This window comes from Symphalangus syndactylus, chromosome 15, assembly GCF_028878055.3.
Source record: "Symphalangus syndactylus isolate Jambi chromosome 15, NHGRI_mSymSyn1-v2.1_pri, whole genome shotgun sequence".
Classification (NCBI taxonomy): domain Eukaryota; kingdom Metazoa; phylum Chordata; class Mammalia; order Primates; family Hylobatidae; genus Symphalangus; species Symphalangus syndactylus.
In genome coordinates this window covers 107,384,494-107,456,582 of record NC_072437.2, presented here as the reverse complement: position 1 = coordinate 107,456,582, position 72,089 = coordinate 107,384,494, and positions in this window count along the sequence as shown.

Sequence of the window (72,089 nt, the reverse complement as noted above, 5' to 3'; positions counted from 1 at the left end):
AGTGTTTCAGAACGGCTCAATCAAAAGTAAGGTTCAACTCTGTTAGTTGAATGCACAGAACAGAAAGAAGTTTCATACAATGCTTCTGTGTAGTTTATATTTGAACATATTCTTTTTTCCACTATTACCCACTTAGCGCTACGAAAGTCCAGTTGCATTTTCTACAGACAGAGTGTTTCAAAACTGCTCAATCAAAAGTATGGTTTAACTCTGTTAGCTGAATGCTCAGATCAGAAAGAAGTTTCACAGAATGCTTCTGTGTAGTTTATATTTGAATATATTCCTTTTTCCACTGCTACGCTCTTAGCGCTCCAAATGTCCAGTTGCATTTTCTACAGAAAGAGTGTTCAGATCTGCTCAATCAAAAGTATGGTTTAACTCTGTTAGCTGAATGCACAGATCAGAAAGGAGTTTCACCGAATGATTCTGTGTAGTTTATATTTGAAGACATTACTTTTTCCACTATTACCCTCTTAGCGCTCCGAATCTCCACTTGTATTTTCTACAAAAAGAGTGTTTCATAACTGCTCAATCAAAAATATGATTTATCTCTGTTATCTGAATTTACAGATCAGAAATAAGTTTCACAGAATGCATCTGTGTAGTTTTTATTTGAAGATATTCTTTTTCCCAATGTAGGCCTCTTAGCGCTTAGCATGTCCTATTACAGTTTCTACAGAAAGAGTGTTTCAGAACGGCTCAATCAAAAGTAAGGTTCAACTCTGTTAGTTGAATGCACAGAACAGAAAGAATTTTCACAGAATGCTACTGTGTAGTTTATATTTGAATATATTCCTTTTTCTACTATTACCCTCTTAGCGCTCCGAATGTCCACTTGCATTTTCTACAGAAAGAGTGTTCAGAACTGCGCATTCAAAAGTATGGTTTAACTCTGTTAGCTTAATGAACATATCAGAAATATGTTTCACGCAATGCTTCTGTGTAGTTTTTATTTGAAGATATTATTTTTCCCAATATAGGCCTCTTAGCGCTCAGAATGTCCAATTGCAGTTTCTACAGAAAGAGTGTTTCAGAAAGGCTCAATCAAAAGTAAGGTTCAACTCTGTTAGTTGAATGCACAGAACAGAAAGAAGTTTCATACAATGCTTCTGTGTAGTTTATATTTGAACATATTCTTTTTTCCACTATTACCCACTTAGCGCTACGAATGTCCAGTTGCATTTTCTACAGACAGAGTGTTTCAAAACTGCTCAATCAAAAGTATGGTTTAACTCTGTTAGCTGAATGCTCAGATAAGAAAGAAGTTTCACAAACTGCTTCTGGGTAGTTTATATTTGAATATATTCCTTTTTCCACTACTACTCTCTTAGCGCTCCAAATGTCCAGTTGCATTTTCTACAGAAAGAGTGTTCAGATCTGCTCAATCAAAAGTATGGTTTAACTCTGTTAGCTGAATGCACAGATCAGAAAGAAGTTTCACCGAATGATTCTGTGTAGTTTATATTTGAAGACATTCCTTTTTCCACTATTACCCTCTTAACGCTCCGAATCTCCACTTGCATTTTCTACAAAAACAGTGTTTCATAACTGCTCAATCAAAAATATGTTTTATCTCTGTTAACTGAATTTACAGATCAGAAATAAGTTTCACAGAATGCATCTGTGTAGTTTTTATTTGAAGATATTCTTTTTCCCAATGTAGTCCTCTTAGCGCTTAGCATGTCCAATTGCAGTTTCTACAGAAAGAGTGTTTCAGAACGGCTCAATCAAAAGTAAGGTTCAACTCTGTTAGTTGAATGCACAGAACAGGAAGAATTTTCACAGAATGCTACTGTGTAGTTTATATTTGAATATATTCCTTTTTCCACTATTACCCTCTTAGCGCTCCGAATCTCCACTTGCATTTTCTACATAAAGAGTGTTCAGAACTGCGCAATCAAAAGTATGGTTTAACTCTGTTAGCTTAATGAACATATCAGAAATAAGTTTCACACAATGCTTCTGTGTAGTTTTTATTTGAAGATATTATTTTTCCCAATATAGGCCTCTTAGCGCTCAGAATGTCCAATTGCAGTTTCTACAGAAAGAGTGTTTCAGAAAGGCTGAATCAAAAGTAAGGTTCAACTCTGTTAGTTGAATGCACAAAACAGAAAGAAGTTTCATACAATGCTTCTGTGTAGTTTATATTTGAACATATTCTTTTTTCCACTATTACCCACTTAGCGCTACGAAAGTCCAGTTGCATTTTCTACAGACAGAGTGTTTCAAAACTGCTCAATCAAAAGTATGGTTTAACTCTGTTAGCTGAATGCTCAGATCAGAAAGAAGTTTCACAGAATGCTTCTGTGTAGTTTATATTTGAATATATTCCTTTTTCCACTACTACGCTCTTAGCGCTCCAAATGTCCAGTTGCATTTTCTACAGAAAGAGTGTTCAGATCTGCTCAATCAAAAGTATGGTTTAACTCTGTTAGCTGAATGCACAGATCAGAAAGGAGTTTCACCGAATGATTCTGTGTAGTTTATATTTGAAGACATTACTTTTTCCACTATTACCCTCTTAGCGCTCCGAATCTCCACTTGTATTTTCTACAAAAAGAGTGTTTCATAACTGCTCAATCAAAAATATGATTTATCTCTGTTATCTGAATTTACAGATCAGAAATAAGTTTCACAGAATGCATCTGTGTAGTTTTTATTTGAAGATATTCTTTTTCCCAATGTAGGCCTCTTAGCGCTTAGCATGTCCAATTACAGTTTCTACAGAAAGAGTGTTTCAGAACGGCTCAATCAAAAGTAAGGTTCAACTCTGTTAGTTGAATGCACAGAACAGAAAGTATTTTCACAGAATGCTACTGTGTAGTTTATATTTGAATATATTCCTTTTTCTACTATTACCCTCTTAGCGCTCCGAATGTCCACTTGCATTTTCTACAGAAAGAGTGTTCAGAACTGCGCATTCAAAAGTATGGTTTAACTCTGTTAGCTTAATGAACATATCAGAAATATGTTTCACGCAATGCTTCTGTGTAGTTTTTATTTGAAGATATTATTTTTCCCAATATAGGCCTCTTAGCGCTCAGAATGTCCAATTGCAGTTTCTACAGAAAGAGTGTTTCAGAAAGGCTCAATCAAAAGTAAGGTTCAACTCTGTTAGTTGAATGCACAGAACAGAAAGAAGTTTCATACAATGCTTCTGTGTAGTTTATATTTGAACATATTCTTTTTTCCACTATTACCCACTTAGCGCTACGAATGTCCAGTTGCATTTTCTACAGACAGAGTGTTTCAAAACTGCTCAATCAAAAGTATGGTTTAACTCTGTTAGCTGAATGCTCAGATCAGAAAGAAGTTTCACAAAATGCTTCTGTGTAGTTTATATTTGAATATATTCCTTTTTCCACTACTACGCTCTTAGCGCTCCAAATGTCCAGTTGCATTTTCTACAGAAAGAGTGTTCAGATCTGCTCAATCAAAAGTATGGTTTAACTCTGTTAGCTGAATGCACAGATCAGAAAGAAGTTTCACCGAATGATTCTGTGTAGTTTATATTTGAAGACATTCCTTTTTCCACTATTACCCTCTTAACGCTCCGAATCTCCACTTGCATTTTCTACAAAAAGAGTGTTTCATAACTGCTCAATCAAAAATATGTTTTATCTCTGTTAACTGAATTTACAGATCAGAAATAAGTTTCACAGAATGCATCTGTGTAGTTTTTATTTGAAGATATTCTTTTTCCCAATGTAGGCCTCTTAGCGCTTAGCATGTCCAATTGCAGTTACTACAGAAAGAGTGTTTCAGAACGGCTCAATCAAAAGTAAGGTTCAACTCTGTTAGTTGAATGCACAGAACAGGAAGAATTTTCACAGAATGCTACTGTGTAGTTTATATTTGAATATATTCCTTTTTCCACTATTACCCTCTTAGCGCTCCGAATGTCCACTTGCATTTTCTACATAAAGAGTGTTCAGAACTGCGCAATCAAAAGTATGGTTTAACTCTGTTAGCTTAATGAACATATCAGAAATAAGTTTCACACAATGCTTCTGTGTAGTTTTTATTTGAAGATATTATTTTTCCCAATATAGGCCTCTTAGCGCTCAGAATGTCCAATTGCAGTTTCTACAGAAAGAGTGTTTCAGAAAGGCTGAATCAAAAGTAAGGTTCAACTCTGTTAGTTGAATGCACAGAACAGAAAGAAGTTTCATACAATGCTTCTGTGTAGTTTATATTTGAACATATTCTTTTTTCCACTATTACCCACTTAGCGCTACGAATGTCCAGTTGCATTTTCTACAGACAGAGTGTTTCAAAACTGCTCAATCAAAAGTATGGTTTAACTCTGTTAGCTGAATGCTCAGATCAGAAAGAAGTTTCACAAACTGCTTCTGTGTAGTTTATATTTGAATATATTCCTTTTTCCACTACTACTCTCTTAGCGCTCCAAATGTCCAGTTGCATTTTCTACAGAAAGAGTGTTCAGATCTGCTCAATCAAAAATATGGTTTAACTCTGTTAGCTGAATGCACAGATCAGAAAGAAGTTTCACCGAATGATTCTGTGTAGTTTATATTTGAAGACATTCCTTTTTCCACTATTACAATCTTAACGCTCCGAATCTCCACTTGCATTTTCTACAAAAACAGTGTTTCATAACTGCTCAATCAAAAATATGTTTTATCTCTGTTAACTGAATTTACAGATCAGAAATAAGTTTCACAGAATGCATCTGTGTAGTTTTTATTTGAAGATATTCTTTTTCCCAATGTAGGCCTCTTAGCGCTTAGCATGTCCAATTGCAGTTTCTACAGAAAGAGTGTTTCAGAACGGCTCAATCAAAAGTAAGGTTCAACTCTGTTAGTTGAATGCACAGAACAGGAAGAATTTTCACAGAATGCTACTGTGTAGTTTATATTTGAATATATTCCTTTTTCCACTATTACCCTCTTAGCGCTCCGAATGTCCACTTGCATTTTCTACATAAAGAGTGTTCAGAACTGCGCAATCAAAAGTATGGTTTAACTCTGTTAGCTTAATGAACATATCAGAAATAAGTTTCACACAATGCTTCTGTGTAGTTTTTATTTGAAGATATTATTTTTCCCAATATAGGCCTCTTAGCGCTCAGAATGTCCAATTGCAGTTTCTACAGAAAGAGTGTTTCAGAAAGGCTGAATCAAAAGTAAGGTTCAACTCTGTTAGTTGAATGCACAGAACAGAAAGAAGTTTCATACAATGCTTCTGTGTAGTTTATATTTGAACATATTCTTTTTTCCACTATTACCCACTTAGCGCTACGAAAGTCCAGTTGCATTTTCTACAGACAGAGTGTTTCAAAACTGCTCAATCAAAAGTATGGTTTAACTCTGTTAGCTGAATGCTCAGATCAGAAAGAAGTTTCACAGAATGCTTCTGTGTAGTTTATATTTGAATATATTCCTTTTTCCACTACTACGCTCTTAGCGCTCCAAATGTCCAGTTGCATTTTCTACAGAAAGAGTGTTCAGATCTGCTCAATCAAAAGTATGGTTTAACTCTGTTAGCTGAATGCACAGATCAGAAAGGACTTTCACCGAATGATTCTGTGTAGTTTATATTTGAAGACATTACTTTTTCCACTATTACCCTCTTAGCGCTCCGAATCTCCACTTGTATTTTCTACAAAAAGAGTGTTTCATAACTGCTCAATCAAAAATATGATTTATCTCTGTTATCTGAATTTACAGATCAGAAATAAGTTTCACAGAATGCATCTGTGTAGTTTTTATTTGAAGATATTCTTTTTCCCAATGTAGGCCTCTTAGCGCTTAGCATGTCCAATTACAGTTTCTACAGAAAGAGTGTTTCAGAACGGCTCAATCAAAAGTAAGGTTCAACTCTGTTAGTTGAATGCACAGAACAGAAAGTATTTTCACAGAATGCTACTGTGTAGTTTATATTTGAATATATTCCTTTTTCTACTATTACCCTCTTAGAGCTCCGAATGTCCACTTGCATTTTCTACAGAAAGAGTGTTCAGAACTGCGCATTCAAAAGTATGGTTTAACTCTGTTAGCTTAATGAACATATCAGAAATATGTTTCACGCAATGCTTCTGTGTAGTTTTTATTTGAAGATATTATTTTTCCCAATATAGGCCTCTTAGCGCTCAGAATGTCCAATTGCAGTTTGTATAGAAAGAGTGTTTCAGAAAGGCTCAATAAAAAGTAAGGTTCAACTCTGTTAGTTGAATGCACAGAACAGAAAGAAGTTTCATACAATGCTTCTGTGTAGTTTATATTTGAACATATTCTTTTTTCCACTATTACCCACTTAGCGCTACGAATGTCCAGTTGCATTTTCTACAGACAGAGTGTTTCAAAACTGCTCAATCAAAAGTATGGTTTAACTCTGTTAGCTGAATGCTCAGATCAGAAAGAAGTTTCACAAAATGCTTCTGTGTAGTTTATATTTGAATATATTCCTTTTTCCACTACTACTCTCTTAGCGCTCCAAATGTCCAGTTGCATTTTCTACAGAAAGAGTGTTCAGATCTGCTCAATCAAAAGTATGGTTTAACTCTGTTAGCTGAATGCACAGATCAGAAAGAAGTTTCACCGAATGATTCTGTGTAGTTTATATTTGAAGACATTCCTTTTTCCACTATTACCCTCTTAACGCTCCGAATCTCCACTTGCATTTTCTACAAAAAGAGTGTTTCATAACTGCTCAATCAAAAATATGTTTTATCTCTGTTAACTGAATTTACAGATCAGAAATAAGTTTCACAGAATGCATCTGTGTAGTTTTTATTTGAAGATATTCTTTTTCCCAATGTAGGCCTCTTAGCGCTTAGCATGTCCAATTGCAGTTTCTACAGAAAGAGTGTTTCAGAACGGCTCAATCAAAAGTAAGGTTCAACTCTGTTAGTTGAATGCACAGAACAGGAAGAATTTTCACAGAATGCTACTGTGTAGTTTATATTTGAATATATTCCTTTTTCCACTATTACCCTCTTAGCGCTCCGAATGTCCACTTGCATTTTCTACATAAAGAGTGTTCAGAACTGCGCAATCAAAAGTATGGTTTAACTCTGTTAGCTTAATGAACATATCAGAAATAAGTTTCACACAATGCTTCTGTGTAGTTTTTATTTGAAGATATTATTTTTCCCAATATAGGCCTCTTAGCGCTCAGAATGTCCAATTGCAGTTTCTACAGAAAGAGTGTTTCAGAAAGGCTGAATCAAAAGTAAGGTTCAACTCTGTTAGTTGAATGCACAGAACAGAAAGAAGTTTCATACAATGCTTCTGTGTAGTTTATATTTGAACATATTCTTTTTTCCACTATTACCCACTTAGCGCTACGAAAGTCCAGTTGCATTTTCTACAGACAGAGTGTTTCAAAACTGCTCAATCAAAAGTATGGTTTAACTCTGTTAGCTGAATGCTCAGATCAGAAAGAAGTTTCACAGAATGCTTCTGTGTAGTTTATATTTGAATATATTCCTTTTTCCACTACTACGCTCTTAGCGCTCCAAATGTCCAGTTGCATTTTCTACAGAAAGAGTGTTCAGATCTGCTCAATCAAAAGTATGGTTTAACTCTGTTAGCTGAATGCACAGATCAGAAAGGAGTTTCACCGAATGATTCTGTGTAGTTTATATTTGAAGACATTACTTTTTCCACTATTACCCTCTTAGCGCTCCGAATCTCCACTTGTATTTTCTACAAAAAGAGTGTTTCATAACTGCTCAATCAAAAATATGATTTATCTCTGTTATCTGAATTTACAGATCAGAAATAAGTTTCACAGAATGCATCTGTGTAGTTTTTATTTGAAGATATTCTTTTTCCCAATGTAGGCCTCTTAGCGCTTAGCATGTCCAATTACAGTTTCTACAGAAAGAGTGTTTCAGAACGGCTCAATAAAAAGTAAGGTTCAACTCTGTTAGTTGAATGCACAGAACAGAAAGAATTTTCACAGAATGCTACTGTGTAGTTTATATTTGAATATATTCCTTTTTCCACTATTACCCTCTTAGCGCTCCGAATTTCCACTTGCATTTTCTACAGAAAGAGTGTTTCAGAACGGCTCAATCAAAACTAAGGTTCAACTCTTTTAGTTGAACAAACAGAACAGAAAGAAGTTTCACACAATTCTTCTGTGTAGTTTTTATTTGTAGACATTCTTTTTCCCAATATAGGCCTCCTAGCGCTCAGAATGTCCAATTGCAGTTTCTACAGAAAGAGTGTTTCAGAACGGCTCAATCAAAAGTAAGGTTCAACTCTGTTAGTTGAATGCACAGAACAGAAAGAAGTTTCATACAATGCTTCTGTGTAGTTTATATTTGAACATATTCTTTTTTCCACTATTACCCACTTAGCGCTACGAATGTCCAGTTGCATTTTCTACAGAGTGTTTCAAAACTGCTCAATCAAAAGTATGGTTTAACTCTGTTAGCTGAATGCTCAGATCAGAAAGAAGTTTCACAGAATGCTTCTGTGTAGTTTTTTTTGAATATATTCCTTTTTCCACTACTACGCTCTTAGCGCTCCAAATGTCCAGTTGCATTTTCTACAGAAAGAGTGTTCAGATCTGCTCAATCAAAAGTATGGTTTAACACTGTTAGCTGAATGCACAGATCAGAAAGAAGTTTCACCGAATGATTCTGTGTAGTTTATATTTGAAGACATTCCTTTTCCACTATTACCCTCTTAGCGCTCCGAATCTCCACTTGCATTTTCTACAAAAAGAGTGTTTCATAACTGCTCAATCAAAAATATGTTTTATCTCTGTTAACTGAATTTACAGATCAGAAATAAGTTTCACAGAATGCATCTGTGTAGTTTTTATTTGAAGATATTCTTTTTCCCAATGTAGGCCTCTTAGCGCTTAGCATGTCCAATTGCAGTTTCTACAGAAAGAGTGTTTCAGAACGGCTCAATCAAAAGTAAGGTTCAACTCTGTTAGTTGAATGCACAGAACAGAAAGAAATTTCACAGAATGCTACTGTGTAGTTTATGTTTGAATATATTCCTTTTTCCACTATTACCTTCTTAGTGCTCCGAATGTCCACTTGCATTTTCTACAGAAAGAATGTTCAGAACTGCGCAATCAAAATATGGTTTAACTCTGTTAGCTTAATGAGCATATCAGAAATAAGTTTCCCACAATGCTTCTGTGTAGTTTTTATTTGAAGATATTATTTTTCCCAATAGAGGCCTCTTAGCGCTCAGAATGTCCAATTGCAGTTTCTACAGAAAGAGTGTTTCAGAAAGGCTCAATCAAAAGTAAGGTTCAACTCTGTTAGTTGAATGCACAGAACAGAAAGAATTTTCATACAATGCTTCTGTGTATTTTATATTTGAACATATTTTTTTTCCACTATTACCCACTTAGCGCTACGAATGTCCAGTTGCATTTTCTACAGACAGAGTGTTTCAAAACTGCTCAATCAAAAGTATGGTTTAACTCTGTTAGCTGAATGCTCAGATCAGAAAGAAGTTTCACAGAATGCTTCTGTGTAGTTTATATTTGAATATATTCCTTTTTCCACTACTACGCTCTTAGCGCTCCAAATGTCCAGTTGCATTTTCTACAGAAAGAGTGTTCAGATCTGCTCAATCAAAAGTATGGTTTAACACTGTTAGCTGAATGCACAGATCAGAAAGAAGTTTCACCGAATGATTCTGTGTAGTTTATATTTGAAGACATTCCTTTTCCACTATTACCCTCTTAGCGCTCCGAATCTCCACTTGCATTTTCTACAAAAAGAGTGTTTCATAACTGCTCAATCAAAAATATGTTTTATCTCTGTTAACTGAATTTACAGATCAGAAATAAGTTTCACAGAATGCATCTGTGTAGTTTTTATTTGAAGATATTATTTTTCCCAATGTAGGCCTCTTAGCGCTTAGCATGTCCAATTGCAGTTTCTACAGAAAGAGTGTTTCAGAACGGCTCAATCAAAAGTAAGGTTCAACTCTGTTAGTTGAATGCACAGAACAGAAAGAATTTTCACAGAATGCTACTGTGTAGTTTATATTTGAATATATTCCTTTTTCTACTATTACCCTCTTAGCGCTCCGAATGTCCACTTGCATTTTCTACATAAAGAGTGTTCAGAACTGCGCAATCAAAAGTATGGTTTAACTCTGTTAGCTTAATGAACATATCAGAAATAAGTTTCACACAATGCTTCTGTGTAGTTTTTATTTGAAGATATTATTTTTCCCAATATAGGCCTCTTAGCGCTCAGAATGTCCAATTGCAGTTTCTACAGAAAGAGTGTTTCAGAAAGGCTGAATCAAAAGTAAGGTTCAACTCTGTTAGTTGAATGCACAGAACAGAAAGAAGTTTCATACAATGCTTCTGTGTAGTTTATATTTGAACATATTCTTTTTTCCACTATTACCCACTTAGCGCTACGAAAGTCCAGTTGCATTTTCTACAGACAGAGTGTTTCAAAACTGCTCAATCAAAAGTATGGTTTAACTCTGTTAGCTGAATGCTCAGATCAGAAAGAAGTTTCACAGAATGCTTCTGTGTAGTTTATATTTGAATATATTCCTTTTTCCACTACTACGCTCTTAGCGCTCCAAATGTCCAGTTGCATTTTCTACAGAAAGAGTGTTCAGATCTGCTCAATCAAAAGTATGGTTTAACTCTGTTAGCTGAATGCACAGATCAGAAAGGAGTTTCACCGAATGATTCTGTGTAGTTTATATTTGAAGACATTACTTTTTCCACTATTACCCTCTTAGCGCTCCGAATCTCCACTTGTATTTTCTACAAAAAGAGTGTTTCATAACTGCTCAATCAAAAATATGATTTATCTCTGTTATCTGAATTTACAGATCAGAAATAAGTTTCACAGAATGCATCTGTGTAGTTTTTATTTGAAGATATTCTTTTTCCCAATGTAGGCCTCTTAGCGCTTAGCATGTCCAATTACAGTTTCTACAGAAAGAGTGTTTCAGAACGGCTCAATAAAAAGTAAGGTTCAACTCTGTTAGTTGAATGCACAGAACAGAAAGAATTTTCACAGAATGCTACTGTGTAGTTTATATTTGAATATATTCCTTTTTCCACTATTACCCTCTTAGCGCTCCGAATTTCCACTTGCATTTTCTACAGAAAGAGTGTTTCAGAACGGCTCAATCAAAACTAAGGTTCAACTCTTTTAGTTGAACAAACAGAACAGAAAGAAGTTTCACACAATTCTTCTGTGTAGTTTTTATTTGTAGACATTCTTTTTCCCAATATAGGCCTCCTAGCGCTCAGAATGTCCAATTGCAGTTTCTACAGAAAGAGTGTTTCAGAACGGCTCAATCAAAAGTAAGGTTCAACTCTGTTAGTTGAATGCACAGAACAGAAAGAAGTTTCATACAATGCTTCTGTGTAGTTTATATTTGAACATATTCTTTTTTCCACTATTACCCACTTAGCGCTACGAATGTCCAGTTGCATTTTCTACAGAGTGTTTCAAAACTGCTCAATCAAAAGTATGGTTTAACTCTGTTAGCTGAATGCTCAGATCAGAAAGAAGTTTCACAGAATGCTTCTGTGTAGTTTTTTTTGAATATATTCCTTTTTCCACTACTACGCTCTTAGCGCTCCAAATGTCCAGTTGCATTTTCTACAGAAAGAGTGTTCAGATCTGCTCAATCAAAAGTATGGTTTAACACTGTTAGCTGAATGCACAGATCAGAAAGAAGTTTCACCGAATGATTCTGTGTAGTTTATATTTGAAGACATTCCTTTTCCACTATTACCCTCTTAGCGCTCCGAATCTCCACTTGCATTTTCTACAAAAAGAGTGTTTCATAACTGCTCAATCAAAAATATGTTTTATCTCTGTTAACTGAATTTACAGATCAGAAATAAGTTTCACAGAATGCATCTGTGTAGTTTTTATTTGAAGATATTCTTTTTCCCAATGTAGGCCTCTTAGCGCTTAGCATGTCCAATTGCAGTTTCTACAGAAAGAGTGTTTCAGAACGGCTCAATCAAAAGTAAGGTTCAACTCTGTTAGTTGAATGCACAGAACAGAAAGAAATTTCACAGAATGCTACTGTGTAGTTTATGTTTGAATATATTCCTTTTTCCACTATTACCTTCTTAGTGCTCCGAATGTCCACTTGCATTTTCTACAGAAAGAATGTTCAGAACTGCGCAATCAAAATATGGTTTAACTCTGTTAGCTTAATGAGCATATCAGAAATAAGTTTCCCACAATGCTTCTGTGTAGTTTTTATTTGAAGATATTATTTTTCCCAATAGAGGCCTCTTAGCGCTCAGAATGTCCAATTGCAGTTTCTACAGAAAGAGTGTTTCAGAAAGGCTCAATCAAAAGTAAGGTTCAACTCTGTTAGTTGAATGCACAGAACAGAAAGAATTTTCATACAATGCTTCTGTGTATTTTATATTTGAACATATTTTTTTTCCACTATTACCCACTTAGCGCTACGAATGTCCAGTTGCATTTTCTACAGACAGAGTGTTTCAAAACTGCTCAATCAAAAGTATGGTTTAACTCTGTTAGCTGAATGCTCAGATCAGAAAGAAGTTTCACAGAATGCTTCTGTGTAGTTTATATTTGAATATATTCCTTTTTCCACTACTACGCTCTTAGCGCTCCAAATGTCCAGTTGCATTTTCTACAGAAAGAGTGTTCAGATCTGCTCAATCAAAAGTATGGTTTAACACTGTTAGCTGAATGCACAGATCAGAAAGAAGTTTCACCGAATGATTCTGTGTAGTTTATATTTGAAGACATTCCTTTTCCACTATTACCCTCTTAGCGCTCCGAATCTCCACTTGCATTTTCTACAAAAAGAGTGTTTCATAACTGCTCAATCAAAAATATGTTTTATCTCTGTTAACTGAATTTACAGATCAGAAATAAGTTTCACAGAATGCATCTGTGTAGTTTTTATTTGAAGATATTATTTTTCCCAATGTAGGCCTCTTAGCGCTTAGCATGTCCAATTGCAGTTTCTACAGAAAGAGTGTTTCAGAACGGCTCAATCAAAAGTAAGGTTCAACTCTGTTAGTTGAATGCACAGAACAGAAAGAATTTTCACAGAATGCTACTGTGTAGTTTATATTTGAATATATTCCTTTTTCTACTATTACCCTCTTAGCGCTCCGAATGTCCACTTGCATTTTCTACAGAAAGAGTGTTCAGAACTGCGCAATCAAAAGTATGGTTTAACTCTGTTAGCTTAATGAACATATCAGAAATATGTTTCACGCAATGCTTCTGTGTAGTTTTTATTTGAAGATATTATTTTTCCCAATATAGGCCTCTTAGCGCTCAGAATGTCCAATTGCAGTTTCTACAGAAAGAGTGTTTCAGAAAGGCTCAATCAAAAGTAAGGTTCCACTCTGTTAGTTGAATGCACAGAACCGAAAGATGTTTCATACAATGCTTCTGTGTAGTTTATATTTGAACATATTCTTTTTTCCACTATTACCCACTTAGCGCTACGAATGTCCAGTTGCATTTTCTACAGACAGAGTGTTTCAAAACTGCTCAATCAAAAGTATGGTTTAACTCTGTTAGCTGAATGCTCAGATCAGAAAGAATTTTCACAGAATGCTTCTGTGTAGATTATATTTGAATATATTCCTTTTTCCACTACTACTCTCTTAGCGCTCCAAATGTCCAGTTGCATTTTCTACAGAAAGAGTGTTCAGATCTGCTCAATCAAAAGTATGGTTTAACTCTGTTAGCTGAATGCACAGATCAGAAAGAAGTTTCACCGAATGATTCTGTGTAGTTTATATTTGAAGACATTCCTTTTTCCACTATTACCCACTTAACGCTCCGAATCTCCACTTGCATTTTCTACAAAAAGAGTGTTTCATAACTGCTCAATCAAAAATATGTTTTATCTCTGTTAACTGAATTTACAGATCAGAAATAAGTTTCACAGAATGCATCTGTGTAGTTTTTATTTGAATATATTCTTTTTCCCAATGTAGGCCTCTTAGCGCTTAGCATGTCCAATTGCAGTTTCTACAGAAAGAGTGTTTCAGAACGGCTCAATCAAAAGTAAGGTTCAACTCTGTTAGTTGAATGCACAGAACAGAAAGAATTTTCACAGAATGCTACTGTGTAGTTTATATTTGAATATATTCCTTTTTCCACTATTACCCTCTTAGCGCTCCGAATGTCCACTTGCATTTTCTACATAAAGAGTGTTCAGAACTGCGCAATCAAAAGTATGGTTTAACTCTGTTAGCTTAATGAACATATCAGAAATAAGTTTCACAAAATGCTTCTGTGTAGTTTTTATTTGAAGATATTTTTTTTCCCAATAGAGGCCTCTTAGCGCTCAGAATGTCCAATTGCAGTTTCTACAGAAAGAGTGTTTCAGAAAGGCTGAATCAAAAGTAAGGTTCAACTCTGTTAGTTGAATGCACAGAACAGAAAGAAGTTTCATACAATGCTTCTGTGTAGTTTATATTTGAACATATTCTTTTTTCCACTATTACCTACTTAGCGCTACGAATGTCCAGTTGCATTTTCTACAGACAGAGTGTTTCAAAACTGCTCAATCAAAAGTATGGTTTAACTCTGTTAGCTGAATGCTCAGATCAGAAAGAAGTTTCACAGAATGCTTCTGTGTAGTTTATATTTGAATATATTCCTTTTTCCACTAGTACGCTCTTAGCGCTCCAAATGTCCAGTTGCATTTTCTACAGAAAGAGTGTTCAGATCTGCTCAATCAAAAGTATGGTTTAACTCTGTTAGCTGAATGCACAGATCAGAAAGGAGGTTCACCGAATGATTCTGTGTAGTTTATATTTGAAGACATTCCTTTTCCACTATTACCCTCTTAGCGCTCCGAATCTCCACTTCCATTTTCTACAAAAAGAGTGTTTCATAACTACTCAATCAAAAATATGTTTTATCTCTGTTAACTGAATTTACAGATCAGAAATAAGTTTCACAGAATGCATCTGTGTAGTTTTTATTTGAAGATATTATTTTTCCCAATGTAGGCCTCTTAGCGCTTAGCATGTCCAATTGCAGTTTCTACAGAAAGAGTGTTTCAGAACGGCTCAATCAAAAGTAAGGTTCAACTCTGTTAGTTGAATTCACAGAACAGAAAGAATTTTCACAGAATGCTACTGTGTAGTTTATATTTGAATATATTCCTTTTTCCACTATTACCCTCTTAGCGCTCCGAATGTCCACTTGCATTTTCTACAGAAAGAGTGTTCAGAACTGCGCAATCAAAAGTATGGTTTAACTCTGTTAGCTTAATGAACATATCAGAAATAAGTTTCACACAATGCTTCTGTGTAGTTTTTATTTGAAGATATTATATTTCCCAATATAGGCCTCTTAGCGCTCAGAATGTCCAATTGCAGTTTCTACAGAAAGAGGGTTTCAGAAAGGCTCAATCAAAAGTAAGGTTCAACTCTGTTAGTTGAATGCACGGAACAGAAAGAAGTTTCATACAATGCTTCTGTGTAGTTTATATTTGAACATATTCTTTTTTCCACTATTACCCACTTAGCGCTACGAATGTCCAGTTGCATTTTCTACAGAGTGTTTCAAAACTGCTCAATCAAAAGTATGGTTTAACTCTGTTAGCTGAATGCTCAGATCAGAAAGAAGTTTCACAGAATGCTTCTGTGTAGTTTATATTTGAATATATTCCTTTTTCCACTACTACTCTCTTAGCGCTCCAAATGTCCAGTTGCATTTTCTACAGAAAGAGTGTTCAGATCTGCTCAATCAAAAGTATGGTTTAACTCTGTTAGCTGAATGCACAGATCAGAAAGAATTTTCACAGAATGATTCTGTGTAGTTTATATTTGGAGACATTCCTTTATCCACTATTACCCTCTTAGCTCTCCGAATCTCCACTTGCATTTTCTACAGAAAGAGTGTTTCAGAACGGCTCAATCAAAACTAAGGTTCAACTCTTTTAGCTGAACAAACAGAACAGAAAGAAGTTTCACGCAATTCTTCTGTGTAGTTTTTATTTGTAGACATTCTTTTTCCCAATATAGGCCTCCTAGCGCTCAGAATGTCCAATTGCAGTCTCTACAGAAAGAGTGTTTCAGAACGGCTCAATCAAAAGTAAGGTTCAACTGTGTTAGTTGAATGCACAGAACAGAAAGAAGTTTCATACAATGCTTCTGTGTAGTTTATATTTGAAAATATTCTTTTTTCCACTATTACCCACTTAGCGCTACGAATGTCCAGTTGCATTTTCTACAGACAGAGTGTTTCAAAACTGCTCAATCAAAAGTATGGTTTAACTCTGTTAGCTGAATGCTCAGATCAGAAAGAAGTTTCACAGAATGCTTCTGTGTAGTTTATATTTGAATATATTCCTTTTTCCACTACTACTCTCTTAGCGCTCCAAATGTCCAGTTGCATTTTCTACAGAAAGAGTGTTCAGATCTGCTCAATCAAAAGTATGGTTTAACTCTGTTAGCTGAATGCACAGATCAGAAAGAAGTTTCACAGAATGATTCTGTGTAGTTTATATTTGGAGACATTCCTTTATCCACTATTACCCTCTTAGCGCTCCGAATCTCCAGTTGCATTTTCTACAGAAAGAGTGTTTCAGAACGGCTCAATCAAAACTAAGGTTCAACTCTTTTAGTTGAACAAACAGAACAGAAAGAAGTTTCACACAATTCTTCTGTGTAGTTTTTATTTGTAGACATTCTTTTTCCCAATATAGGCCTCCTAGCGCTCAGAATGTCCAATTGCAGTTTCTACAGAAAGAGTGTTTCAGAACGGCTCAATCAAAAGTAAGGTTCAATTCTGTTAGTTGAATGCAAAGAACAGAAAGAAGTTTCATACAATGCTTCTGTGTAGTTTATATTTGAACATATTCTTTTTTCCACTATTACCCACTTAGCGCTACGAATGTCCAGTTGCATTTTCTACAGACAGAGTGTTTCAAAACTGCTCAATCAAAAGTATGGTTTAACTCTGTTAGCTGAATGCTCAGATCAGAAAGAAGTTTCACAGAATGCTTCTGCGTAGTTTATATTTGAATATATTCCTTTTTCCACTACTACGCTCTTAGCGCTCCAAATGTCCAGTTGCATTTTCTACAGAAAGAGTGTTCAGATCTGCTCAATCAAAAGTATGGTTTAACACTGTTAGCTGAATGCACAGATCAGAAAGAAGTTTCACCGAATGATTCTGTGTAGTTTATATTTGAAGACATTCCTTTTCCACTATTACCCTCTTAGCGCTCCGAATCTCCACTTGCATTTTCTACAAAAAGAGTGTTTCATAACTGCTCAATCAAAAATATGTTTTATCTCTGTTAACTGAATTTACAGATCAGAAATAAGTTTCACAGAATGCATCTGTGTAGTTTTTATTTGAAGATATTCTTTTTCCCAATGTAGGCCTCTTAGCGCTTAGCATGTCCAATTGCAGTTTCTACAGAAAGAGTGTTTCAGAACGGCTCAATCAAAAGTAAGGTTCAACTCTGTTAGTTGAATGCACAGAACAGAAAGAAATTTCACAGAATGCTACTGTGTAGTTTATGTTTGACTATATTCCTTTTTCCACTATTACCTTCTTAGTGCTCCGAATGTCCACTAGCATTTTCTACAGAAAGACTGTTCAGAACTGCGCAATCAAAAGTATGGTTTAACTCTGTTAGCTTAATGAACATATCAGAAATAAGTTTCTCCCAATGCTTCTGTGTAGTTTTTATTTGAAGATATTATTTTTCCCAATAGAGGCCTCTTAGCGCTCAGAATGTCCAATTGCAGTTTCTACAGAAAGAGTGTTTCAGAAAGGCTCAATCAAAAGTAAGGTTCAACTCTGTTAGTTGAATGCACAGAACAGAAAGAAGTTTCATACAATGCTTCTGTGTAGTTTATATTTTAACATATTATTTTTTCCACTATTACCCAATTAGCGCTACGAATCTCCAGTTGCATTTTCTACAGACAGAGTGTTTCAAAACTGCTCAATCAAAAGTATGGTTTAACTCTGTTAGCTGAATGCTCAGATCAGAAAGAAGTTTCACTGAATGCTTCTGTGTAGTTTATATTTGAATATATTCCTTTTTCCACTACTACTCTCTTAGCGCTCCAAATGTCCAGTTGCATTTTCTACAGAAAGAGTGTTCAGATCTGCTCAATCAAAAGTATGGTTTAACTCTGTTAGCTGAATGCACAGATCAAAAAGAAGTTTCACAGAATGATTCTGTGTAGTTTATATTTGGAGACATTCCTTTATCCACTATTACCCTCTTAGCGCTCCGAATCTCCACTTGCATTTTCTACAGAAAGAGTGTTTCAGAACGGCTCAATCAAAACTAAGGTTCAACTCTTTTAGTTGAACAAACAGAACAGAAAGAAGTTTCACACAATTCTTCTGTGTAGTTTTTATTTGTAGACATTCATTTTCCCAATATAGGCCTCCTAGCGCTCAGAATGTCCAATTGCAGTTTCTACAGAAAGAGTGTTTCAGAACGGCTCAATCAAAAGTAAGGTTCAACTCTGTTAGTTGAATGCACAGAACAGAAAGAAGTTTCATACAATGCTTCTGTGTAGTTTATATTTGAACATATTCTTTTTTCCACTATTACCCACTTAGCGCTACGAATGTCCAGTTGCATTTTCTACAGAGTGTTTCAAAACTGCTCAATCAAAAGTATGGTTTAACTCTGTTAGCTGAATGCTCAGATCAGAAAGAAGTTTCACAGAATGCTTCTGTGTAGTTTTTTTTGAATATATTCCTTTTTCCACTACTACGCTCTTAGCGCTCCAAATGTCCAGTTGCATTTTCTACAGAAAGAGTGTTCAGATCTGCTCAATCAAAAGTATGGTTTAACTCTGTTAGCTGAATGCACAGATCAGAAAGAAGTTTCACCGAATGATTCTGTGTAGTTTATATTTGAAGACATTCCTTTTCCACTATTACCCTCTTAGCGCTCCGAATCTCCACTTGCATTTTCTGCAAAAAGAGTGTTTCATAACTGCTCAATCAAAAATATGTTTTATCTCTGTTAACTGAATTTACAGATCAGAAATAAGTTTCACAGAATGCATCTGTGTAGTTTTTATTTGAAGATATTCTTTTTCCCAATGTAGGCCTCTTAGCGCTTAGCATGTCCAATTGCAGTTTCTACAGAAAGAGTGTTTCAGAACGGCTCAATCAAAAGTAAGGTTCAACTCTGTTAGTTGAATGCACAGAACAGAAAGAAATTTCACAGAATGCTACTGTGTAGTTTATGTTTGAATATATTCCTTTTTCCACTATTACCTTCTTAGTGCTCCGAATGTCCACTTGCATTTTCTACAGAAAGAATGCTCAGAACTGCGCAATCAAAATATGGTTTAACTCTGTTAGCTTAATGAACATATCAGAAATAAGTTTCCCACAATGCTTCTGTGTAGTTTTTATTTGAAGATATTATTTTTCCCAATAGAGGCCTCTTAGCGCTCAGAATGTCCAATTGCAGTTTCTACAGAAAGAGTGTTTCAGAAAGGCTCAATCAAAAGTAAGGTTCAACTCTGTTAGTTGAATGCACAGAACAGAAAGAAGTTTCATACAATGCTTCTGTGTAGTTTATATTTGAACATATTACTTTTTCCACTATTACCCAATTAGCGCTACGAATGTCCAGTTGCATTTTCTACAGACAGAGTGTTTCAAAACTGCTCAATCAAAAGTATGGTTTAACTCTGTTAGCTGAATGCTCAGATCAGAAAGAAGTTTCACAGAATGCTTCTGTGTAGTTTATATTTGAATATATTCCTTTTTCCACTACTACTCTCTTAGCGCTCCAAATGTCCAGTTGCATTTTCTACAGAAAAAGTGTTCAGATCTGCTCAATCAAAAGTATGGTTTAACTCTGTTAGCTGAACGCACAGATCAGAAAGAAGTTTCACAGAATGATTCTGTGTAGTTTATATTTGGAGACATTCCTTTATCCACTATTACCCTCTTAGCGCTCCGAATCTCCACTTGCATTTTCTACAGAAAGAGTGTTTCAGAACGGCTCAATCAAAACTAAGGTTCAACTCTTTTAGTTGAACAAACAGAACAGAAAGAAGTTTCACACAATTCTTCTGTGTAGTTTTTATTTGTAGACATTCTTTTTCCCAATATAGGCCTCCTAGCGCTCAGAATGTCCAATTGCAGTTTCTACAGAAAGAGTGTTTCAGAACGGCTCAATCAAAAATAAGGTTCAACTCTGTTAGTTGAATGCACAGAACAGAAAGAAGTTTCATACAATGCTTCTGTGTAGTTTATATTTGAACACATTCTTTTTTCCACTATTACCCACTTAGCGCTACGAATGTCCAGTTGCATTTTCTACAGACAGAGTGTTTCAAAACTGCTCAATCAAAAGTATGGTTTAACTCTGTTAGCTGAATGCTCAGATCAGAAAGAAGTTTCACAGAATGCTTCTGTGCAGTTTATATTTGAATATATTCCTTTTTCCACTACTACGCTCTTAGCGCTCCAAATGTCCAGTTGCATTTTCTACAGAAAGAGTGTTCAGATCTGCTCAATCAAAAGTGTGGTTTAACTCTGTTAGCTGAATGCACAGATCAGAAAGAAGTTTCACCGAATGATTCTGTGTAGTTTATATTTGAAGACATTCTTTTTCCACTATTACCCTCTTAGCGCTCCGAATCTCCACTTGCATTTTCTACAAAAAGAGTGTTTCATAACTGCTCAATCAAAAATATGTTTTATCTCTGTTAACTGAATTTACAGATCAGAAATAAGTTTCACAGAATGCATCTGTGTAGTTTTTATTTGAAGATATTCTTTTTCCCAATGTAGGCCTCTTAAGGCTTAGCATGTCCAATTGCAGTTTCTACAGAAAGAGTGTTTCAGAACGGCTCAATCAACAGTAAGGTTCAACTCTGTTAGTTGAATGCACAGAACAGAAAGAAATTTCACAGAATGCTACTGTGTAGTTTATGTTTGAATATATTCCTTTTTCCACTATTACCTTCTTAGTGCTCCGAATGTCCACTTGCATTTTCTACAGAAAGAATGTTCAGAACTGCGCAATCAAAATATGGTTTAACTCTGTTAGCTTAATGAACATATCAGAAATAAGTTTCCCACAATGCTTCTGTGTAGTTTTTATTTGAAGATATTATTTTTCCCAATAGAGGCCTCTTAGCGCTCAGAATGTCCAATTGCAGTTTCTACAGAAAGAGTGTTTCAGAAAGGCTCAATCAAAAGTAAGGTTCAACTCTGTTAGTTGAATGCACAGAACAGAAAGAAGTTTCATACAATGCTTCTGTGTAGTTTATATTTGAACATATTACTTTTTCCACTATTACCCAATTAGCGCTACGAATGTCCAGTTGCATTTTCTACAGACAGAGTGTTTCAAAACTGCTCAATCAAAAGTATGGTTTAACTCTGTTAGCTGAATGCTCAGATCAGAAAGAAGTTTCACAGAATGCTTCTGTGTAGTTTATATTTGAATATATTCCTTTTTCCACTACTACTCTCTTAGCGCTCCAAATGTCCAGTTGCATTTTCTACAGAAAGAGTGTTCAGATCTGCTCAATCAAAAGTATGGTTTAACTCTGTTAGCTGAATGCACAGATCAGAAAGAAGTTTCACAGAATGATTCTGTGTAGTTTATATTTGGAGACATTCCTTTATCCACTATTACCCTCTTAGCGCTCCGAATCTCCACTTGCATTTTCTACAGAAAGAGTGTTTCAGAACGGCTCAATCAAAACTAAGGTTCAACTCTTTTAGTTGAACAAACAGAACAGAAAGAAGTTTCACACAATTCTTCTGTGTAGTTTTTATTTGTAGACATTCTTTTTCCCAATATAGGCCTCCTAGCGCTCAGAATGTCCAATTGCAGTTTCTACAGAAAGAGTGTTTCAGAACGGCTCAATCAAAAATAAGGTTCAACTCTGTTAGTTGAATGCACAGAACAGAAAGAAGTTTCATACAATGCTTCTGTGTAGTTTATATTTGAACATATTCTTTTTTCCACTATTACCCACTTAGCGCTACGAATGTCCAGTTGCATTTTCTACAGACAGAGTGTTTCAAAACTGCTCAATCAAAAGTATGGTTTAACTCTGTTAGCTGAATGCTCAGATCAGAAAGAAGTTTCACAGAATGCTTCTGTGTAGTTTATATTTGAATATATTCCTTTTTCCACTACTACGCTCTTAGCGCTCCAAATGTCCAGTTGCATTTTCTACAGAAAGAGTGTTCAGATCTGCTCAATCAAAAGTGTGGTTTAACTCTGTTAGCTGAATGCACAGATCAGAAAGAAGTTTCACCGAATGATTCTGTGTAGTTTATATTTGAAGACATTCCTTTTTCCACTATTACCCTCTTAGCGCTCCGAATCTCCACTTGCATTTTCTACAAAAAGAGTGTTTCATAACTGCTCAATCAAAAATATGTTTTATCTCTGTTAACTGAATTTACAGATCAGAAATAAGTTTCACAGAATGCATCTGTGTAGTTTTTATTTGAAGATATTCTTTTTCCCAATGTAGGCCTCTTAAGGATTAGCATGTCCAATTGCAGTTTCTACAGAAAGAGTGTTTCAGAACGGCTCAATCAACAGTAAGGTTCAACTCTGTTAGTTGAATGCACAGAACAGAAAGAAATTTCACAGAATGCTACTGTGTAGTTTATGTTTGAATATATTCCTTTTTCCACTATTACCTTCTTTGTGCTCCGAATGTCCACTTGCATTTTCTACAGAAAGAGTGTTCAGAACTGCGCAATCAAAAGTATGGTTTAACCCTGTTAGCTTAAAGAACATATCAGAAATAAGTTTCACACAATGCTTCTGTGTAGTTTTTATTTGAAGATATTATTTTTCCCAATAGAGGCCTCTTAGCGCTCAGAATGTCCAATTGCAGTTTCTACAGAAAGGGTGTTTCAGAAAGGCTCAATCAATAGTAAGGTTCAACTCTGTTAGTTGAATGCACAGAACAGAAAGCAGTTTCATACAATGTTTCTGTGTAGTTTATATTTGAACATATTCTTTTTTTCACTATTACCCACTTAGCGCTACGAATGTCCAGTTGCATTTTCTACAGACAGAGTTTTTCAAAACTGCTCAATCAAAAGTATGGTTTAACTCTGTTAGCTGAATGCTCAGATCAGAAAGAAATTTAACAGAATGCTTCTGTGTAGTTTATATTTGAATATATTCCTTTTTCCACTACTACTCTCTTAGCGCTCCAAATGTCCAGTTGCATTTTCTACAGAAAGAGTGTTCAGATCTGCTCAATCAAAAGTATGGTTTAACACTGTTAGCTGAATGCACAGATCAGAAAGAAGTTTCACAGAATGATTCTGTGTAGTTTATATTTGGAGACATTCCTTTTTCCACTATTACCCTCTTAGCGCTCCGAAACTCCACTTGCATTTTCTACAGAAAGAGTGTTTCAGAACGGCTCAATCAAAACTAATGTTCAACTCTTTTAGTTGAACAAACAGAACAGAAAGAAGTTTCACACAATTCTTCTGTGTAGTTTTTATTAGTAGACATTCTTTTTCCCAATATAGGCCTCCTAGCGCTCAGAATGTCCAATTGCAGTTTTTACAGAAAGAGTGTTTCAGAACGGCTCAATCAAAAGTAAGGTTCAACTCTGTTAGTTGAATGCACAGAACAGAAAGAAGTTTCATACAATGCTTCTGTGTAGTTTATATTTGAACATATTCTTTTTTCCACTATTACCCACTTAGCGCTACGAATGTCCAGTTGCATTTTCTACAGAGTGTTTCAAAACTGCTCAATCAAAAGTATGGTTTAACTCTGTTAGCTGAATGCACAGATCAGAAAGAAGTTTCACCGAATGATTCTGTGTAGTTTATATTTGAAGACATTCCTTTTCCACTATTACCCTCTTAGCGCTCCGAATCTCCACTTGCATTTTCTACAAAAAGAGTGTTTCATAACTGCTCAATCAAAAATATGTTTTATCTCTGTTAACTGAATTTACAGATCAGAAATAAGTTTCACAGAATGCATCTGTGTAGTTTTTATTTGAAGATATTCTTTTTCCCAATGTAGGCCTCTTAGCGCTTAGCATGTCCTATTACAGTTTCTACAGAAAGAGTGTTTCAGAACGGCTCAATCAAAAGTAAGGTTCAACTCTGTTAGTTGAATGCACAGAACAGAAAGAAGTTTCATACAATGCTTCTGTGTAGTTTATATTTGAACATATTCTTTTTTCCACTATTACCCACTTAGCGCTACGAAAGTCCAGTTGCATTTTCTACAGACAGAGTGTTTCAAAACTGCTCAATCAAAAGTATGGTTTAACTCTGTTAGCTGAATGCTCAGATCAGAAAGAAGTTTCACAGAATGCTTCTGTGTAGTTTATATTTGAATATATTCCTTTTTCCACTACTACGCTCTTAGCGCTCCAAATGTCCAGTTGCATTTTCTACAGAAAGAGTGTTCAGATCTGCTCAATCAAAAGTATGGTTTAACTCTGTTAGCTGAATGCACAGATCAGAAAGGAGTTTCACCGAATGATTCTGTGTAGTTTATATTTGAAGACATTACTTTTTCCACTATTACCCTCTTAGCGCTCCGAATCTCCACTTGTATTTTCTACAAAAAGAGTGTTTCATAACTGCTCAATCAAAAATATGATTTATCTCTGTTATCTGAATTTACAGATCAGAAATATGTTTCACAGAATGCATCTGTGTAGTTTTTATTTGAAGATATTCTTTTTCCCAATGTAGGCCTCTTAGCGCTTAGCATGTCCTATTACAGTTTCTACAGAAAGAGTGTTTCAGAACGGCTCAATCAAAAGTAAGGTTCAACTCTGTTAGTTGAATGCACAGAACAGAAAGAATTTTCACAGAATGCTACTGTGTAGTTTATATTTGAATATATTCCTTTTTCCACTATTACCCTCTTAGCGCTCCGAATGTCCACTTGCATTTTCTACAGAAAGAGTGTTCAGAACTGCGCATTCAAAAGTATGGTTTAACTCTGTTAGCTTAATGAACATATCAGAAATATGTTTCACGCAATGCTTCTGTGTAGTTTTTATTTGAAGATATTATTTTTCCCAATATAGGCCTCTTAGCGCTCAGAATGTCCAATTGCAGTTTCTACAGAAAGAGTGTTTCAGAAAGGCTCAATCAAAAGTAAGGTTCAACTCTGTTAGTTGAATGCACAGAACAGAAAGAAGTTTCATACAATGCTTCTGTGTAGTTTATATTTGAACATATTCTTTTTTCCACTATTACCCACTTAGCGCTACGAATGTCCAGTTGCATTTTCTACAGACAGAGTGTTTCAAAACTGCTCAATCAAAAGTATGGTTTAACTCTGTTAGCTGAATGCTCAGATCAGAAAGAAGTTTCACAAACTGCTTCTGTGTAGTTTATATTTGAATATATTCCTTTTTCCACTACTACTCTCTTAGCGCTCCAAATGTCCAGTTGCATTTTCTACAGAAAGAGTGTTCAGATCTGCTCAATCAAAAGTATGGTTTAACTCTGTTAGCTGAATGCACAGATCAGAAAGAAGTTTCACCGAATGATTCTGTGTAGTTTATATTTGAAGACATTCCTTTTTCCACTATTACCCTCTTAACGCTCCGAATCTCCACTTGCATTTTCTACAAAAACAGTGTTTCATAACTGCTCAATCAAAAATATGTTTTATCTCTGTTAACTGAATTTACAGATCAGAAATAAGTTTCACAGAATGCATCTGTGTAGTTTTTATTTGAAGATATTCTTTTTCCCAATGTAGGCCTCTTAGCGCTTAGCATGTCCAATTGCAGTTTCTACAGAAAGAGTGTTTCAGAACGGCTCAATCAAAAGTAAGGTTCAACTCTGTTAGTTGAATGCACAGAACAGGAAGAATTTTCACAGAATGCTACTGTGTAGTTTATATTTGAATATATTCCTTTTTCCACTATTACCCTCTTAGCGCTCCGAATGTCCACTTGCATTTTCTACATAAAGAGTGTTCAGAACTGCGCAATCAAAAGTATGGTTTAACTCTGTTAGCTTAATGAACATATCAGAAATAAGTTTCACACAATGCTTCTGTGTAGTTTTTATTTGAAGATATTATTTTTCCCAATATAGGCCTCTTAGCGCTCAGAATGTCCAATTGCAGTTTCTACAGAAAGAGTGTTTCAGAAAGGCTGAATCAAAAGTAAGGTTCAACTCTGTTAGTTGAATGCACAGAACAGAAAGAAGTTTCATACAATGCTTCTGTGTAGTTTATATTTGAACATATTCTTTTTTCCACTATTACCCACTTAGCGCTACGAAAGTCCAGTTGCATTTTCTACAGACAGAGTGTTTCAAAACTGCTCAATCAAAAGTATGGTTTAACTCTGTTAGCTGAATGCTCAGATCAGAAAGAAGTTTCACAGAATGCTTCTGTGTAGTTTATATTTGAATATATTCCTTTTTCCACTACTACGCTCTTAGCGCTCCAAATGTCCAGTTGCATTTTCTACAGAAAGAGTGTTCATATCTGCTCAATCAAAAGTATGGTTTAACTCTGTTAGCTGAATGCACAGATCAGAAAGGAGTTTCACCGAATGATTCTGTGTAGTTTATATTTGAAGACATTACTTTTTCCACTATTACCCTCTTAGCGCTCCGAATCTCCACTTGTATTTTCTACAAAAAGAGTGTTTCATAACTGCTCAATCAAAAATATGATTTATCTCTGTTATCTGAATTTACAGATCAGAAATAAGTTTCACAGAATGCATCTGTGTAGTTTTTATTTGAAGATATTCTTTTTCCCAATGTAGGCCTCTTAGCGCTTAGCATGTCCTATTACAGTTTCTACAGAAAGAGTGTTTCAGAACGGCTCAATCAAAAGTAAGGTTCAACTCTGTTAGTTGAATGCACAGAACAGAAAGAATTTTCACAGAATGCTACTGTGTAGTTTATATTTGAATATATTCCTTTTTCTACTATTACCCTCTTAGCGCTCCGAATGTCCACTTGCATTTTCTACAGAAAGAGTGTTCAGAACTGCGCATTCAAAAGTATGGTTTAACTCTGTTAGCTTAATGAACATATCAGAAATATGTTTCACGCAATGCTTCTGTGTAGTTTTTATTTGAAGATATTATTTTTCCCAATATAGGCCTCTTAGCGCTCAGAATGTCCAATTGCAGTTTCTACAGAAAGAGTGTTTCAGAAAGGCTCAATCAAAAGTAAGGTTCAACTCTGTTAGTTGAATGCACAGAACAGAAAGAAGTTTCATACAATGCTTCTGTGTAGTTTATATTTGAACATATTCTTTTTTCCACTATTACCCACTTAGCGCTACGAATGTCCAGTTGCATTTTCTACAGACAGAGTGTTTCAAAACTGCTCAATCAAAAGTATGGTTTAACTCTGTTAGCTGAATGCTCAGATCAGAAAGAAGTTTCACAAACTGCTTCTGTGTAGTTTATATTTGAATATATTCCTTTTTCCACTACTACTCTCTTAGCGCTCCAAATGTCCAGTTGCATTTTCTACAGAAAGAGTGTTCAGATCTGCTCAATCAAAAGTATGGTTTAACTCTGTTAGCTGAATGCACAGATCAGAAAGAAGTTTCACCGAATGATTCTGTGTAGTTTATATTTGAAGACATTCCTTTTTCCACTATTACCCTCTTAACGCTCCGAATCTCCACTTGCATTTTCTACAAAAACAGTGTTTCATAACTGCTCAATCAAAAATATGTTTTATCTCTGTTAACTGAATTTACAGATCAGAAATAAGTTTCACAGAATGCATCTGTGTAGTTTTTATTTGAAGATATTCTTTTTCCCAATGTAGGCCTCTTAGCGCTTAGCATGTCCAATTGCAGTTTCTACAGAAAGAGTGTTTCAGAACGGCTCAATCAAAAGTAAGGTTCAACTCTGTTAGTTGAATGCACAGAACAGGAAGAATTTTCACAGAATGCTACTGTGTAGTTTATATTTGAATATATTCCTTTTTCCACTATTACCCTCTTAGCGCTCCGAATGTCCACTTGCATTTTCTACATAAAGAGTGTTCAGAACTGCGCAATCAAAAGTATGGTTTAACTCTGTTAGCTTAATGAACATATCAGAAATAAGTTTCACACAATGCTTCTGTGTAGTTTTTATTTGAAGATATTATTTTTCCCAATATAGGCCTCTTAGCGCTCAGAATGTCCAATTGCAGTTTCTACAGAAAGAGTGTTTCAGAAAGGCTGAATCAAAAGTAAGGTTCAACTCTGTTAGTTGAATGCACAGAACAGAAAGAAGTTTCATACAATGCTTCTGTGTAGTTTATATTTGAACATATTCTTTTTTCCACTATTACCCACTTAGCGCTACGAAAGTCCAGTTGCATTTTCTACAGACAGAGTGTTTCAAAACTGCTCAATCAAAAGTATGGTTTAACTCTGTTAGCTGAATGCTCAGATCAGAAAGAAGTTTCACAGAATGCTTCTGTGTAGTTTATATTTGAATATATTCCTTTTTCCAGTACTACGCTCTTAGCGCTCCAAATGTCCAGTTGCATTTTCTACAGAAAGAGTGTTCAGATCTGCTCAATCAAAAGTATGGTTTAACTCTGTTAGCTGAATGCACAGATCAGAAAGGAGTTTCACCGAATGATTCTGTGTAGTTTATATTTGAAGACATTACTTTTTCCACTATTACCCTCTTAGCGCTCCGAATCTCCACTTGTATTTTCTACAAAAAGAGTGTTTCATAACTGCTCAATCAAAAATATGATTTATCTCTGTTATCTGAATTTACAGATCAGAAATAAGTTTCACAGAATGCATCTGTGTAGTTTTTATTTGAAGATATTCTTTTTCCCAATGTAGGCCTCTTAGCGCTTAGCATGTCCAATTACAGTTTCTACAGAAAGAGTGTTTCAGAACGGCTCAATCAAAAGTAAGGTTCAACTCTGTTAGTTGAATGCACAGAACAGAAAGTATTTTCACAGAATGCTACTGTGTAGTTTATATTTGAATATATTCCTTTTTCTACTATTACCCTCTTAGCGCTCCGAATGTCCACTTGCATTTTCTACAGAAAGAGTGTTCAGAACTGCGCATTCAAAAGTATGGTTTAACTCTGTTAGCTTAATGAACATATCAGAAATATGTTTCACGCAATGCTTCTGTGTAGTTTTTATTTGAAGATATTATTTTTCCCAATATAGGCCTCTTAGCGCTCAGAATGTCCAATTGCAGTTTCTACAGAAAGAGTGTTTCAGAAAGGCTCAATCAAAAGTAAGGTTCAACTCTGTTAGTTGAATGCACAGAACAGAAAGAAGTTTCATACAATGCTTCTGTGTAGTTTATATTTGAACATATTCTTTTTTCCACTATTACCCACTTAGCGCTACGAATGTCCAGTTGCATTTTCTACAGACAGAGTGTTTCAAAACTGCTCAATCAAAAGTATGGTTTAACTCTGTTAGCTGAATGCTCAGATCAGAAAGAAGTTTCACAAAATGCTTCTGTGTAGTTTATATTTGAATATATTCCTTTTTCCACTACTACTCTCTTAGCGCTCCAAATGTCCAGTTGCATTTTCTACAGAAAGAGTGTTCAGATCTGCTCAATCAAAAGTATGGTTTAACTCTGTTAGCTGAATGCACAGATCAGAAAGAAGTTTCACCGAATGATTCTGTGTAGTTTATATTTGAAGACATTCCTTTTTCCACTATTACCCTCTTAACGCTCCGAATCTCCACTTGTATTTTGTACAAAAAGAGTGTTTCATAACTGCTCAATCAAAAATATGTTTTATCTCTGTTAACTGAATTTACAGATCAGAAATAAGTTTCACAGAATGCATCTGTGTAGTTTTTATTTGAAGATATTCTTTTTCCCAATGTAGGCCTCTTAGCGCTTAGCATGTCCAATTGCAGTTACTACAGAAAGAGTGTTTCAGAACGGCTCAATCAAAAGTAAGGTTCAACTCTGTTAGTTGAATGCACAGAACAGGAAGAATTTTCACAGAATGCTACTGTGTAGTTTATATTTGAATATATTCCTTTTTCCACTATTACCCTCTTAGCGCTCCGAATGTCCACTTGCATTTTCTACATAAAGAGTGTTCAGAACTGCGCAATCAAAAGTATGGTTTAACTCTGTTAGCTTAATGAACATATCAGAAATATGTTTCACGCAATGCTTCTGTGTAGTTTTTATTTGAAGATATTATTTTTCCCAATATAGGCCTCTTAGCGCTCAGAATGTCCAATTGCAGTTTCTACAGAAAGAGTGTTTCAGAAAGGCTCAATCAAAAGTAAGGTTCAACTCTGTTAGTTGAATGCACAGAACAGAAAGAAGTTTCATACAATGCTTCTGTGTAGTTTATATTTGAACATATTCTTTTTTCCACTATTACCCACTTAGCGCTACGAATGTCCAGTTGCATTTTCTACAGACAGAGTGTTTCAAAACTGCTCAATCAAAAGTATGGTTTAACTCTGTTAGCTGAATGCTCAGATCAGAAAGAAGTTTCACAAACTGCTTCTGTGTAGTTTATATTTGAATATATTCCTTTTTCCACTACTACTCTCTTAGCGCTCCAAATGTCCAGTTGCATTTTCTACAGAAAGAGTGGTCAGATCTGCTCAATCAAAAGTATGGTTTAACTCTGTTAGCTGAATGCACAGATCAGAAAGAAGTTTCACCGAATGATTCTGTGTAGTTTATATTTGAAGACATTCCTTTTTCCACTATTACCCTCTTAACGCTCCGAATCTCCACTTGCATTTTCTACAAAAACAGTGTTTCATAACTGCTCAATCAAAAATATGTTTTATCTCTGTTAACTGAATTTACAGATCAGAAATAAGTTTCACAGAATGCATCTGTGTAGTTTTTATTTGAAGATATTCTTTTTCCCAATGTAGGCCTCTTAGCGCTTAGCATGTCCAATTGCAGTTTCTACAGAAAGAGTGTTTCAGAACGGCTCAATCAAAAGTAAGGTTCAACTCTGTTAGTTGAATGCACAGAACAGGAAGAATTTTCACAGAATGCTACTGTGTAGTTTATATTTGAATATATTCCTTTTTCCACTATTACCCTCTTAGCGCTCCGAATGTCCACTTGCATTTTCTACATAAAGAGTGTTCAGAACTGCGCAATCAAAAGTATGGTTTAACTCTGTTAGCTTAATGAACATATCAGAAATAAGTTTCACACAATGCTTCTGTGTAGTTTTTATTTGAAGATATTATTTTTCCCAATATAGGCCTCTTAGCGCTCAGAATGTCCAATTGCAGTTTCTACAGAAAGAGTGTTTCAGAAAGGCTGAATCAAAAGTAAGGTTCAACTCTGTTAGTTGAATGCACAGAACAGAAAGAAGTTTCATACAATGCTTCTGTGTAGTTTATATTTGAACATATTCTTTTTTCCACTATTACCCACTTAGCGCTACGAAAGTCCAGTTGCATTTTCTACAGACAGAGTGTTTCAAAACTGCTCAATCAAAAGTATGGTTTAACTCTGTTAGCTGAATGCTCAGATCAGAAAGAAGTTTCACAGAATGCTTCTGTGTAGTTTATATTTGAATATATTCCTTTTTCCACTACTACGCTCTTAGCGCTCCAAATGTCCAGTTGCATTTTCTACAGAAAGAGTGTTCAGATCTGCTCAATCAAAAGTATGGTTTAACTCTGTTAGCTGAATGCACAGATCAGAAAGGAGTTTCACCGAATGATTCTGTGTAGTTTATATTTGAAGACATTACTTTTTCCACTATTACCCTCTTAGCGCTCCGAATCTCCACTTGTATTTTCTACAAAAAGAGTGTTTCATAACTGCTCAATCAAAAATATGATTTATCTCTGTTATCTGAATTTACAGATCAGAAATAAGTTTCACAGAATGCATCTGTGTAGTTTTTATTTGAAGATATTCTTTTTCCCAATGTAGGCCTCTTAGCGCTTAGCATGTCCAATTACAGTTTCTACAGAAAGAGTGTTTCAGAACGGCTCAATAAAAAGTAAGGTTCAACTCTGTTAGTTGAATGCACAGAACAGAAAGAATTTTCACAGAATGCTACTGTGTAGTTTATATTTGAATATATTCCTTTTTCCACTATTACCCTCTTAGCGCTCCGAATCTCCACTTGCATTTTCTACAGAAAGAGTGTTTCAGAACGGCTCAATCAAAACTAAGGTTCAACTCTTTTAGTTGAACAAACAGAACAGAAAGAAGTTTCACACAATTCTTCTGTGTAGTTTTTATTTGTAGACATTCTTTTTCCCAATATAGGCCTCCTAGCGCTCAGAATGTCCAATTGCAGTTTCTACAGAAAGAGTGTTTCAGAACGGCTCAATCAAAAGTAAGGTTCAACTCTGTTAGTTGAATGCACAGAACAGAAAGAAGTTTCATACAATGCTTCTGTGTAGTTTATATTTGAACATATTCTTTTTTCCACTATTACCCACTTAGCGCTACGAAAGTCCAGTTGCATTTTCTACAGAGTGTTTCAAAACTGCTCAATCAAAAGTATGGTTTAACTCTGTTAGCTGAATGCTCAGATCAGAAAGAAGTTTCACAGAATGCTTCTGTGTAGTTTTTTTTGAATATATTCCTTTTTCCACTACTACGCTCTTAGCGCTCCAAATGTCCAGTTGCATTTTCTACAGAAAGAGTGTTCAGATCTGCTCAATCAAAAGTATGGTTTAACTCTGTTAGCTGAATGCACAGATCAGAAAGAAGTTTTACCGAATGATTCTGTGTAGTTTATATTTGAAGACATTCCTTTTCCACTATTACCCTCTTAGCGCTCCGAATCTCCACTTGCATTTTCTACAAAAAGAGTGTTTCATAACTGCTCAATCAAAAATATGTTTTATCTCTGTTAACTGAATTTACAGATCAGAAATAAGTTTCACAGAATGCATCTGTGTAGTTTTTATTTGAAGATATTCTTTTTCCCAATGTAGGCCTCTTAGCGCTTAGCATGTCCAATTGCAGTTTCTACAGAAAGAGTGTTTCAGAACGGCTCAATCAAAAGTAAGGTTCAACTCTGTTAGTTGAATGCACAGAACAGAAAGAAATTTCACAGAATGCTACTGTGTAGTTTATGTTTGAATATATTCCTTTTTCCACTATTACCTTCTTAGTGCTCCGAATGTCCACTTGCATTTTCTACAGAAAGAATGTTCAGAACTGCGCAATCAAAATATGGTTTAACTCTGTTAGCTTAATGAGCATATCAGAAATAAGTTTCCCACAATGCTTCTGTGTAGTTTTTATTTGAAGATATTATTTTTCCCAATAGAGGCCTCTTAGCGCTCAGAATGTCCAATTGCAGTTTCTACAGAAAGAGTGTTTCAGAAAGGCTCAATCAAAAGTAAGGTTCAACTCTGTTAGTTGAATGCACAGAACAGAAAGAAGTTTCATACAATGCTTCTGTGTAGTTTATATTTGAACATATTACTTTTTCCACTATTACCCAATTAGCGCTACGAATGTCCAGTTGCATTTTCTACAGACAGAGTGTTTCAAAACTGCTCAATCAAAAGTATGGTTTAACTCTGTTAGCTGAATGCTCAGATCAGAAAGAAGTTTCACAGAATGCTTCTGTGTAGTTTATATTTGAATATATTCCTTTTTCCACTACTACTCTCTTAGCGCTCCAAATGTCCAGTTGCATTTTCTACAGAAAGAGTGTTCAGATCTGCTCAATCAAAAGTATGGTTTAACTCTGTTAGCTGAATGCACAGATCAGAAAGAAGTTTCACAGAATGATTCTGTGTAGTTTATATTTGGAGACATTCCTTTATCCACTATTACCCTCTTAGCGCTCCGAATCTCCACTTGCATTTTCTACAGAAAGAGTGTTTCAGAACGGCTCAATCAAAACTAAGGTTCAACTCTTTTAGTTGAACAAACAGAACAGAAAGAAGTTTCACACAATTCTTCTGTGTAGTTTTTATTTGTAGACATTCTTTTTCCCAATATAGGCCTCCTAGCGCTCAGAATGTCCAATTGCAGTTTCTACAGAAAGAGTGTTTCAGAACGGCTCAATCAAAAATAAGGTTCAACTCTGTTAGTTGAATGCACAGAACAGAAAGAAGTTTCATACAATGCTTCTGTGTAGTTTATATTTGAACATATTCTTTTTTCCACTATTACCCACTTAGCGCTACGAATGTCCAGTTGCATTTTCTACAGACAGAGTGTTTCAAAACTGCTCAATCAAAAGTATGGTTTAACTCTGTTAGCTGAATGCTCAGATCAGAAAGAAGTTTCACAGAATGCTTCTGTGTAGTTTATATTTGAATATATTCCTTTTTCCACTACTACGCTCTTAGCGCTCCAAATGTCCAGTTGCATTTTCTACAGAAAGAGTGTTCAGATCTGCTCAATCAAAAGTGTGGTTTAACTCTGTTAGCTGAATGCACAGATCAGAAAGAAGTTTCACCGAATGATTCTGTGTAGTTTATATTTGAAGACATTCCTTTTTCCACTATTACCCTCTTAGCGCTCCGAATCTCCACTTGCATTTTCTACAAAAAGAGTGTTTCATAACTGCTCAATCAAAAATATGTTTTATCTCTGTTAACTGAATTTACAGATCAGAAATAAGTTTCACAGAATGCATCTGTGTAGTTTTTATTTGAAGATATTCTTTTTCCCAATGTAGGCCTCTTAAGGCTTAGCATGTCCAATTGCAGTTTCTACAGAAAGAGTGTTTCAGAACGGCTCAATCAACAGTAAGGTTCAACTCTGTTAGTTGAATGCACAGAAGAGAAAGAAATTTCACAGAATGCTACTGTGTAGTTTATGTTTGAATATATTCCTTTTTCCACTATTACCTTCTTAGTGCTCCGAATGTCCACTTGCATTTTCTACAGAAAGAGTGTTCAGAACTGCGCAATCAAAAGTATGGTTTAACCCTGTTAGCTTAAAGAACATATCAGAAATAAGTTTCACACAATGCTTCTGTGTAGTTTTTATTTGAAGATATTATTTTTCCCAATAGAGGCCTCTTAGCGCTCAGAATGTCCAATTGCAGTTTCTACAGAAAGAGTGTTTCAGAAAGGCTCAATCAATAGTAAGGTTCAACTCTGTTAGTTGAATGCACAGAACAGAAAGCAGTTTCATACAATGTTTCTGTGTAGTTTATATTTGAACATATTCTTTTTTTCACTATTACCCACTTAGCGCTACGAATGTCCAGTTGCATTTTCTACAGACAGAGTTTTTCAAAACTGCTCAATCAAAAGTATGGTTTAACTCTGTTAGCTGAATGCTCAGATCAGAAAGAAGTTTAACAGAATGCTTCTGTGTAGTTTATATTTGAATATATTCCTTTTTCCACTACTACTCTCTTAGCGCTCCAAATGTCCAGTTGCATTTTCTACAGAAAGAGTGTTCAGATCTGCTCAATCAAAAGTATGGTTTAACACTGTTAGCTGAATGCACAGATCAGAAAGAAGTTTCACAGAATGATTCTGTGTAGTTTATATTTGGAGACATTCCTTTTTCCACTATTACCCTCTTAGCGCTCCGAAACTCCACTTGCATTTTCTACAGAAAGAATGTTTCAGAACGGCTCAATCAAAACTAATGTTCAACTCTTTTAGTTGAACAAACAGAACAGAAAGAAGTTTCACACAATTCTTCTGTGTAGTTTTTATTTGTAGATATTCTTTTTCCCAATATAGGCCTCCTAGCGCTCAGAATGTCCAATTGCAGTTTTACAGAAAGAGTGTTTCAGAACGGCTCAATCAAAAGTAAGGTTCAACTCTGTTAGTTGAATGCACAGAACAGAAAGAAGTTTCATACAATGCTTCTGTGTAGTTTATATTTGAACATATTCTTTTTTCCACTATTACCCACTTAGCGCTACGAATGTCCAGTTGCATTTTCTACAGAGTGTTTCAAAACTGCTCAATCAAAAGTATGGTTTAACTCTGTTAGCTGAATGCACAGATCAGAAAGAAGTTTCACCGAATGATTCTGTGTAGTTTATATTTGAAGACATTCCTTTTCCACTATTACCCTCTTAGCGCTCCGAATCTGCACTTGCATTTTCTACAAAAAGAGTGTTTCATAACTGCTCAATCAAAAATATGTTTTATCTCTGTTAACTGAATTTACAGATCAGAAATAAGTTTCACAGAATGCATCTGTGTAGTTTTTATTTGAAGATATTCTTTTTCCCAAAGTAGGCCTCTTAGCGCTTAGCATGTCCAATTGCAGTTTCTACAGAAAGAGTGTTTCAGAACGGCTCAATCAAAAGTAAGGTTCAACTCTGTTAGTTGAATGCACAGAACAGAAAGAATTTTCACAGAATGCTACTGTGTAGTTTATATTTGAATATATTCCTTTTTCTACTATTACCCTCTTAGCGCTCCGAATGTCCACTTGCATTTTCTACAGAAAGAGTGTTCAGAACTGCGCATTCAAAAGTATGGTTTAACTCTGTTAGCTTAATGAACATATCAGAAATATGTTTCACGCAATGCTTCTGTGTAGTTTTTATTTGAAGATATTATTTTTCCCAATATAGGCCTCTTAGCGCTCACAATGTCCAATTGCAGTTTCTACAGAAAGAGTGTTTCAGAAAGGCTCAATCAAAAGTAAGGTTCAACTCTGTTAGTTGAATGCACAGAACAGAAAGAAGTTTCATACAATGCTTCTGTGTAGTTTATATTTGAACATATTCTTTTTTCCACTATTACCCACTTAGCGCTACGAATGTCCAGTTGCATTTTCTACAGACAGAGTGTTTCAAAACTGCTCAATCAAAAGTATGGTTTAACTCTGTTAGCTGAATGCTCAGATCAGAAAGAAGTTTCACAAACTGCTTCTGTGTAGTTTATATTTGAATATATTCCTTTTTCCACTACTACTCTCTTAGCGCTCCAAATGTCCAGTTGCATTTTCTACAGAAAGAGTGTTCAGATCTGCTCAATCAAAAGTATGGTTTAACTCTGTTAGCTGAATGCACAGATCAGAAAGAAGTTTCACCGAATGATTCTGTGTAGTTTATATTTGAAGACATTCCTTTTTCCACTATTACACTCTTAACGCTCCGAATCTCCACTTGCATTTTCTACAAAAACAGTGTTTCATAACTGCTCAATCAAAAATATGTTTTATCTCTGTTAACTGAATTTACAGATCAGAAATAAGTTTCACAGAATGCATCTGTGTAGTTTTTATTTGAAGATATTCTTTTTCCCAATGTAGGCCTCTTAGCGCTTAGCATGTCCAATTGCAGTTTCTACAGAAAGAGTGTTTCAGAACGGCTCAATCAAAAGTAAGGTTCAACTCTGTTAGTTGAATGCACAGAACAGGAAGAATTTTCACAGAATGCTACTGTGTAGTTTATATTTGAATATATTCCTTTTTCCACTATTACCCTCTTAGCGCTCCGAATGTCCACTTGCATTTTCTACATAAAGAGTGTTCAGAACTGCGCAATCAAAAGTATGGTTTAACTCTGTTAGCTTAATGAACATATCAGAAATAAGTTTCACACAATGCTTCTGTGTAGTTTTTATTTGAAGATATTATTTTTCCCAATATAGGCCTCTTAGCGCTCAGAATGTCCAATTGCAGTTTCTACAGAAAGAGTGTTTCAGAAAGGCTGAATCAAAAGTAAGGTTCAACTCTGTTAGTTGAATGCACAGAACAGAAAGAAGTTTCATACAATGCTTCTGTGTAGTTTATATTTGAACATATTCTTTTTTCCACTATTACCCACTTAGCGCTACGAAAGTCCAGTTGCATTTTCTACAGACAGAGTGTTTCAAAACTGCTCAATCAAAAGTATGGTTTAACTCTGTTAGCTGAATGCTCAGATCAGAAAGAAGTTTCACAGAATGCTTCTGTGTAGTTTATATTTGAATATATTCCTTTTTCCACTACTACGCTCTTAGCGCTCCAAATGTCCAGTTGCATTTTCTACAGAAAGAGTGTTCAGATCTGCTCAATCAAAAGTATGGTTTAACTCTGTTAGCTGAATGCACAGATCAGAAAGGAGTTTCACCGAATGATTCTGTGTAGTTTATATTTGAAGACATTACTTTTTCCACTATTACCCTCATAGCGCTCCGAATCTCCACTTGTATTTTCTACAAAAAGAGTGTTTCATAACTGCTCAATCAAAAATATGATTTATCTCTGTTATCTGAATTTACAGATCAGAAATAAGTTTCACAGAATGCATCTGTGTAGTTTTTATTTGAAGATATTCTTTTTCCCAATGTAGGCCTCTTAGCGCTTAGCATGTCCAATTACAGTTTCTACAGAAAGAGTGTTTCAGAACGGCTCAATCAAAAGTAAGGTTCAACTCTGTTAGTTGAATGCACAGAACAGAAAGTATTTTCACAGAATGCTACTGTGTAGTTTATATTTGAATATATTCCTTTTTCTACTATTACCCTCTTAGCGCTCCGAATGTCCACTTGCATTTTCTACAGAAAGAGTGTTCAGAACTGCGCATTCAAAAGTATGGTTTAACTCTGTTAGCTTAATGAACATATCAGAAATATGTTTCACGCAATGCTTCTGTGTAGTTTTTATTTGAAGATATTATTTTTCCCAATATAGGCCTCTTAGCGCTCAGAATGTCCAATTGCAGTTTCTACAGAAAGAGTGTTTCAGAAAGGCTCAATCAAAAGTAAGGTTCAACTCTGTTAGTTGAATGCACAGAACAGAAAGAAGTTTCATTCAATGCTTCGGTGTAGTTTATATTTGAACATATTCTTTTTTCCACTATTACCCACTTAGCGCTACGAATGTCCAGTTGCATTTTCTACAGACAGAGTGTTTCAAAACTGCTCAATCAAAAGTATGGTTTAACTCTGTTAGCTGAATGCTCAGATCAGAAAGAAGTTTCACAAAATGCTTCTGTGTAGTTTATATTTGAATATATTCCTTTTTCCACTACTACTCTCTTAGCGCTCCAAATGTCCAGTTGCATTTTCTACAGAAAGAGTGTTCAGATCTGCTCAATCAAAAGTATGGTTTAATTCTGTTAGCTGAATGCACAGATCAGAAAGAAGTTTCACCGAATGATTCTGTGTAGTTTATATTTGAAGACATTCCTTTTTCCACTATTACCCTCTTAACGCTCCGAATCTCCACTTGCATTTTCTACAAAAAGAGTGTTTCATAACTGCTCAATCAAAAATATGTTTTATCTCTGTTAACTGAATTTACGGATCAGAAATAAGTTTCACAGAATGCATCTGTGTAGTTTTTATTTGAAGATATTCTTTTTCCCAATGTAGGCCTCTTAGCGCTTAGCATGTCCAATTGCAGTTTCTACAGAAAGAGTGTTTCAGAACGGCTCAATCAAAAGTAAGGTTCAACTCTGTTAGTTGAATGCACAGAACAGGAAGAATTTTCACAGAATGCTACTGTGTAGTTTATATTTGAATATATTCCTTTTTCCACTATTACCCTCTTAGCGCTCCGAATGTCCACTTGCATTTTCTACATAAAGAGTGTTCAGAACTGCGCAATCAAAAGTATGGTTTAACTCTGTTAGCTTAATGAACATATCAGAAATAAGTTTCACACAATGCTTCTGTGTAGTTTTTATTTGAAGATATTATTTTTCCCAATATAGGCCTCTTAGCGCTCAGAATGTCCAATTGCAGTTTCTACAGAAAGAGTGTTTCAGAAAGGCTGAATCAAAAGTAAGGTTCAACTCTGTTAGTTGAATGCACAGAACAGAAAGAAGTTTCATACAATGCTTCTGTGTAGTTTATATTTGAACATATTATTTTTTCCACTATTACCCACTTAGCGCTACGAAAGTCCAGTTGCATTTTCTACAGGCAGAGTGTTTCAAAACTGCTCAATCAAAAGTATGGTTTAACTCTGTTAGCTGAATGCTCAGATCAGAAAGAAGTTTCACAGAATGCTTCTGTGTAGTTTATATTTGAATATATTCCTTTTTCCACTACTACGCTCTTAGCGCTCCAAATGTCCAGTTGCATTTTCTACAGAAAGAGTGTTCAGATCTGCTCAATCAAAAGTATGGTTTAACTCTGTTAGCTGAATGCACAGATCAGAAAGGAGTTTCACCGAATGATTCTGTGTAGTTTATATTTGAAGACATTACTTTTTCCACTATTACCCTCTTAGCGCTCCGAATCTCCACTTGTATTTTCTACAAAAAGAGTGTTTCATAACTGCTCAATCAAAAATATGATTTATCTCTGTTATCTGAATTTACAGATCAGAAATAAGTTTCACAGAATGCATCTGTGTAGTTTTTATTTGAAGATATTCTTTTTCCCAATGTAGGCCTCTTAGCGCTTAGCATGTCCAATTACAGTTTCTACAGAAAGAGTGTTTCAGAACGGCTCAATAAAAAGTAAGGTTCAACTCTGTTAGTTGAATGCACAGAACAGAAAGAATTTTCACAGAATGCTACTGTGTAGTTTATATTTGAATATATTCCTTTTTCCACTATTACCCTCTTAGCGCTCCGAATGTCCACTTGCATTTTCTACAGAAAGAGTGTTCAGAACTGCGCAATCAAAAGTATGGTTTAACTCTGTTAGCTTAATGAACATATCAGGAATAAGTTTCACACAATGCTTCTGTGTAGTTTTCATTTGAAGATATTATTTTTCCCAATAGAGGCCTCTTAGCGCTCAGAATGTCCAATTGCAGTTTCTACAGAAAGAGTGTTTCAGAAAGGCTCAATCAAAAGTAAGGTTCAACTCTGTTAGTTGAATGCACAGAACAGAAAGAATTTTCATACAATGCTTCTGTGTATTTTATATTTGAACATATTTTTTTTCCACTATTACCCACTTAGCGCTACGAATGTCCAGTTGCATTTTCTACAGACAGAGTGTTTCAAAACTGCTCAATCAAAAGTATGGTTTAACTCTGTTAGCTGAATGCTCAGATCAGAAAGAAGTTTCACAGAATGCTTCTGTGTAGTTTATATTTGAATATATTCCTTTTTCCACTACTACGCTCTTAGCGCTCCAAATGTCCAGTTGCATTTTCTACAGAAAGAGTGTTCAGATCTGCTCAATCAAAAGTATGGTTTAACACTGTTAGCTGAATGCACAGATCAGAAAGAAGTTTCACCGAATGATTCTGTGTAGTTTATATTTGAAGACATTCCTTTTCCACTATTACCCTCTTAGCGCTCCGAATCTCCACTTGCATTTTCTACAAAAAGAGTGTTTCATAACTGCTCAATCAAAAATATGTTTTATCTCTGTTAACTGAATTTACAGATCAGAAATAAGTTTCACAGAATGCATCTGTGTAGTTTTTATTTGAAGATATTATTTTTCCCAATGTAGGCCTCTTAGCGCTTAGCATGTCCAATTGCAGTTTCTACAGAAAGAGTGTTTCAGAACGGCTCAATCAAAAGTAAGGTTCAACTCTGTTAGTTGAATGCACAGAACAGAAAGAATTTTCACAGAATGCTACTGTGTAGTTTATATTTGAATATATTCCTTTTTCTACTATTACCCTCTTAGCGCTCCGAATGTCCACTTGCATTTTCTACAGAAAGAGTGTTCAGAACTGCGCAATCAAAAGTATGGTTTAACTCTGTTAGCTTAATGAACATATCAGAAATATGTTTCACGCAATGCTTCTGTGTAGTTTTTATTTGAAGATATTATTTTTCCCAATATAGGCCTCTTAGCGCTCAGAATGTCCAATTGCAGTTTCTACAGAAAGAGTGTTTCAGAAAGGCTCAATCAAAAGTAAGGTTCAACTCTGTTAGTTGAATGCACAGAACCGAAAGAAGTTTCATACAATGCTTCTGTGTAGTTTATATTTGAACATATTCTTTTTTCCACTATTACCCACTTAGCGCTACGAATGTCCAGTTGCATTTTCTACAGACAGAGTGTTTCAAAACTGCTCAATCAAAAGTATGGTTTAACTCTGTTAGCTGAATGCTCAGATCAGAAAGAATTTTCACAGAATGCTTCTGTGTAGTTTATATTTGAATATATTCCTTTTTCCACTACTACTCTCTTAGCGCTCCAAATGTCCAGTTGCATTTTCTACAGAAAGAGTGTTTCAGAAAGGCTCAATCAAAAGTAAGGTTCAACTCTGTTAGCTGAATGCACAGATCAGAAAGAAGTTTCACCGAATGATTCTGTGTAGTTTATATTTGAAGACATTCCTTTTTCCACTATTACCCACTTAACGCTCCGAATCTCCACTTGCATTTTCTACAAAAAGAGTGTTTCATAACTGCTCAATCAAAAATATGTTTTATCTCTGTTAACTGAATTTACAGATCAGAAATAAGTTTCACAGAATGCATCTGTGTAGTTTTTATTTGAATATATTCTTTTTCCCAATGTAGGCCTCTTAGCGCTTAGCATGTCCAATTGCAGTTTCTACAGAAAGAGTGTTTCAGAACGGCTCAATCAAAAGTAAGGTTCAACTCTGTTAGTTGAATGCACAGAACAGAAAGAATTTTCACAGAATGCTACTGTGTAGTTTATATTTGAATATATTCCTTTTTCCACTATTACCCTCTTAGCGCTCCGAATGTCCACTTGCATTTTCTACATAAAGAGTGTTCAGAACTGCGCAATCAAAAGTATGGTTTAACTCTGTTAGCTTAATGAACATATCAGAAATTAGTTTCACAAAATGCTTCTGTGTAGTTTTTATTTGAAGATATTATTTTTCCCAATAGAGGCCTCTTAGCGCTCAGAATGTCCAATTGCAGTTTCTACAGAAAGAGTGTTTCAGAAAGGCTGAATCAAAAGTAAGGTTCAACTCTGTTAGTTGAATGCACAGAACAGAAAGAAGTTTCATACAATGCTTCTGTGTAGTTTATATTTGAACATATTCTTTTTTCCACTTTTACCTACTTAGCGCTACGAATGTCCAGTTGCATTTTCTACAGACAGAGTTTTTCAAAACTGCTCAATCAAAAGTATGGTTTAACTCTGTTAGCTGAATGCTCAGATCAGAAAGAAGTTTCACAGAATGCTTCTGTGTAGTTTATATTTGAATATATTCCTTTTTCCACTACTACGCTCTTAGCGCTCCAAATGTCCAGTTGCATTTTCTACAGAAAGAGTGTTCAGACCTGCTCAATCAAAAGTATGGTTTAACTCTGTTAGCTGAATGCACAGATCAGAAAGGAGGTTCACCGAATGATTCTGTGTAGTTTATATTTGAAGACATTCCTTTTCCACTATTACCCTCTTAGCGCTCCGAATCTCCACTTCCATTTTCTACAAAAAGAGTGTTTCATAACTACTCAATCAAAAATATGTTTTATCTCTGTTAACTGAATTTACAGATCAGAAATAAGTTTCACAGAATGCATCTGTGTAGTTTTTATTTGAAGATATTATTTTTCCCAATGTAGGCCTCTTAGCGCTTAGCATGTCCAATTGCAGTTTCTACAGAAAGAGTGTTTCAGAACGGCTCAATCAAAAGTAAGGTTCAACTCTGTTAGTTGAATGCACAGAACAGAAAGAATTTTCACAGAATGCTACTGTGTAGTTTATATTTGAATATATTCCTTTTTCCACTATTACCCTCTTAGCGCTCCGAATGTCCACTTGCATTTTCTACATAAAGAGTGTTCAGAACTGCGCAATCAAAAGTATGGTTTAACTCTGTTAGCTTAATGAACATATCAGAAATAAGTTTCACACAATGCTTCTGTGTAGTTTTTATTTGAAGATATTATTTTTCCCAATATAGGCCTCTTAGCGCTCAGAATGTCCAATTGCAGTTTCTACAGAAAGAGTGTTTCAGAAAGGCTGAATCAAAAGTAAGGTTCAACTCTGTTAGTTGAATGCACAGAACAGAAAGAAGTTTCATACAATGCTTCTGTGTAGTTTATATTTGAACATATTCTTTTTTCCACTATTACCCACTTAGCGCTACGAAAGTCCAGTTGCATTTTCTACAGACAGAGTGTTTCAAAACTGCTCAATCAAAAGTATGGTTTAACTCTGTTAGCTGAATGCTCAGATCAGAAAGAAGTTTCACAGAATGCTTCTGTGTAGTTTATATTTGAATATATTCCTTTTTCCACTACTACGCTCTTAGCGCTCCAAATGTCCAGTTGCATTTTCTACAGAAAGAGTGTTCAGATCTGCTCAATCAAAAGTATGGTTTAACTCTGTTAGCTGAATGCACAGATCAGAAAGGAGTTTCACCGAATGATTCTGTGTAGTTTATATTTGAAGACATTACTTTTTCCACTATTACCCTCTTAGCGCTCCGAATCTCCACTTGTATTTTCTACAAAAAGAGTGTTTCATAACTGCTCAATCAAAAATATGATTTATCTCTGTTATCTGAATTTACAGATCAGAAATAAGTTTCACAGAATGCATCTGTGTAGTTTTTATTTGAAGATATTCTTTTTCCCAATGTAGGCCTCTTAGCGCTTAGCATGTCCAATTACATTTTCTACAGAAAGAGTGTTTCAGAACGGCTCAATAAAAAGTAAGGTTCAACTCTGTTAGTTGAATGCACAGAACAGAAAGAATTTTCACAGAATGCTACTGTGTAGTTTATATTTGAATATATTACTTTTTCCACTATTACCCTCTTAGCGCTCCGAATGTCCACTTGCATTTTCTACAGAAAGAGTGTTCAGAACTGCGCAATCAAAAGTATGGTTTAACTCTGTTAGCTTAATGAACATATCAGGAATAAGTTTCACACAATGCTTCTGTGTAGTTTTCATTTGAAGATATTATTTTTCCCAATAGAGGCCTCTTAGCGCTCAGAATGTCCAATTGCAGTTTCTACAGAAAGAGTGTTTCAGAAAGGCTCAATCAAAAGTAAGGTTCAACTCTGTTAGTTGAATGCACAGAACAGAAAGAATTTTCATACAATGCTTCTGTGTATTTTATATTTGAACATATTTTTTTTCCACTATTACCCACTTAGCGCTACGAATGTCTAGTTGCATTTTCTACAGACAGAGTGTTTCAAAACTGCTCAATCAAAAGTATGGTTTAACTCTGTTAGCTGAATGCTCAGATCAGAAAGAAGTTTCACAGAATGCTTCTGTGTAGTTTATATTTGAATATATTCCTTTTTCCACTACTACGCTCTTAGCGCTCCAAATGTCCAGTTGCATTTTCTACAGAAAGAGTGTTCAGATCTGCTCAATCAAAAGTATGGTTTAACACTGTTAGCTGAATGCACAGATCAGAAAGAAGTTTCACCGAATGATTCTGTGTAGTTTATATTTGAAGACATTCCTTTTCCACTATTACCCTCTTAGCGCTCCGAATCTCCACTTGCATTTTCTACAAAAAGAGTGTTTCATAACTGCTCAATCAAAAATATGTTTTATCTCTGTTAACTGAATTTACAGATCAGAAATAAGTTTCACAGAATGCATCTGTGTAGTTTTTATTTGAAGATATTATTTTTCCCAATGTAGGCCTCTTAGCGCTTAGCATGTCCAATTGCAGTTTCTACAGAAAGAGTGTTTCAGAACGGCTCAATAAAAAGTAAGGTTCAACTCTGTTAGTTGAATGCACAGAACAGAAAGAATTTTCACAGAATGCTACTGTGTAGTTTATATTTGAATATATTCCTTTTTCTACTATTACCCTCTTAGCGCTCCGAATGTCCACTTGCATTTTCTACAGAAAGAGTGTTCAGAACTGCGCAATCAAAAGTATGGTTTAACTCTGTTAGCTTAATGAACATATCAGAAATATGTTTCACGCAATGCTTCTGTGTAGTTTTTATTTGAAGATATTATTTTTCCCAATATAGGCCTCTTAGCGCTCAGAATGTCCAATTGCAGTTTCTACAGAAAGAGTGTTTCAGAAAGGCTCAATCAAAAGTAAGGTTCAACTCTGTTAGTTGAATGCACAGAACCGAAAGAAGTTTCATACAATGCTTCTGTGTAGTTTATATTTGAACATATTCTTTTTTCCACTATTACCCACTTAGCGCTACGAATGTCCAGTTGCATTTTCTACAGACAGAGTGTTTCAAAACTGCTCAATCAAAAGTATGGTTTAACTCTGTTAGCTGAATGCTCAGATCAGAAAGAATTTTCACAGAATGCTTCTGTGTAGTTTATATTTGAATATATTACTTTTTCCACTACTACTCTCTTAGCGCTCCAAATGTCCAGTTGCATTTTCTACAGAAAGAGTGTTCAGATCTGCTCAATCAAAAGTATGGTTTAACTCTGTTAGCTGAATGCACAGATCAGAAAGAAGTTTCACCGAATGATTCTGTGTAGTTTATATTTGAAGACATTCCTTTTTCCACTATTACCCACTTAACGCTCCGAATCTCCACTTGCATTTTCTACAAAAAGAGTGTTTCATAACTGCTCAATCAAAAATATGTTTTATCTCTGTTAACTGAATTTACAGATCAGAAATAAGTTTCACAGAATGCATCTGTGTAGTTTTTATTTGAATATATTCTTTTTCCCAATGTAGGCCTCTTAGCGCTTAGCATGTCCAATTGCAGTTTCTACAGAAAGAGTGTTTCAGAACGGCTCAATCAAAAGTAAGGTTCAACTCTGTTAGTTGAATGCACAGAACAGAAAGAATTTTCACAGAATGCTACTGTGTAGTTTATATTTGAATATATTTCTTTTTCCACTATTACCCTCTTAGCGCTCCGAATGTCCACTTGCATTTTCTACATAAAGAGTGTTCAGAACTGCGCAATCAAAAGTATGGTTTAACTCTGTTAGCTTAATGAACATATCAGAAATAAGTTTCACAAAATGCTTCTGTGTAGTTTTTATTTGAAGATATTATTTTTCCCAATAGAGGCCTCTTAGCGCTCAGAATGTCCAATTGCAGTTTCTACAGAAAGAGTGTTTCAGAAAGGCTGAATCAAAAGTAAGGTTCAACTCTGTTAGTTGAATGCACAGAACAGAAAGAAGTTTCATACAATGCTTCTCTGTAGTTTATATTTGAACATATTCTTTTTTCCACTATTACCTACTTAGCGCTACGAATGTCCAGTTGCATTTTCTACAGACAGAGAGTTTCAAAACTGCTCAATCAAAAGTATGGTTTAACTCTGTTAGCTGAATGCTCAGATCAGAAAGAAGTTTCACAGAATGCTTCTGTGTAGTTTATATTTGAATATATTCCTTTTTCCACTACTACGCTCTTAGCGCTCCAAATGTCCAGTTGCATTTTCTACAGAAAGAGTGTTCAGATCTGCTCAATCAAAAGTATGGTTTAACTCTGTTAGCTGAATGCACAGATCAGAAAGGAGGTTCACCGAATGATTCTGTGTAGTTTATATTTGAAGACATTCCTTTTCCACTATTACCCTCTTAGCGCTCCGAATCTCCACTTCCATTTACTACAAAAAGAGTGTTTCATAACTACTCAATCAAAAATATGTTTTATCTCTGTTAACTGAATTTACAGATCAGAAATAAGTTTCACAGAATGCATCTGTGTAGTTTTTATTTGAAGATATTATTTTTCCCAATGTAGGCCTCTTAGCGCTTAGCATGTCCAATTGCAGTTTCTACAGAAAGAGTGTTTCAGAACGGCTCAATCAAAAGTAAGGTTCAACTCTGTTAGTTGAATGCACAGAACAGAAAGAATTTTCACAGAATGCTACTGTGTAGTTTATATTTGAATATATTCCTTTTTCCACTATTACCCTCTTAGCGCTCCAAATGTCCACTTGCATTTTCTACAGAAAGAGTGTTCAGAACTGCGCAATCAAAAGTATGGTTTAACTCTGTTAGCTTAATGAACATATCAGAAATAAGTTTCACACAATGCTTCTGTGTAGTTTTTATTTGAAGATATTATTTTTCCCAATATAGGCCTCTTAGCGCTCAGAATGTCCAATTGCAGTTTCTACAGAAAGAGTGTTTCAGAAAGGCTCAATCAAAAGTAAGGTTCAACTCTGTTAGTTGAATGCACAGAACAGAAAGAAGTTTCATACAATGCTTCTGTGTAGTTTATATTTGAACATATTCTTTTTTCCACTATTACCCACTTAGCGCTACGAATGTCCAGTTGCATTTTCTACAGAGTGTTTCAAAACTGCTCAATCAAAAGTATGGTTTAACTCTGTTAGCTGAATGCTCAGATCAGAAAGAAGTTTCACAGAATGCTTCTGTGTAGTTTATATTTGAATATATTCCTTTTTCCACTACTACTCTCTTAGCGCTCCAAATGTCCAGTTGCATTTTCTACAGAAAGAGTGTTCAGATCTGCTCAATCAAAAGTATGGTTTAACTCTGTTAGCTGAATGCACAGATCAGAAAGAATTTTCACAGAATGATTCTGTGTAGTTTATATTTGGAGACATTCCTTTATCCACTATTACCCTCTTAGCTCTGCGAATCTCCACTTGCATTTTCTACAGAAAGAGTGTTTCAGAACGGCTCAATCAAAACTAACGTTCAACTCCTTTAGCTGAACAAACAGAACAGAAAGAAGTTTCACACAATTCTTCTGTGTAGTTTTTATTTGTAGACATTCTTTTTCCCAATATAGGCCTCCTAGCGCTCAGAATGTCCAATTGCAGTTTCTACAGAAAGAGTGTTTCAGAACGGCTCAATCAAAAGTAAGGTTCAATTCTGTTAGTTGAATGCACAGAACAGAAAGAAGTTTCATACAATGCTTCTGTGTAGTTTATATTTGAACATATTCTTTTTTCCACTATTACCCACTTAGCGCTACGAATGTCCAGTTGCATTTTCTACAGACAGAGTGTTTCAAAACTGCTCAATCAAAAGTATGGTTTAACTCTGTTAGCTGAATGCTCAGATCAGAAAGAAGTTTCACAGAATGCTTCTGCGTAGTTTATATTTGAATATATTCCTTTTTCCACTACTACGCTCTTAGCGCTCCAAATGTCCAGTTGCATTTTCTACAGAAAGAGTGTTCAGATCTGCTCAATCAAAAGTATGGTTTAACACTGTTAGCTGAATGCACAGATCAGAAAGAAGTTTCACCGAATGATTCTGTGTAGTTTATATTTGAAGACATTCCTTTTCCACTATTACCCTCTTAGCGCTCCGAATCTCCACTTGCATTTTCTACAAAAAGAGTGTTTCATAACTGCTCAATCAAAAATAAGTTTTATCCCTGTTAACTGAATTTACAGATCAGAAATAAGTTTCACAGAATGCATCTGTGTAGTTTTTATTTGAAGATATTCTTTTTCCCAATGTAGGCCTCTTAGCGCTTAGCATGTCCAATTGCAGTTTCTACAGAAAGAGTGTTTCAGAACGGCTCAATCAAAAGTAAGGTTCAACTCTGTTAGTTGAATGCACAGAACAGAAAGAATTTTCACAGAATGCTACTGTGTAGTTTATATTTGAATATATTCATTTTTCCACTATTACCTTCTTAGGGCTCCGAATGTCCACTTGCATTTTCTACATAAAGAGTGTTCAGAACTGCGCAATCAAAAGTATGGTTTAACTCTGTTAGCTTAATGAACATATCAGAAATAAGTTTCACACAATGCTTCTGTGTAGTTTTTATTTGAAGATATTATTTTTCCCAATAGAGGCCTCTTAGCGCTCAGAATGTCCAATTGCAGTTTCTACAGAAAGAGTGTTTCAGAAAGGCTCAATCAAATGTAAGGTTCAACTCTGTTAGTTGAATGCACAGAACAGAAAGTAGTTTCATACAATGCTTCTGTGTAGTTTATATTTGAACATATTATTTTTTCCACTATTACCCAATTAGCGCTACGAATGTCCAGTTGCATTTTCTACAGACAGAGGGTTTCAAAACTGCTCAATCAAAAGTATGGTTTAACTCTGTTAGCTGAATGCTCAGATCAGAAAGAAGTTTCACTGAATGCTTCTGTGTAGTTTATATTTGAATATATTCCTTTTTCCACTACTTCTCTCTTAGCACTCCAAATGTCCAGTTGCATTTTCTACAGAAAGAGTGTTCAGATCTGCTCAATCAAAAGTATGGTTTAACTCTGTTAGCTGAATGCACAGATCAGAAAGAAGTTTCACAGAATGATTCTGTGTAGTTTATATTTGGAGACATTCCTTTATCCACTATTACCCTCTTAGCGCTCCGAATCTCCACTTGCATTTTCTACAGAAAGAGTGTTTCAGAACGGCTCAATCAAAACTAAGGTTCAACTCTTTTAGTTGAACAAACAGAACAGAAAGAAGTTTCACACAATTCTTCTGTGTAGTTTTTATTTGTAGACATTCTTTTTCCCAATATAGGCCTCCTAGCGCTCAGAATGTCCAATTGCAGTTTCTACAGAAAGAGTGTTTCAGAACGGCTCAATCAAAAGTAAGGTTCAATTCTGTTAGTTGAATGCACAGAACAGAAAGAAGTTTCATACAATGCTTCTGTGTAGTTTATATTTGAACATATTCTTTTTTCCACTATTACCCACTTAGCGCTACGAATGTCCAGTTGCATTTTCTACAGACAGAGTGTTTCAAAATTGCTCAATCAAAAGTATGGTTTAACTCTGTTAGCTGAATGCTCAGATCAGAAAGAAGTTTCACAGAATGCTTCTGCGTAGTTTATATTTGAATATATTCCTTTTTCCACTACTACGCTCTTAGCGCTCCAAATGTCCAGTTGCATTTTCTACAGAAAGAGTGTTCAGATCTGCTCAATCAAAAGTATGGTTTAACACTGTTAGCTGAATGCACAGATCAGAAAGAAGTTTCACCGAATGATTCTGTGTAGTTTATATTTGAAGACATTCCTTTTCCACTATTACCCTCTTAGCGCTCCGAATCTCCACTTGCATTTTCTACAAAAAGAGTGTTTCATAACTGCTCAATCAAAAATATGTTTTATCTCTGTTAACTGAATTTACAGATCAGAAATAAGTTTCACAGAATGCATCTGTGTAGTTTTTATTTGAAGATATTCTTTTTCCCAATGTAGGCCTCTTAGCGCTTAGCATGTCCAATTGCAGTTTCTACAGAAAGAGTGTTTCAGAACGGCTCAATCAAAAGTAAGGTTCAACTCTGTTAGTTGAATGCACAGAACAGAAAGAATTTTCACAGAATGCTACTGTGTAGTTTATATTTGAATATATTCATTTTTCCACTATTACCTTCTTAGCGCTCCGAATGTCCACTTGCATTTTCTACATAAAGAGTGTTCAGAACTGCGCAATCAAAAGTATGGTTTAACTCTGTTAGCTTAATGAACATATCAGAAATAAGTTTCACACAATGCTTCTGTGTAGTTTTTATTTGAAGATATTATTTTTCCCAATAGAGGCCTCTTAGCGCTCAGAATGTCCAATTGCAGTTTCTACAGAAAGAGTGTTTCAGAAAGGCTCAATCAAAAGTAAGGTTCAACTCTGTTAGTTGAATGCACAGAACAGAAAGTAGTTTCATACAATGCTTCTGTGTAGTTTATATTTGAACATATTATTTTTTCCACTATTACCCAATTCGCGCTACGAATGTCCAGTTGCATTTTCTACAGACAGAGTGTTTCAAAACTGCTCAATCAAAAGTATGGTTTAACTCTGTTAGCTGAATGCTCAGATCAGAAAGAAGTTTCACTGAATGCTTCTGTGTAGTTTATATTTGAATATATTCCTTTTTCCACTACTACTGTCTTAGCGCTCCAAATGTCCAGTTGCATTTTCTACAGAAAGAGTGTTCAGATCTGCTCAATCAAAAGTATGGTTTAACTCTGTTAGCTGAATGCACAGATCAGAAAGAAGTTTCACAGAATGATTCTGTGTAGTTTATATTTGGAGACATTCCTTTATCCACTATTACCCTCTTAGCGCTCCGAATCTCCACTTGCATTTTCTACAGAAAGAGTGTTTCAGAACGGCTCAATCAAAACTAAGGTTCAACTCTTTTAGTTGAACAAACATAACAGAAAGAAGTTCACACAATTCTTCTGTGTAGTTTTTATTTGTAGACATTCTTTTTCCCAATATAGGCCTCCTAGCGCTCAGAATGTCCAATTGCAGTTTCTACAGAAAGAGTGTTTAAGAACGGCTCAATCAAAAGTAAGGTTCAACTCTGTTAGTTGAATGCACAGAACAGAAAGAAGTTTCATACAATGCTTCTGTGTAGTTTATATTTGAACATATTCTTTTTTCCACTATTACCCACTTAGCGCTACGAATGTCCAGTTGCATTTTCTACAGACAGAGTGTTTCAAAACTGCTCAATCAAAAGTATGGTTTAACTCTGTTAGCTGAATGCTCAGATCAGAAACAAGTTTCACAGAATGCTTCTGTGTAGTTTATATTTGAATATATTCCTTTTTCCACTACTACGCTCTTAGCGCTCCAAATGTCCAGTTGCATTTTCTACAGAAAGATTGTTCAGATCTGCTCAATCAAAAGTATGGTTTAACACTGTTAGCTGAATGCACAGATCAGAAGGAAGTTTCACCGAATGATTCTGTGTAGTTTATATTTGAAGACATTTCTTTTCCACTATTACCCTCTTAGCGCTCCGAATCTCAGCTTGCATTTTCTACAAAAAGAGTGTTTTGTAACTGCTCAATCAAAAATATGTTTTATCTCTGTTAACTGAATTTACAGATCAGAAATAAGTTTCACAGAATGCATCTGTGTAGTTTTTATTTGAAGATATTCTTTTTCCCAATGTAGGCCTCTTAGCGCTTAGCATGTCCAATAGCAGTTCCTACAGAAAGAGTGTTTCAGAACGGCTCAATCAAAAGTAAGGTTCAACTCTGTTAGTTGAATGCACAGAGCAGAAAGAATTTTCACAGAATGCTACTGTGTAGTTTATATTTGAATATATTCCTTTTTCCACTATTACCTTCTTAGCGCTCCGAAAGTCCACTTGCATTGTCTACATAAAGAGTGTTCAGAACTGCGCAATCAAAAGTATGGTTTAACTCTGTTAGCTTAATGAACATATCAGAAATAAGTTTCACACAATGCTTCTGTGTAGTTTTTATTTGAAGATATTATTTTTCCCAATAGAGGCCTCTTAGCGCTCAGAATGTCCAATTGCAGTTTCTACAGAAAGAGTGTTTCAGAAAGGCTCAATCAAAAGTAAGGTTCAACTCTGTTAGTTGAATGCACAGAACAGAAAGAAGTTTCATACAATGCTTCTGTGTAGTTTATATTTGAACATATTATTTTTTCCACTATTACCCAATTAGCGCTACGAATGTCCAGTTGCATTTTCTACAGACAGAGTGTTTCAAAACTGCTCAATCAAAAGTATGGTTTAACTCTGTTAGCAGAATGCTCAGATCAGAAAGAAGTTTCACAGAATGCTTCTGTGTAGTTTATATTTGAATATATTCCTTTTTCCACTACTACTCTCTTAGCTCTCCAAATGTCCAGTTGCATTCTCTACAGAAAGAGTGTTCAGATCTGCTCAATCAAAAGTATGGTTTAACTCTGTTAGCTGAATGCACAGATCAGAAAGAAGTTTCACAGAATGATTCTGTGTAGTTTATATTTGGAGACATTCCTTTATCCACTATTACCCTCTTAGCGCTCCGAATCTCCAGTTGCATTTTCTACAGAAAGTGTGTTTCAGAACGGCTCAATCAAAACTAAGGTTCAACTCTTTTAGTTGAACAAACAGAACAGAAAGAAGTTTCACACAATTCTTCTGTGTAGTTTTTATTTGTAGACATTCTTTTTCCCAATATAGGCCTCCTAGCGCTCAGAATGTCCAATTGCAGTTTCTACAGAAAGAGTGTTTCAGAACGGCTCAATCAAAAGTAAGGTTCAATTCTGTTAGTTGAATGCACAGAACAGAAAGAAGTTTCATACAATGCTTCTGTGTAGTTTATATTTGAACATATTCTTTTTTCCACTATTACCCACTTAGCGCTACGAATGTCCAGTTGCATTTTCTACAGACAGAGTGTTTCAAAACTGCTCAATCAAAAGTATGGTTTAACTCTGTTAGCTGAATGCTCAGATCAGAAAGAAGTTTCACAGAATGCTTCTGCGTAGTTTATATTTGAATATATTCCTTTTTCCACTACTACGCTCTTAGCGCTCCAAATGTCCAGTTGCATTTTCTACAGAAAGAGTGTTCAGATCTGCTCAATCAAAAGTATGGTTTAACACTGTTAGCTGAATGCACAGATCAGAAAGAAGTTTCACCGAATGATTCTGTGTAGTTTATATTTGAAGACATTCCTTTTCCACTATTACCCTCTTAGCGCTCCGAATCTCCACTTGCATTTTCTCCAAAAAGAGTGTTTCATAACTGCTCAATCAAAAATATGTTTTATCTCTGTTAACTGAATTTACAGATCAGAAATAAGTTTCACAGAATGCATCTGTGTAGTTTTTATTTGAAGATATTCTTTTTCCCAATGTAGGCCTCTTAGCGCTTAGCATGTCCAATTGCAGTTTCTACAGAAAGAGTGTTTCAGAACGGCTCAATCAAAAGTAAGGTTCAACTCTGTTAGTTGAATGCACAGAACAGAAAGAATTTTCACAGAATGCTACTGTGTAGTTTATATTTGAATATATTCCTTTTTCCACTATTACCTTCTTAGCGCTCCGAATGTCCACTTGCATTTTCTACATAAAGAGTGTTCAGAACTGCGCAATCAAAAGTATGGTTTAACTCTGTTAGCTTAATGAACATATCAGAAATAAGTTTCACACAATGCTTCTGTGTAGTTTTTATTTGAAGATATTATTTTTCCCAGTAGAGGCCTCTTAGCGCTCAGAATGTCCAATTGCAGTTTCTACAGAAAGAGTGTTTCAGAAAGGCTCAATCAAAAGTAAGGTTCAACTCTGTTAGTTGAATGCACAGAACAGAAAGTAGTTTCATACAATGCTTCTGTGTAGTTTATATTTGAACATATTATTTTTTCCACTATTACCCAATTAGCGCTACGAATGTCCAGTTGCATTTTCTACAGACAGAGTGTTTCAAAACTGCTCAATCAAAAGTATGGTTTAACTCTGTTAGCTGAATGCTCAGATCAGAAAGAAGTTTCACTGAATGCTTCTGTGTAGTTTATATTTGAATATATTCCTTTTTCCACTACTACTCTCTTAGCGCTCCAAATGTCCAGTTGCATTTTCTACAGAAAGAGTGTTCAGATCTTCTCAATCAAAAGTATGGTTTAACTCTGTTAGCTGAATGCACAGATCAGAAAGAAGTTTCACAGAATGATTCTGTGTAGTTTATATTTGGAGACATTCATTTATCCACTATTACCCTCTTAGCGCTCCGAATCTCCACTTGCATTTTCTACAGAAAGAGTGTTTCAGAACGGCTCAATCAAAACTAAGGTTCAACTCTTTTACTTGAACAAACAGAACAGAAAGAAGTTTCACACAATACTTCTGTGTAGTTTTTATTTGTAGACATTCTTTTTCCCAATATAGGCCTCCTAGCACTCAGAATGTCCAATTGCAGTTTCTACAGAAAGAGTGTTTCAGAACGGCTCAATCAAAAGTACGGTTCAACTCTGTTAGTTGAATGCACAGAACAGAAAGAAGTTTCATACAATGCTTCTGTGTAGTTTATATTTGAACATATTCTTTTTTCCACTATTACCCACTTAGCGCTACGAATGTCCAGTTGCATTTTCTACAGACAGAGTGTTTCAAAACTGCTCAATCAAAAGTATGGTTTAACTCTGTTAGCTGAATGCTCAGATCAGAAAGAAGTTTCACAGAATGCTTCTGTGTAGTTTATATTTGAATATATTCCTTTTTCCACTACTACGCTCTTAGCGCTCCAAATGTCCAGTTGCATTTTCTACAGAAAGATTGTTCAGATCTGCTCAATCAAAAGTATGGTTTAACACTGTTAGCTGAATGCACAGATCAGAAAGAAGTTTCACCGAATGATTCTGTGTAGTTTATATTTGAAGACATTCCTTTTCCACTATTACCCTCTTAGCGCTCCGAATCTCCGCTTGCATTTTCTACAAAAAGAGTGTTTTGTAACTGCTCAATCAAAAATATGTTTTATCTCTGTTAACTGAATTTACAGATCAGAAATAAGTTTCACAGAATGCATCTGTGTAGTTTTTATTTGAAGATATTCTTTTTCCCAATGTAGGCCTCTTAGCGCTTAGCATGTCCAATAGCAGTTTCTACAGAAAGAGTGTTTCAGAACGGCTCAATCAAAAGTAAGGTTCAAATCTGTTAGTTGAATGCACAGAACAGAAAGAATTTTCACAGAATGCTACTGTGTAGTTTATATTTGAATATATTCCTTTTTCCACTATTACCTTCTTAGCGCTCCGAATGTCCACTTGCATTGTCTACATAAAGAGTGTTCAGAACTGCGCAATCAAAAGTATGGTTTAACTCTGTTAGCTTAATGAACATATCAGAAATAAGTTTCACACAATGCTTCTGTGTAGTTTTTATTTGAAGATATTATTTTTCCCAATAGAGGCCTCTTAGCGCTCAGAATGTCCAATTGCAGTTTCTACAGAAAGAGTGTTTCAGAAAGGCTCAATCAAAAGTAAGGTTCAACTCTGTTAGTTGAATGCACAGAACAGAAAGAAGTTTCATACAATGCTTCTGTGTAGTTTATATTTGAACATATTCTTTCTTCCACTATTACCCAATTAGCGCTACGAATGTCCAGTTGCATTTTCTACAGACAGAGTGTTTCAAAACTGCTCAATCAAAAGTATGGTTTAACTCTGTTAGCTGAATGCTCAGATCAGAAAGAAGTTTCACAGAATGCTTCTGTGTATTTTATATTTGAATATATTCCTTTTTCCACTACTACTCTCTTAGCGCTCCAAATGTCCAGTTGCATTTTCTACAGAAAGAGTGTTCAGATCTGCTCAATCAAAAGTATGGTTTAACGCTGTTAGCTGAATGCACAGATCAGAAAGATGTTTCACAGAATGATTCTGTGTAGTTTATATTTGGAGACATTCCTTTATCCACTATTACCCTCTTAGCGCTCCGAATCTCCACTTGCATTTTCTACAGAAAGAGTGTTTCAGAACGGCTCAATCAAAACTAAGGTTCAACTCTTTTAGTTGAACAAACAGAACAGAAAGAAGTTTCACACAATTCTTCTGTGTAGTTTTTATTTGTAGACATTCTTTTTCCCAATATAGGCCTCCTAGCGCTCAGAATGTCCAATTGCAGTTTCTACAGAAAGAGTGTTTCAGAACGGCTCAATCAAAAGTAAGGTTCAACTTTGTTAGTTGAATGCACAGAACAGAAAGAAGTTTCATACAATGCTTCTGTGTAGTTTATATTTGAACATATTGCTTTTTCCACTATTACCCACTTAGCGCTACGAATGTCCAGTTGCATTTCCTACAGACAGAGTGTTTCAAAACTGCTCAATCAAAAGTATGGTTTAACTCTGTTAGCTGAATGCTCAGATCAGAAAGACGTTTCACAGAATGCTTCTGTGTAGTTTATATTTGAATATATTCCTTTTTCCACTAATACGCTCTTAGCGCTCCAAATGTCCAGTTGCATTTTCTACAGAAAGAGTGTTCAGATCTGCTCAATCAAAAGTATGGTTTAACACTGTTAGCTGAATGCACAGATCAGAAAGAAGTTTCACCGAATGATTCTGTGTAGTTTATATTTGAAGACATTCCTTTTCCCCTATTATCCTCTTAGCGCTCCGAATCTCCACTTGCATTTTCTACAAAAAGAGTGTTTCATAACTGCTCAATCAAAAATATGTTTTATCTCTGTTAACTGAATTTACACATCAGAAATAAGTTTCACAGAATGCATCTGTGTACTTTTTATTTGAAGATATTCTTTTTCCCAATGTAGGCCTCTTAGCGCTTAGCATGTCCAATTGCAGTTTCTACAGAAAGAGTGTTTCAGAACGGCTCAATCAAAAGTAAGGTTCAACTCTGTTAGTTGAATGCACAGAACAGAAAGAATTTTCACAGAATGCTACTGTGTAGTTTATATTTGAATATATTCCTTTTTCCACTATTACCTTCTTAGCGCTCCGAATGTCCACTTGCATTTTCTACATAAAGTGTGTTCAGAACTGCGCAATCAAAAGTATGGTTTAACTCTGTTAGCTTAATGAACATATCAGAAATAAGTTTCACACAATGCTTCTGTTTAGTTTTTATTTGAAGATATTATTTTTCCCAATAGAGGCCTCTTAGCGCTCAGAATGTCCAATTGCAGTTTCTACAGAAAGAGTGTTTCAGAAAGGCTCAATCAAAAGTAAGGTTCAACTCTGTTTGTTGAATGCACAGAACAGAAAGAAGTTTCATACAATTCTTCTGTGTAGTTTATATTTGAACATATTCTTTTTTCCACTATTACCCACTTAGCGCTACGAATGTCCAGTTGCATTTTCTACAGAGAGAGTGTTTCAAACCTGCTCAATCAAAAGTATGGTTTAACTCTGTTAGCTGAATGCTCAGATCAGAAAGAAGTTTCACAGAATGCTTCTGTGTAGTTTATATTTGAATATATTCCTTTTTCCACTACTACGCTCTTAGCGCTCCAAATGTCCAGTTGCATTTTCAACAGAAAGAGTGTTCAGATCTGCTCAATCAAAAGTATGGTTTAACTCTGTTAGCTGAATGCACAGATCAGAAAGAAGTTTCACCGAATGATTCTGTGTAGTTTATATTTGAAGACATTCCTTTTTCCACTATTACCCTCTTAGCGCTCCGAATGTCCACTTGCATTTTCTACAAAAAGAGTGTTTCATAACTGCTCAATCAAAAATATGTTTTATCTCTGTTAACTGAATTTACAGATCAGAAATAAGTTTCACAGAATGCATCTGTGTAGTTTTTATTTGAAGATATTCTTTTTCCCAATGTAGGCCTCTTAGCGCTTAGCATGTCCAATTGCAGTTTCTACAGAAAGAGTGTTTAAGAACGGCTCAATCAAAAGTAAGGTTCAACTCTGTTAGTTGAATGCACAGAACAGAAAGAAGTTTCATACAATGCTTCTGTGTAGTTTATATTTGAACATATTCTTTTTTCCACTATTACCCACTTAGCGCTACGAATGTCCTGTTGCATTTTCTACAGACAGAGTGTTTCAAAACTGCTCAATCAAAAGTATGGTTTAACTGTGTTAGCTGAATGCTCAGATCAGAAAGAAGTTTCACAGAATGCTACTGTGTAGTTTATATTTGAATATATTCCTTTTTCCACTATTACCCTCTTAGCGCTCCGAATGTCCACTTGCATTTTCTACAGAAAGAGTGTTCAGAACTGCGCAATCAAAAGTATGGTTTAACTCTGTTAGCTTAATGAACATATCAGAAATAAGTTTCACACAATGCTTCTATGTAGTTTTTATTTGAAGATATTATTTTTCCCAATAGAGGCCTCTTAGCGCTCAGAATGTCCAATTGCAGTTTCTACAGAAAGAGTGTTTCAGAAAGGCTCAATCAAAAGTAAGGTTCAACTCTGTTAGTTGAATGCACAGAACAGAAAGAAGTTTCATACAATGCTTCTGTGTAGTTTATATTTGAACATATTCTTTTTTCCACTATTACCCACTTAGCGCTACGAATGTCCAGTTGCATTTTCTACAGACAGAGTGTTTCAAAACTGCTCAATCAAAAGTATGGTTTAACTCTGTTAGCTGAATTCTCAGTTCAGAAAGAAGTTTCACAGAATGCTTCTGTGTAGTTTATATTTGAATATATTCCTTTTTCCACTACTACTCTCTTAGCGCTCTAAATGTCCAGTTGCATTTTCTACAGAAAGAGTGTTCATATCTGCTCAATCAAAAGTATGGTTTAACTCTGTTAGCTGAATGCACAGATCAGAAAGAAGTTACACAGAATGATTCTGTGTAGTTTATATTTGGAGACATTCCTTTTTCCACTATTACCCTCTTAGCGCTCCGAATCTCCACTTGCATTTTCTACAGAAAGAGTGTTTCAGAACGGCTCAATCAAGACTAAGGTTCAACTCTTTTAGTTGAACAAACAGAACAGAAAGAAGTTTCACACAATTCTTCTGTGTAGTTTTTATTTGTAGACATTCTTTTTCCCAATATAGGCCTCTTAGCGCTCAGAATGTCCAATTGCAGTTTCTACAGAAAGAGTGTTTCAGAACGGCTCAATCAAAAGTAAGGTTCAACTCTGTTAGTTGAATGCACAGAACAGAAAGAAGTTTCATACAATGCTTCTGTGTAGTTTATATTTGAACATATTCTTTTTTCCACTATTACCCACTTAGCGCTACGAATGTCCTGTTGCATTTTCTACAGACAGAGTGTTTCAAAACTGCTCAATCAAAAGTATGGTTTAACTGTGTTAGCTGAATGCTCAGATCAGAAAGAAGTTTCACAGAATGCTTCTGTGTAGTTTATATTTGAATATATTCCTTTTTCCACTAATACGCTCTTAGCGCTCCAAATGTCCAGTTGCATTTTCAACAGAAAGAGTGTTCATATCTGCTCAATCAAAAGTACGGTTTAACTCTGTTAGCTGAATGCACAGATCAGAAAGAAATTTCACCGAATGATTCTGTGTAGTTTATATTTGAAGACATTCCTTTTTCCACTATTATCCTCTTAGCGCTCCGAATCTCCACTTGCATTTTCTACAAAAAGAGTGTTTCATAACTGCTCAATCAAAAATATGTTTTATCTCTGTTAACTGAATTTACAGATCAGAAATAAGTTTCACAGAATGCATCTGTGTAGTTTTTATTTGAAGATATTCTTTTTCCCAATGTAGGCCTCTTAGCGCTTAGCATGTCCAATTGCAGTTTCAACAGAAAGAGTGTTTCAGAACGGCTCAATCAAAAGTAAGGTTCAACTCTGTTAGTTGAATGCACAGAACAGAAAGAATTTTCACAGAATGCTACTGTGTAGTTTATATTTGAATATATTCCTTTTTCCACTATTACCCTCTTAGCGCTCCGAATGTCCACTTGCATTTTCTACAGAAAGAGTGTTCAGAACTGCGCAATCAAAAGTATGGTTTAACTCTGTTAGCTTAATGAACATATCAGAAATAAGTTTCACACAATGCTTCTGTGTAATTTTTATTTGAAGATATTATTTTTCCCAATATAGGCCTCTTAGCGCTCAGAATGTCCAATTGCAGATTCTACAGAAAGAGTGTTTCAGAAAGGCTCAATCAAAAGTAAGGTTCAACTCTGTTAGTTGAATGCACAGAACAGAAAGAAGTTTCATACAATGCTTCTGTGTAGTTTATATTTGAACATATTCTTTTTTCCACTATTACCCACTTAGCGCTACGAATGTCCAGTTGCATTTTCTACAGACAGAGTGTTTCAAAACTGCTCAATCAAAAGTATGGTTTAACCCTGTTAGCTGAATGCTCAGATCAGAAAGAAGTTTCACAGAATGCTTCTGTGTAGTTTATATTTGAATATATTCCTTTTTCCACTACTACTCTCTTAGCGTTCCAAATGTCCAGTTGCATTTTCTACAGAAAGAGTGTTCAGATCTGCTCAATCAAAAGTATGGTTTAACTCTGTTAGCTGAATGCACAGATCAGAAAGAAGTTTCACAGAATGATTCTGTGTAGTTTATATTGGGAGACATTCCTTTTTCCACTATTACCCTCTTAGCGCTCCGAATCTCCACTTGCATTTTCTACATAAATAGTGTTTCAGAACGGCTCAATCAAAACTAAGGTTCAACTCGTTTAGTTGAACAAACAGAACAGAAAGAAGTTTCACACAATTCTTCTGTGTAGTTTTTATTTGTAGACATTCTTTTTCCCAATATAGGCCTCTTAGCGCTCAGAATATCAAATTGCAGTTTCTACAGAAAGAGTGTTTCAGAACGGCTCAATCAAAAGTAAGGTTCAACTCTGTTAGTTGAATGCACAGAACAGAAAGAAGTTTCATAAAATGCTTCTGTGTAGTTTATATTTGAACATATTCTCTTTTCCACTATTAACCACTTAGCGCTACGAATGTCCAGTTGCATTTTCTACAGACAGAGTGTTTCAAAACTGCTCAATCAAAAGTATGGTTTAACTCTGGTAGCTGTATGCTCAGATCAGAAAGAAGTTTCACAGAATGCTTCTGTGTAGTTTATATTTGAATATATTCCTTTTTCCACTACTACGCTCTTAGCGCTCCAAATGTCCAGTTGCATTTTCAACAGAAAGAGTGTTCAGATCTGCTCAATCAAAAGTATGGTTTAACTCTGTTAGCTGAATGCACAGATCAGAAAGAAGTTTCACAGAATGATTCTGTGTAGTTTATATTTGGAGACATTCCTTTTTCCACTATTACCCTCTTAGCGCTCCGAATCTCCACTTGCATTTTCTACAAAAAGAGTGTTTCATAACTGCTCAATCAAAAATATGTTTTATCTCTGTTAACTGAATTTACAGATCAGAAATAAGTTTCACAGAATGCATCTGTGTAGTTTTTATTTGAAGATATTCTTTTTCCCAATGTAGGCCTCTTAGCGCTTAGCATGTCCAATTGCATTTTCTACAGAAACAGTGTTTCAGAACGGCTCAATAAAAAGTAAGGTTCAACTCTGTTAGTTGAATGCACAGAACAGAAAGAATTTTCACAGAATGCTACTGTGTAGTTTATATTTGAATATATTCCTTTTTCCACTATTACACTCTTAGCGCTCCGAATGTCCACTTGCATTTTCTACAGAAAGAGTGTTCAGAACTGCGCAATCAATAGTATGGTTTAACTCTGTTAGCTTAATGAACATATCAGAAATAAGTTTCACACAATGTTTCTGTGTAGTTATTATTTGAAGATATTATTTTTCCCAATAGAGGCCTCTTAGCGCTCAGAATGTCCAATTGCAGTTTCTACAGAAAGAGTGTTTCAGAAAGGCTCAATCAAAAGTAAGGTTCAACTCTGTTAGTTGAATGCACAGAACAGAAAGAAGTTTCATACAATGCTTCTGTGTAGTTTATATTTGAACATATTCTTTTTTCCACTATTACCCACTTAGCGCTATGAATGTCCAGTTGCATTTCCTACAGACAGAGTGTTTCAAAACTGCTCAATCAAAAGTATGGTTTAACTCTGTTAGCTGAATGCTGAGTTCAGAAAGAAGTTTCACAGAATGCTTCTGTGTAGTTTATATTTGAATATATTCCTTTTTCCACTACTACTCTCTTAGCGCTCTAAATGTCCAGTTGCATTTTCTACAGAAAGAGTGTTCAGATCTGCTCAATCAAAAGTATGGTTTAACTCTGTTAGCTGAATGCACAGATCAGAAAGAAGTTTCACAGAATGATTCTGTGTAGTTTATATTTGGAGACATTCCTTTTTCCACAATCACCCTCTTAGCGCTCCGAATCTCCACTTGCATTTTCTACAGAAATAGTGTTTCAGAACGGCTCAATCAAAACTAAGGTTCAACTCGTTTAGTTGAACAAACAGAACAGAAAGAAGTTTCACACAATTCTTCTGTGTAGTTTTTATTTGTAGACATTCATTTTCCCAATATAGGCCTCTTAGCGCTCAGAATGTCCAATTGCAGTTTCTACAGAAAGAGTGTTTCAGAACGGCTCAATCAAAAGTAAGGTTCAACTCTGGTAGTTGAATGCACAGAACAGAAAGAAGTTTCATACAATGCTTCTGTGTAGTTTATATTTGAACATATTCTTTTTTCCACTATTACCCACTTAGCGCTACGAATGTCCAGTTGCATTTTCTACAGAGAGAGTGTTTCAAAACTGCTCAATCAAAAGTATGGTTTAACTCTGTTAGCTGAATGCTCAGATCAGAAAGAAGTTTCACAGAATGCTTCTGTGTAGTTTATATTTGTATATATTCCTTTTTCAACTAATACGCTCTTAGCGCTCCAAATGTCCAGTTGCATTTTCAACAGAAAGAGTGTTCAGATCTGCTCAATCAAAAGTACGGTTTAACTCTGTTAGCTGAATGCACAGATCAGAAAGAAGTTTCACCGAATGATTCTGTGTAGTTTATATTTGAAGACATTCCTTTTTCCACTATTATCCTCTTAGCGCTCCGAATCTCCACTTGCATTTTCTACAAAAAGAGTGTTTCATAACTGCTCAATCAAAAATATGTTTTATCTCTGTTAACTGAATTTACAGATCAGAAATAAGTTTCACAGAATGCATCTGTGTAGTTTTTATTTGAAGATATTCTTTTTCCCAATGTAGGCCTCTTAGCGCTTAGCATGTCCAATTGCATTTTCTACAGAAAGAGTGTTTCAGAACGGCTCAATCAAAAGTAGGGTTCAACTCTGTTAGTTGAATGCACAGAACAGAAAGAATTTTCACAGAATGCTACTGTGTAGTTTATATTTGTATATATTCCTTTTTCCACTAATACCCTCTTAGCGCTCCGAATGTCCACTTGCATTTTCTACAGAAAGAGTGTTCAGAACTGTGCAATCAAAAGTATGGTTTAACTCTGTTAGCTTAATGAACATATCAGAAATAAGTTTCACACAATGCTTCTGTGTAGTTTTTATTTGAAGTTATTATTTTTCCCAATAGAGGCCTCTTAGCGCTCAGAATGTCCAATTGCAGTTTCTACAGAAAGAGTGTTTCAGAAAGGCTCAATTAAAAGTAAGGTTCAACTCTGTTAGTTGAATGTACAGAACAGAAAGAAGTTTCATACAATGCTTCTGTGTAGCTTATATTTGAACATATTCTTTTTTCCACTATTACCCACTTAGCGCTACGAATGTCCAGTTGCATTTTCTACAGACAGAGTGTTTCAAAACTGCTCAATCAAAAGTATGTTTTAACTCTGTTAGCTGAATGCTCAGATCAGAAAGAAGTTTCACAGAAGGCTTCTGTGTAGGTTATATTTGATTATATTCCTTTTTCCACTACTACGCTCTCAGCGCTCCAAATGTCCTGATGCATTTTCTACAGAAAGAGTGTTCAGATCTGCTCAATCAAAAGTATGGTTTAACTCTGTTAGCTGAATGCACAGATCAGAAAGAAGTTTCACCGAATGATTCTGTGTAGTTTATATTTGAAGACATTCCTTTTTCCACTATTACCCTCTTAGCGCTCCGAATCTCCACTTGCATTTTCTACAAAAAGAGTGTTTCATATCTGCTCAATCAAAAATATGTTTTATCTCTGTTAACTGAATTTACAGATCAGAAATAAGTTTCACAGAATGCATCTGTGTAGTTTTTATTTGAAGATATTCTTTTTCCCAATGTAGGCCTCTTAGCGCTTAGCATGTCCAATTGCAGTTTCTACAGAAACAGTGTTTCAGAACGGCTAAATCAAAAGTAAGGTTCAACTCTGTTAGTTGAATGCACAGAACAGAAAGATTTTTCACAGAATGCTACTGTGTAGTTTATATTTGAATATATTCCTTTTTCCACTATTACCCTCTTAGCGCTCCGAATGTCCACTTGCATTTTCTACAGAAAGAGTGTTCAGAACTGCGCAATCAAAAGTATGGTTTAACTCTGTTAGCTTAATGAACATATCAGAAATAATTTTCACACAATGCTTCTGTGTAGTTTTTATTTGAAGATATTATTTTTCCCAATAGAGGCCTCTTAGCGCTCAGAATGTCCAATTGCAGTTTCTACAGAAAGAGTGTTTCAGAAAGGCTCAATCAAAAGTAAGGTTCAACTCTGTTAGTTGAATGCACAGAACAGAAAGAAGTTTCATACAATGCTTCTGTGTAGTTTATATTTGAACATATTCTTTTTTCCACTATTACCCACTTAGCGCTACGAATGTCCAGTTGCATTTTCTACAGACAGAGTGTTTCAAAACTGCTCAATCAAAACTATGGTTTAACTCTGTTAGCTGAATGCTCAGATCAGAAAGAAGTTTCACAGAATGCTTCTGTGTAGTTTATATTTGAATATATTCCTTTTTCCACTACTACTCTCTTAGCGCTCCAAATGTCCAGTTGCATTTTCTACAGAAAGAGTGTTCAGATCTGCTCAATCAAAAGTATGGTTTAACTCTGTTAGCTGAATGCACAGATCAGAAAGAAGTTTCACCGAATGATTCTGTGTAGTTTATATTTGAAGACATTCCTTTTTCCACTATTACCCACTTAGCGCTCCGCATCTCCACTTGCATTTTCTACATAAAGAGTGTTTCATAACTGCTCAATCAAAAATATGTTTTATCTCTGCTAACTGAATTTACAGATCAGAAATAAGTTTCACAGAATGCATCTGTGTAGTTTTTATTTGAAGATATTCTTTTTCCCAATGTAGACCTCTTAGCGCTTAGCATGTCCAATTGCAGTTTCTACAGAAAGAGTGTTTCAGAACGGCTCAATCAAAAGTTAGGTTCAACTCTGTTAGTTGAATGCACAGAACAGAAAGAATTTTCACAGAATGCTACTGTGTAGTTTATATTTGAATATATTCCTTTTTCCACTATTACCCTCTTAGCGCTCCGAATGTCCACTTGCATTTTCTACAGAAAGAGTGTTCAGAACTGCGCAATCAAAAGTATGGTTTAACTCTGTTAGCTTAATGAACATATCAGAAATAAGTTTCACACAATGCTTCTGTGTAGTTTTTATTTGAAGATATTATTTTTCCCAATATAGGCCTCTTAGCGCTCAGAATGTCCAATTGCAGTTTCTACAGAAAGAGTGTTTCAGAAAGGCTCAATCAAAAGTAAGGTTCAACTCTTTTAGTTGAATGCACAGAACAGAAAGAAGTTTCATACAATGCTTCTGTGTAGTTTATATTTGAACATATTCTTTTTTCCACTATTACCCACTTAGCGCTACGAATGTCCAGTTGCATTTTCTACAGACAGAGTGTTTCAAAACTGCTCAATCAAAAGTATGGTTTAACTCTGTTAGCTGAATGCTGAGATCAGAAAGAAGTTTCACAGAATGCTTCTGTGTAGTTTATATTTGAATATATTCCTTTTTCCACTACTACTCTCTTAGCGCTCCAAATGTCCAGTTGCATTTTCTACAGAAAGAGTGTTCAGATCTGCTCAATCAAAAGTATGGTTTAACTCTGTTAGCTGAATGCACAGATCAGAAAGAAGTTTCACACAATGATTCTGTGTAGTTTATATTTGGAGACATTCCTTTTTCCACTATTACCCTCTTAGCGCTCCGTATCTCCACTTGCATTTTCTACAAAAAGAGTGTTTCATAACTGCTCAATCAAAAATATGTTTTATCTCTGTTAACTGAATTTACAGATCAGAAAAAAGTTTCACAGAATGCATCTGTGTAGTTTTTATTTGAAGATATTCTTTTTCCCAATGTAGGCCTCTTAGCGCTTAGCATGTCCAATTGCAGTTTCTACAGAAAGAGTGTTTCAGAACGGCTCAATCAAAAGTAAGGTTCAACTCTGTTAGTTGAATGCACAGAACAGAAAGAATTTTCACAGAATGCTACTGTGTAGTTTATATTTGAATATATTCCTTTTTCCACTATTACCCTCTTAGCGCTCCGAATGTCCACTTGCATTTTCTACAAAAAGAGTGTTCAGAACTGCGCAATCAAAAATATGGTTTAACTCTGTTAGCTTAATGAACATATCAGAAATAAGTTTCACAAAATGCTTCTGTGTAGTTTTTATTTGAAGATATTATTTTTCCCAATATAGGCCTCTTAACGCTCAGAATGTCCAATTGCAGATTCTACAGAAAGAGTGTTTCAGAAAGGCTCAATCAAAAGTAAGGTTCAACTCTGTTAGTTGAATGCACAGAACAGAAAGAAGTTTCATACAATACTTCTGTGTAGTTTATATTTGAACATATTCTTTTTTCCACTATTACCCACTTAGCGCTACGAATGTCCAGTTGCATTTTCTACAGACAGAGTGTTTCAAAACTGCTCAATCAAAAGTATGGTTTAACTCTGTTAGCTGAATGCTCAGATCAGAAAGAAGTTTCACAGAATGCTTCTGTGTAGTTTATATTTGAATATATTCCTTTTTCCACTACTACTCTCTTAGCGCTCCAAATGTCCAGTTGCATTTTCTACAGAAAGAGTGTACAGATCTGCTCAATCAAAAGTATGGTTTAACTCTGTTAGCTGAATGCACAGATCAGAAACAAGTTTCACAGTATGATTCTCTGTAGTTTATATTTGGAGACATTCCTTTTTCCACTATTACCCTCTTAGCGCTCCGAATCTCCACTTGCATTTTCTACAGAAAGAGTGTTTCAGAACGGCTCAATCAAAACTAAGGTTCAACTCTTTTAGTTGAACAAACAGAACAGAAAGATGTTTCACACAATTTTTCTGTGTAGTTTTTATTTGTAGACATTCTTTTTCCCAATATAGGCCTCTTAGCGCTCAGAATGTCCAATTGCAGTTTCTACAGAAAGAGTGTTTCAGAACGGCTCAATCAAAAGAAAGGTTCAACTCTGTTAGTTGAATGCACAGAACAGAAAGAAGTTCCATACAATGCTTCTGTGTAGTTTATATTTGAACATATTCTTTTTTCCACTATTACCCACTTAGCGCTACGAATGTCCAGTTGCATTTTCTACAGACAGAGTGTTTCAAAACTGCTCAATCAAAAGTATGGTTTAATTCTGTTAGCTGAATGCTCAGATCAGAAAGAAGTTTCACAGAATGCTTCTGTGTATTTTATATTTGAATATATTCCTTTTTCCACTACTACGCTCTTAGCGATCCAAATGTCCAGTTGCATTTTCAACAGAAAGAGTGTTCAGATCTGCTCAATCAAAACTATGGTTTAACTATGTTAGCTGAATGCACAGATCAGAAAGAAGTTTCACCGAATGATTCTGTGTAGTTTATATTTGAAGACTTTCCTTTTTCCACTATTACCCTCTTAGCGCTCCGAATCTCCACTTGCATTTTCTACAAAAAGAGTGTTTCATAACTGCTCAATCAAAAATATGTTTTATCTCTGTTAACTGAATTTACAGATCAGAAATAAGTTTCACAGAATGCATCTGTGTAGTTTTTATTTGAAGATATTCTTTTTCCCAATGTAGGCCTCTTAGCGCTTAGCATGTCCAATTGCATTTTCTACAGAAAGAGTGTTTCAGAACGGCTCAATCAAAAGTAGGGTTCAACTCTGTTAGTTGAATGCACAGAACAGAAAGAATTTTCACAGAATGCTACTGTGTAGTTTATATTTGAATATATTCCTTTTTCCATTAATACCCTCTTAGCGCTCCGAATGTCCACTTGCATTTTCTACAGAAAGAGTGTTCAGAACTGTGCAATCAAAAGTATGGTTTAACTCTGTTAGCTTAATGAACATATCAGAAATAAGTTTCACACAATGCTTCTGTGTAGTTTTTATTTGAAGTTATTATTTTTCCCAATAGAGGCCTCTTAGCGCTCAGAATGTCCAATTGCAGTTTCTACAGAAAGAGTGTTTCAGAAAGGCTCAATTAAAAGTAAGGTTCAACTCTGTTAGTTGAATGTACAGAACAGAAAGAAGTTTCATACAATGCTTCTGTGTAGCTTATATTTGAACATATTCTTTTTTCCACTATTACCCACTTAGCGCTACGAATGTCCAGTTGCATTTTCTACAGACAGAGTGTTTCAAAACTGCTCAATCAAAAGTATGTTTTAACTCTGTTAGCTGAATGCTCAGATCAGAAAGAAGTTTCACAGAAGGCTTCTGTGTAGGTTATATTTGATTATATTCCTTTTTCCACTACTACGCTCTCAGCGCTCCAAATGTCCTGATGCATTTTCTACAGAAAGAGTGTTCAGATCTGCTCAATCAAAAGTATGGTTTAACTCTGTTAGCTGAATGCACAGATCAGAAAGAAGTTTCACCGAATGATTCTGTGTAGTTTATATTTGAAGACATTCCTTTTTCCACTATTACCCTCTTAGCGCTCCGAATCTCCACTTGCATTTTCTACAAAAAGAGTGTTTCATATCTGCTCAATCAAAAATATGTTTTATCTCTGTTAACTGAATTTACAGATCAGAAATAAGTTTCACAGAATGCATCTGTGTAGTTTTTATTTGAAGATATTCTTTTTCCCAATGTAGGCCTCTTAGCGCTTAGCATGTCCAATTGCAGTTTCTACAGAAACAGTGTTTCAGAACGGCTAAATCAAAAGTAAGGTTCAACTCTGTTAGTTGAATGCACAGAACAGAAAGATTTTTCACAGAATGCTACTGTGTAGTTTATATTTGAATATATTCCTTTTTCCACTATTACCCTCTTAGCGCTCCGAATGTCCACTTGCATTTTCTACAGAAAGAGTGTTCAGAACTGCGCAATCAAAAGTATGGTTTAACTCTGTTAGCTTAATGAACATATCAGAAATAATTTTCACACAATTCTTCTGTGTAGTTTTTATTTGAAGATATTATTTTCCCAATAGAGGCCTCTTAGCGCTCAGAATGTCCAATTGCAGTTTCTACAGAAAGAGTGTTTCAGAAAGGCTCAATCAAAAGTAAGGTTCAACTCTGTTAGTTGAATGCACAGAACAGAAAGAAGTTTCATACAATGCTTCTGTGTAGTTTATATTTGAACATATTCTTTTTTCCACTATTACCCACTTAGCGCTACGAATGTCCAGTTGCATTTTCTACAGACAGAGTGTTTCAAAACTGCTCAATCAAAACTATGGTTTAACTCTGTTAGCTGAATGCTCAGATCAGAAAGAAGTTTCACAGAATGCTTCTGTGTAGTTTATATTTGAATATATTCCTTTTTCCACTACTACTCTCTTAGCGCTCCAAATGTCCAGTTGCATTTTCTACAGAAAGAGTGTTCAGATCTGCTCAATCAAAAGTATGGTTTAACTCTGTTAGCTGAATGCACAGATCAGAAAGAAGTTTCACCGAATGATTCTGTGTAGTTTATATTTGAAGACATTCCTTTTTCCACTATTACCCACTTAGCGCTCCGCATCTCCACTTGCATTTTCTACATAAAGAGTGTTTCATAACTGCTCAATCAAAAATATGTTTTATCTCTGCTAACTGAATTTACAGATCAGAAATAAGTTTCACAGAATGCATCTGTGTAGTTTTTATTTGAAGATATTCTTTTTCCCAATGTAGACCTCTTAGCGCTTAGCATGTCCAATTGCAGTTTCTACAGAAAGAGTGTTTCAGAACGGCTCAATCAAAAGTTAGGTTCAACTCTGTTAGTTGAATGCACAGAACAGAAAGAATTTTCACAGAATGCTACTGTGTAGTTTATATTTGAATATATTCCTTTTTCCACTATTACCCTCTTAGCGCTCCGAATGTCCACTTGCATTTTCTACAGAAAGAGTGTTCAGAACTGCGCAATCAAAAGTATGGTTTAACTCTGTTAGCTTAATGAACATATCAGAAATAAGTTTCACACAATGCTTCTGTGTAGTTTTTATTTGAAGATATTATTTTTCCCAATATAGGCCTCTTAGCGCTCAGAATGTCCAATTGCAGTTTCTACAGAAAGAGTGTTTCAGAAAGGCTCAATCAAAAGTAAGGTTCAACTCTTTTAGTTGAATGCACAGAACAGAAAGAAGTTTCATACAATGCTTCTGTGTAGTTTATATTTGAACATATTCTTTTTTCCACTATTACCCACTTAGCGCTACGAATGTCCAGTTGCATTTTCTACAGACAGAGTGTTTCAAAACTGCTCAATCAAAAGTATGGTTTAACTCTGTTAGCTGAATGCTCAGATCAGAAAGAAGTTTCACAGAATGCTTCTGTGTAGTTTATATTTGAATATATTCCTTTTTCCACTACTACTCTCTTAGCGCTCCAAATGTCCAGTTGCATTTTCTACAGAAAGAGTGTTCAGATCTGCTCAATCAAAAGTATGGTTTAACTCTGTTAGCTGAATGCACAGATCAGAAAGAAGTTTCACAGAATGATTCTGTGTAGTTTATATTTGGAGACATTCCTTTTTCCACTATTACCCTCTTAGCGCTCCGTATCTCCACTTGCATTTTCTACAAAAAGAGTGTTTCATAACTGCTCAATCAAAAATATGTTTTATCTCTGTTAACTGAATTTACAGATCAGTAATAAGTTTCACAGAATGCATCTGTGTAGTTTTTATTTGAAGATATTCTTTTTCCCAATGTAGGCCTCTTAGCGCTTAGCATGTCCAATTGCATTTTCTACAGAAACAGTGTTTCAGAACGGCTCAATAAAAAGTAAGGTTCAACTCTGTTAGTTGAATGCACAGAACAGAAAGAATTTTCACGGAATGCTACTGTGTAGTTTATATTTGAATATATTCCTTTTTCCACTATTACACTCTTAGCGCTCCGAATGTCCACTTGCATTTTCTACAGAAAGAGTGTTCAGAACTGCGCAATCAAAAGTATGGTTTAACTCTGTTAGCTTAATGAACATATCAGAAATAAGTTTCACACAATGTTTCTGTGTAGTTATTATTTGAAGATATTATTTTTCCCAATAG